The 70,561-nt window shown below is 45.5% G+C and overlaps 5 protein-coding genes and 2 pseudogenes across 7 annotated transcripts; 4 read left to right on the top strand and 3 right to left on the bottom strand.

The window, feature by feature from the left end:
• Positions 1–10,943: 10,943 nt before the first annotated feature.
• Positions 10,944–12,519, bottom strand: LOC136505459 (fatty acid elongase 3-like). The gene is given in 2 exon segments (XM_066500612.1): positions 10,944–12,333; positions 12,336–12,519. Coding segments are annotated over 2 exon segments (1,140 nt in total). The 3' UTR covers positions 10,944–11,377.
• A 6,863-nt stretch (positions 12,520–19,382) lies between these two features.
• Positions 19,383–21,827, top strand: LOC136505255 (uncharacterized). Its single transcript, XM_066500406.1, has 4 exons — positions 19,383–19,619; positions 20,508–20,597; positions 20,688–20,891; positions 21,535–21,827. The coding sequence occupies exons 1-4, from the start codon at positions 19,445–19,447 to the stop codon at positions 21,621–21,623; spliced, it is 558 nt and encodes a 185-aa protein (XP_066356503.1). The 5' UTR covers positions 19,383–19,444; the 3' UTR covers positions 21,624–21,827.
• A 569-nt stretch (positions 21,828–22,396) lies between these two features.
• LOC136505277 (uncharacterized) lies at positions 22,397–31,299 on the top strand. Of its 2 annotated transcripts, none has more exons than XM_066500424.1 (2): positions 22,397–22,527; positions 30,247–31,299. In XM_066500424.1, the coding sequence occupies exon 2, from the start codon at positions 30,278–30,280 to the stop codon at positions 30,980–30,982; it is 705 nt and encodes a 234-aa protein (XP_066356521.1). In that variant the 5' UTR covers positions 22,397–22,527; positions 30,247–30,277; the 3' UTR covers positions 30,983–31,299. The 2 variants fall into 2 exon arrangements, with proteins under 2 accessions (XP_066356521.1, XP_066356522.1); XM_066500425.1 differs by lacking the exon at positions 22,397–22,527 and adding an exon at positions 22,565–23,408.
• Positions 31,300–32,235: 936 nt separating this feature from the next.
• Positions 32,236–37,803, top strand: LOC136505611 (uncharacterized). The gene is made up of 11 exons (XM_066500770.1): positions 32,236–32,390; positions 32,516–32,587; positions 33,156–33,458; positions 33,957–34,096; positions 34,590–34,676; positions 34,813–34,935; positions 35,579–35,731; positions 36,213–36,314; positions 36,779–36,949; positions 37,038–37,117; positions 37,285–37,803. Exons 1-11 carry the CDS (start codon positions 32,336–32,338, stop codon positions 37,310–37,312), a joined length of 1,314 nt encoding a protein of 437 aa, XP_066356867.1. The 5' UTR covers positions 32,236–32,335; the 3' UTR covers positions 37,313–37,803.
• A 308-nt stretch (positions 37,804–38,111) lies between these two features.
• On the bottom strand, positions 38,112–43,076 carry LOC136505609 (BEL1-like homeodomain protein 7). Of its 2 annotated transcripts, XM_066500768.1 has the most exons (6): positions 42,652–43,076; positions 41,658–41,726; positions 40,125–41,111; positions 39,542–39,918; positions 39,393–39,453; positions 38,112–39,084 (listed from the first exon to the last, which is right to left on the bottom strand). In XM_066500768.1, exons 3-6 carry the CDS (start codon positions 40,986–40,988, stop codon positions 38,428–38,430), a joined length of 1,959 nt encoding a protein of 652 aa, XP_066356865.1. In that variant the 5' UTR covers positions 40,989–41,111; positions 41,658–41,726; positions 42,652–43,076; the 3' UTR covers positions 38,112–38,427. The 2 variants fall into 2 exon arrangements, with proteins under 2 accessions (XP_066356865.1, XP_066356866.1); XM_066500769.1 differs by lacking the exon at positions 41,658–41,726.
• An 11,001-nt stretch (positions 43,077–54,077) lies between these two features.
• On the top strand, positions 54,078–54,649 carry LOC136504035 (cytochrome P450 78A6-like; annotated as a pseudogene).
• Positions 54,650–59,948: 5,299 nt separating this feature from the next.
• On the bottom strand, positions 59,949–69,525 carry LOC136504034 (uncharacterized; annotated as a pseudogene).
• Positions 69,526–70,561: the final 1,036 nt, after the last annotated feature.

Below are 70,561 nucleotides of genomic sequence, written 5' to 3'. Positions count from 1 at the left end.
TCATCATCACCAGCAGCAGCCGAAGTTCATGGATCGAGCCATTTTCTTCCTTTCCTCAATCCGCGTAAATTAAGGTGAAACCCTAACCTAGTCTCGATCTATGCCATGGAGCTCTTTGTTGAATGATGGTTTCTAGTGACTGCATGATTAGGGTAGAAACTAGTTTTATGAATGAATTGAATCAAAACAAAAATTCATTTATTGAGCCTCATCTGTACCCGCAGCAGTGCCGCATGTTGGGTGTGGTAGTGCTGCACTCAATAGAATGAATATGTAAATACAGATGTTGTTCCATCGATGACTCTCTGTTTTGGTTGGATTTGTGCACCAGATGTATTTCTATCTTAAACATGTAGCTACTTTACTACATTGTAGACAACTCCATATATTTGTTTAGGTCTACTTATTTTGAGATTGTTTAGTGGTCTAGGAGAATGGTTGATAAATAGTCTAAATAGTTGAGAAGAAATGAATCGTGGAAGAGGTGAAGCACTAGGTGTGGCAGTGTCGCTCCTAGAGTGCGGCAGTGCCGTACCCTCTGACCAAATTGGTTTAGGGTTCTTTTCTAACCCGAGAATTGAATCATCTCATCTATCCAGAGTGTTTTACAAGTGTTCTTCTATACCCCTTATGTATAGTTTCTCATTTAGACCTATATTTGTTTGCATAGATGGCCTCTGGAGGTGATGATGACCGGAGGGGGAAGAGGAAGATGACCTAGCCTTGGGATAAAAAGATGCCTCATCGTGGTCATGGCAAGACCACAGGGGACAGCAGTAGTGCAGTAGGTAGAGGGGCTCCTAGTGATAGGAGGAGAAAGAATCAATTGATTTAGGAGGAGAACTTAGAGAGGGATGGTTGCACCATTCCTCTAGGTGTTTGCCTAGATACTCTACCTCACCTTGAGGAGTTTGACAGAGGTTATATCAGAGAGTATTCTGAGGATGTGATTATGAGGTGTCTTGTTGACACGCGTGCTCATCACGTGCTCAATTATGCGGGAAAGCTGAAGATGGTGAAAAAAGCACGTGAGAACAATCCCTATGAACAGCCAAAGGATTTGGGGATTGACTACATATTTTGGAATGAGTTTTATTCCAACTTCTATGCATCTGTGAACTTCAATTCTAAGAAATCCAAGGTTGTGAAGATGCAGTATGTTGATTGGGAGGAGATGAAGGGAAAGAATGAGCTTGAGTTCAATAAGGTGATCAAGGCTTGTGAGTTGTTTGGCCTCACTGATATTATGAGCTTCAGATATAATTGGAATGAGGAAGTGCTAGCCCAGTTCCATGCCACTTTCTTCTATAGCATCTACACTGATAATATTTACTAGATGACTGAGGGATGGCATTACAGAGTTGACTTTGTGACTTTTAGTTGGATCCTTAGTTTTGGAGAGGAGGAGCGGGGCTTCACTTACATTCATGATGAGGCTAGAGCTGAGATCCGTGACATAGCTTATATGTGGATTGACAGGAGAGGTGCAGATGGGAAGGTCAGTGGCCTAAAGAGCTATTATTACATTCTGAACAATTTGATTAGGCACACAATCAATCCTAAGGATGGAGCAGCCTCTGATCTTAATGGATATGTCAGGAATGTGCTTGCTAGATTTGCTCTAGGAGGTGATAGGTTTAATGTCCCTCGCTTCATGTGGCGTGAGCTGAGGAACGCCATGGAGGATGGGAGAAAGGGGATACCCTATGCCCCCTATCTCATGTTTATGATTGAGAGGGTCACTGGCTATAGATTTAAGAAAGACGGTCTTCACACCGTCTACAAGATTGAGAAGACTCGAGGAGTAGGTGCTAGCAGGGAAGTGAGATGCTCTCCATCAGTTGTGGACGTGCCTGAGTCATCCCACTCTAGGCATCACAAGGAAAAGAAGATGGAGAAGTTTGGGAAGTGGATCAAGGCTATTTTCACCACATGCACCTATGCAGCGAGGACCGTATATCAAGACTGGTTAGAGAACCGTGAAGCCAACTAGGAGGCTAGAGAGCGTGTAGGGCTGCCACCTCTTTCTCTAGTTTAGTCACTGCCAAGATTTGATGACCTCCCTAGTCTTTCTGAGATAGATTTAGAGGATGAGGAGGAGGAGCAGGAGCAGGAGCGGCCAAAGCTTGATCCTCACACGAGTTTGAGGTCCACCTTGTAGTCCATGAGGAGGAGCACCAGGCATGAGCGCCACACTTTGACCACTCATCGTCAAGGGAGGGTGGTGGTGTCTTCTTCCTCCTCCTCCGACGACGACGATGACGATGATGGTGGAGAGAAGGACGTTGCAGGTGCTAGTGGAGCTGCTGGTGGGGATGATGTCGATTGGGACACCATCCAAGAGGATAAGAAGTGAGTGTTGGTCTTTTTTCTTTTCTTCTCTTTTTGGTGCTTTATGCCAAAGGGGGAGAAAATTAAAAGGGTCAACAACTTTTTCGACGCCATGGAGAGGAGGTTGCTGCAGCTAGAGTCATATTCGTATCCATTTAGAGTAGTCTTTGTTAGGTAAGAGTTTGAGAGTCCATTAGAAACTCTATTTATGTACTAATGCTACTTAAGTAATTTATATATGTGTAGGATATGGACATATATTAATCTATGATGTCGCTTGTGATATAATTATGCTAGAATGTATATTTTTATATGTATCACATGTTGTGTGGTGTCTGTTCTGATCTATGCTATTACAGCAAGTGTAGTAGTGCCGCACCCAGCTATAATAGCAAAACATGTTGTGCATAAACTATCATTCGCATCATGTTTTACATACCTGACACAGTATGCAGCACCCCACAGGAGCATGGATGTAGGGGGAGCCCCATCACTTTCACTAAAATCTGAATCTTGGCTTCTTATGACAATTTGAGAATTCAATTCTCTATTCACATATTTAGGGGGGAGGCTCTACACCCATGGCTCAAAAAATCTCAGTATTTATTTCATATCTTTTGTAAGCTCTAATTGGGTTGTCATCAATCACAAAAAAAGGAGAGATTAAAAGTGCAATCAAGCCCTAATTGTGAGTTTTGGTGATAATGACCATGCAATTAGAGAACTAATGAGATTTGTAGATATGACAAGCAGGGAATTTATATTCGAGGATGCTACAAGAAATGGGGGAGTCTCCAATTACAAATGTTGATGGCTTCAAACTCAAAGGAAGTTTAAATTCTTTTATATTTTAAATTTGAGTATAGGAAAAGCCATACTATAAAGGGGGACACAATGCTTAAGCTAACATGTGCTACCAAATGCTCAAACATATACATGCATCCTTAGATTCACAGCCAAGACAGCCTAAACTTCACTCTTACCCTTGCTATCTTGACTGGTGCGGCACTGCCGCACTTGAAGAGAGGCACTGCCGCACTTAAGCCGTGGCACTGCCACGACTTAAGTGACCGTTGGGGCTGAGGGGGTATTTATAACCATCCTCTTCCTCCCCAACGGCTATCTTCTTCCTCTTGCTCATTCTAGCATGCCCAAAACAGAAAAGGAGCCTTCTCTCTCTTTCTCCATTAGTGACCTTGAGCCCTCAAGCAAATCCATTGATTTCTCTATCAATCCTTGAGAGAAAAGGGTCCAAAACTCTATTAGAGAGCAGCTCCATTGATTTCCTAACTCAAAAGGGCACTTGGTTCACGTTTTAGCAGGCGGTTGTGTTTGTTACTCTTGGAGCTTGCCAACTTGTGTAGTAACCCCGGGAGGTTTGTAACCATCTCTTGAAGTTAGTATACTCACCCCTTATCTCAAGAGTTAAGTCTCTTGACTTAAGAACGAGAAAGGGTTGGAAAGCCCCAAACCTTAGTGGCTAACCTCAACAACAACGTGGAGGTAGGCAAGCCTTGGTGACAAGCCGAACCACGGGATAAATCATTGTGTCACTTGTGCTTAATTTACATTACTTGTATTTCATATTGTTGGTTGAGGTGATTTCTAGGGTTTTTAGTCAATTTACTTGTGTGTGGTATTCCTACAACTTCTAGCTCTTGATCTATGACTATCATACCTGCAGTAGGCTAAAAAATTTCTCTGATCTAAGTTTCCCTTCACTGATTTTGAACTGACTCGAAGTTGTCTGCAGGTGCGGCAGTGCCGCCTTTCTAGTCCAGCAGTGCCACAGTCCGGCAGTGCCGCCCTCCAGAGCGGTAGTGCCGTAGGGTGAATTTGATAAAAGTTTATTTGTTTGTTTTGACAGGCCTATTCACCCCCCTCTTGGCCAACCAAAGATCCTATATAAGGCTTGCCACTGACACCCTTCCCCAGACTTTGCACAGAGCGGGAGCTCTCTGCACTGGGTACACCCTTTTTTGTGGTCTTAGGGAATCCTGGAGGTACTCCATCAACAGATTTCCATTGCAGGATCGTAGCTGCCTAGCTAGATCATCATCGGCAATCTGGGAGCATCATGTCACCGCTCAACATTAGGCTACCAATGCATTAATCTGCACCCAATCGCATTGAAATGAATCTGATAGCGCCATCTCTTTTCTAGAGTCTCAGCATCCAAGGCTGTGTTTAGTTAGGTGAAATTTGGGAATTTAGCTACTGTAGCACTTTCGTTTTTATTTGGTAATTAGTATTTAATCATGGACTAATTATGCTCAAAACGTTCATCTCGCGATTTCCAACCAAACTGTGCAATTAGTTTTTTCGTCTATATTTAATGCTCCATACACGTATCGCAAGATTCGATGTGATGGCTACTGTAGCATTTTTGGGAAAAGTTTTTGGAACTAAACAAGGCCCAATTCTCAGCAAGTGCCCATTTCAGCTTCAGCTGGTTAGGTGGCTTAGCTCCTAGCAAGGCTTCCCAGATGCGGCCTCCAGTTATTTGGTTTCCTATTTGGCTTTCTAGCCAGGCTTAGCTAAGCCAAAAAGGCTCCTTTAGGGTGGCTCGCTGGAAACGCGAGACAGCTCTGTTTTCCTGGAGCCAGGCTTGTGCCAGGCTCGAGCACGAGTTCGCTCACCCCCTCGCTCGCGAGTCTGCTCCTCCTTTGGCCATCTCCTTCTTCACCCCGCCGACCTACGTGCCTGCTCCTCCTCCTCCACCACCGTCTGCTACCGCCATCGTGGGCTCGCCCCGCTCCCTGCCAGCGCCGGCGTGGGCTCACGCTGCAACCACGAGGAGCTGGATGTGGTGGAAGCGGAGAAGTGCTCCACGGGCGGCATGTCCATCAGGAGCTCGACGCGGTGGAGGAGGAGGAGCTAGACGGCCGTGTGCGGAGGAGCAAGGTGGGCGCGCGGAGGACTACCTCGTATGGCCGGGTGCCCTTCAACCTTGGCGGGATGGCGGCAAGGCGGACAAATCGCGCGACCGCGAGCTCGTCGTCCTCCTTCACCGCGAGCTCGTCATTCTCCTTCGTTGCGAATCGCGTGACCTCGTGGGGTTGCGATTCAGCGGCAGGCGCATCCGCTCGTCCTCCTCTGCGGCGATTCGGCGACCCTGCTCCCCTCCTCCTCCACCCCACCCGCCGGATCTGGTGCTCCTCATTCAAGGCAAATCGGTGGCGGACGCATCTGTTGCTCCTCGCCTGTTGGCCTCCCGTTCTTTGCCAAGGTCCTGCCATGCTCGCCGCCCAAGGTGGGATGAAGGAGGAGGTTCGCCGGCCAAGGTGCTGCCATGCTCGCATGCCCACCGCCTGTTCGACTAAAAGCCTCAAAGGGATAAACTTACCCGTTGAAGAAAGAGGTGATTTTATATGAACTAAACCAGGGAACCAAACACATCGATTCCGTACAGGCAACCAAACATGTGTTGTTTGCATTATCTAGAGCCAGCCTGTCTTAGTTTGCTAGCTTGTCTAGGAAACAAACCAAACACACCCTACACAACATAAAGCTAGCATTTTTATCATCATTTACTATATACATCGGGCGAAAAACTATTAGCTCAGAATGATTACGTATTCACATAGCAACAGGATCAAAAATCATGCATTCTTTTCGTTGGTTGGGCGATCCAGTGGCGAATCTAGGATTTTAGATCAGGGTATGCCGCCTAAAAATTTTCATATACAATTCGGTAAATCCATATTAGTAATTCAGTAATAATTATAAAATCGACTACATGATTTGGTATAAGTGCACTAAATAACACAATAAGGCTTAAATTTATGGATTAGTTAAGTTAAAACCATCCACTAAATACAATATAAATAGTTCAAAAGTCATACCGATAATTGAAATATAGGAGTAAAAGAGTACAAGAGACTTACAACTCTATTTCTGACTATTTTATTTGACGCTTTCGAAGGGACATAAATATCTTGATTATATCATCTTCACCAACTTCAAAGAAAATATTCCGCTCAGTGAAAGTGACTAGTCAATCATCTAAAAGACTATCTCCACCATATTTCGTAACTTTGTTGTCACTAAAACCATTACAGAAAATACTTTCAACACTTGCCGTTGCCATGAGTAGAAGCAACACCAATTTGAGATGCTCATAAACCATTGATACACTTTGTGCCTCTTTATTTCGAAAAGCTTAACTGAGAGAGTTTCTCTTCAGAAGAGCATAAATATTAAAAAACACAATGCTAAATAATTAATCAATTTGTTGTTTGTGATGTTAGCAAATACTCCATCCATTTCAAATTATAAGACGTTTTGGCTTTTTGAGATACATAAATTTTGCTATGCACTTATATATACACTACGTCTAGATTATGCATAATAAAAGTAATGTATCTAAAAAAATCAAAATATCTTATAAATTGGAATGGAGGGAGTAGCTATGAAAGTAGATAATAATTTTCTATAATAAGACGAAGAGTAGAAGATTAAATTTTATCAGGGAGAAATAGTGAATCAACGAGCCTATGTGACTGCGTGGTCGTGCAAACTGCAAACTGCACACGAGGGACCGGAGGCAGCAGGGCACCGGCCACCAAAACCAGGGCGTCACCGTCACGCCGGCATCAACAGTCAGTCAGGGGGCGGCAGGAGGTGGCATGTTCCGTGAACCGTGACTCCTCAGCTCCGATCGACGGATCGAGATTTTTTTTAACAAATCGACGGATCGAGATAACAGCCAAAAAGTGGAAGGTCCGAGGATAACCTTGCCGCGAACTGACCTCCTGGGCCTTCTAACTTCCCGCTTCCGTGATGGATATAGCGTCATCTGTGATCCAAGTGATTTCTTTCCTTTTTTAATACAAATACAGATATATAATACATATATGTTATTAGTACATGGGTATGCCGGTGCATACCCGGCATACCCTGTGCCTCCGCCACAGGGGCGATCAGGGCGCGTTACTGGTCCTTAGATTGTTGTCCCAACGAATATATTCTCCGCCAATTTTAGCAGCTGGCTATTAATTGCAGGGATCAAAACATACCCTTAATCATATACAACTAATAAATAATATGCCTGATAGCAAGCGTAATGGAGGTTTTACATGCTAAAAAATCTTCTCTAGCCAACGAAACCCAACAGGTGACAATATATAATTCATATATATGACCCGGCAAAGTTGTTACATATCAAGTTCAAGGGGTTTGAAAGAGTTTTTCATTCTTGAGTCGAAAAAAGAGCACCAAACATGCATGAATCTTGAATCAAATTAGACGACAATGAATGATAATATAAGTTAATTGTGGTGATCGAAACTGATGAATTGAGATTGATTACACAGAGGGCTAGCTCTTATTATTATTTGTGTAAGGTAGAGTCAACTACTGTTCTAAGCATATGGTAGGATTGCATCATCGATTGGCTTTGGCTAGACGGCGGCGGCGGCGGGCATTTAGGGTTGCAAGCGCGGCAGTTCGCCCTGCACACACCCTGCGTCTTATAACACACGGTTTTATCCGGGTTTTCACTCAAGCAGCAGTAGCAGACCTTCCAGTGTACACAAGAGAGGGGATAAAAACGAAGATTATGCTAGGATATAAATAGAGAACGGATATCGTGGTTCTGTCACAAGGGCAGTACTGATGTATTCATTGATACAAAAAACTGTTCACACGGGGACTCACCCACAAACTTAACTTTTATATTTTCTACTACTGCAAATACTACTGCGACCGCAAGGGATCCGCTCGGTTCCGCTCCCTCGGCTTCAGCAAGCGCAATGGGTACCTCAAGGGCGTCGCACCCATAGATGCTTAGTAGAAGAACATGGAGCTCCTGACCTTCTCATGCAATCAAGGCAGCTCCTAGGAAGGGGCGTAGCCACCAAGGCCATACCGACTCTATCACGAACGACGAGCATGGGTCCCGCTTGGACATTTCCGACTGAAGCTCTCCGAACCCCGTCACTCAGGTCATCAAGGTGAGCATGTGTTCATTAATACAAAAAGTATTCACACAAGGGCTCACCCATGATTGACGAGCACAGGTCCCGGTCGGACATTTCTGACTGAAGCTCTCCGAACCCCGTCACTTAAGCCATCAAGGTGAGCACTACCGAACCCCTCTATTTCCTTATAAATCATTTCATACATTCATATGAACATCTCATTCCATACGCCCGTGCCTCCCAGACGATTTGGGCCCTAAACTGCCCGGGGGCTCAGGAACTAAGCATCTCACGTGCAGCGAAATGCACCACAACGCTCCGTGTTGCGTCACGAAGCGTCGGTTGCCTCATTCGACATGAGCAACCAACAAAGCCACGGGAGAAAACCATAGATGAGCCCCGTGCGGCCCAAGCCCGGTCTGGCAGACCAGGTCATCTCAACCTTCTCGTTCGATCCTGAACCTCTCACTAGGCCCATAGAATCTCCATCGAGGGGAGGCTGTTAGGCCACCCGGGTCGGTCTCCGGAATGACCTAGGCATCTGCCAGGTTGTAGGTAAAGGAGTAGTGGAATGCCACAAGGGGGCTATGCTGACCCCGTCACGAACGACGGACCCGAATTCCGCTCGATCACACCCATTAGCGAACTCACCGAGCTAGTCTTCGAGCCCGAGCGATCGGGACAAGCGACGAAACTCAGCCCCTCTAGTTGTGAGGAACCGAGGATGGGGTAACGCACACAACTCACATTGACCCCCACGAAGGCCCGACAGGGCTCGGGGGCTCAAGACAAACGCCAAAAATCTAGGGACCGTGACTCCGAACTCGCGTAACGGCTTCACTTTCGACTGTGCTCCAAAAATCCAGGGACCGTGACTCCAAACTCGCGTAACGACTTCACTTCTGACTGCGCTCCAAAAAATCTAGGGACCGCGACTCCAAACTCGTGTAACGGCTTCACTTCCGACTGCGCTCCAAAAAATCCAGGGACCACGACTTCGAACTCGCATAATGGCTTCACTTCCGACTACGCTCCAAAAAATCTAGGGACCGCGACTCCGAACTCGCGTAATGGCTTAACTTCCGATTGCGCTCCAAAAATCTAGGGACCGCGACTCCAAACTCGCATGAAAACTAACTACCTCGGCCGCCCAGGCTGCGCCGAGGCCGGGATCCATGACTCCGACCCGCTCGGTCGCACCGACGCCAGGACCCACGGTCTCGGTCTCGTCCGACCCCTAAAACTAACTATTTAGAAACCACGGCACGCACCGACGCCAGGGTTTGTCCAAACTAACTCCCTCACCCGATCCCACGACGCGTATCGACGCCAGGATTAGTGAGCTCTCTCACATCCGAAACTAACTACCTTACCCGATCCCACGACGCGCATCGACGCCAGGATCAGTGAGCTCTGTCTCGTCCGAAACTAACTACCTTGGGCACCCAGGCTGCGCCAAGGCCGGGATCCATGACTCCAACCCGCTCGGTCCCACGGCGCGCACCGATGCCAGGACCCACGGTCTCGGTCTCCTCCGACCCCTAAAACTAACTAATTAGAAACCACGGTAGAGTTAGCCACATTTCTCAATATCCAAGTCATGGTAAAATTTTAAATTTGTCAATGTTCAAGTCATGGTAAAATTCTAGTCTTCAACTCATAGCAAAAATTCAGACTTAGCCATTTTTGCATATGTCTGTCCCACAAATTTCAGCATGTCCATCTCATGGTAAATTTAAAGACTTAGCCAAAATTTTATATATCCATCTCACGGTAAAACAAGCCAAAATTTTATATATCCTGAAACTGCATGCTCGGCGCCAGCATCTACGGCGCCGAGCTTGGCGCCAGAGTGACTGGCGCCGAGCTTCGTTCCATGTAAGTTCGCCCCAGCCCAGGGGCTCGGCGCCAGGGACGCTGGCGCCGAGCTCAGCGCTAGCATCGATGGCGCCGAACTAGGGTCCATTTTTTAAATTCTTTCCACCAGGAGTCTATTTGTGAAAAACTTTCAAAAAAAAAAAAACTAAAAAATAAAAAATTCGGGTGGGTCGATGCGCTCGGAGAGGCCTTAGGTTCTGTATTGTGTTGTTTGGTGCCTCCCTCCTGCTGGCTGGGAAGCCCCTGTAAAAGCTCTCTCCTCTCTGTAGATGATGAGACACTTGCTCGACCAGCGACCAGGCCCAGGCCCAGGCCCAGGCCCAGGTGGAAGTAGAACCATTTTCGGTCCCTGACAGGTCCGATCGCATTGAAATGAGTCTCTGACAGCGCCATTTCTGGCGTCTCAGCATCTGATCCTTCACCGGTGTTTAGTCGGTGGAAAGTTAAAAATTTACTTATCGTAGTATTTTTGTTTTTATTTGATAATTAATGTTTAATTATGGACTAATTAGGCTTAAAACGTTTGTTTCGCAATTTCTAACCAAACTGTGCAATTAATTTTTTTTCTGCATTTAATGCTCTATACACATATCGCAAGATTTAATTTGATGTAATATTTTTTAGGAAAACTTTTCATGAACTAAACAAAGGCTCAGTAAGTGCCATTTCAGCTTCACATCAGACGGTACGCGACGCAACCTACCCAGCCCAGCCCAGCCATAAAGCTAGCATTTTTACCACCCCTTATATATCCGGCGATCGATAAAATCACGCTTGCAAAAATTCGTGGCGTTTTTTTTTTCTTTCTTTCTCTTCTCCCATTCTCATGTTCTTCAGTGTTTATTAGTACCAATGTACAGGACCATGAATGAATGAACACAAGAACGGACGGACAAGTAGTAGTAATCAAAACAAAAGAAAACTAAGCAAAAAAGCAGGGATCTTTTGCATTCGATTCGATGATCTCCCTCCCGCTTGCAAAAACACCGCAAGCACGGAGGATCATCATCATACCTATCGAATCGATCGCAGTCATCCATCCCTTGTCTTGTTGTTCTTGTTTGGTTGGTTGTGGTTTAATTTCTCCTCCTTCCGTCGCCGGGCCGGGCCTATTTACAAAAATATTACAGCAGCAGCAAGAGCAGGGGATTTGGATTGTCTGGGGTGGGGGCAGGTCGCCGTCGTCAGCCATCGCCTGATTGAATTGATTCGATCACCGTCACATGCTGAATAACCGATCATCCAATTCATAGCTCCTTGGCTGTGGCAGCGCCGGCGGTAACGGCGCCACCGGCAACGCCGCCGTCGTCGTCGCAGACGCCGCGCTTGCCGTAGCAATGAAGGAAGACCCAGAGCAGCGCGGCGTTGAGCAGGGTGTTGAAGACCCAGGCGCCGATACCGCTGCACCCACCACCGACGGCGCCAAAGTGCATCCAGACGACGCCGACGTGGCAGGCGAGGTTGCACCCGAGGAGTCCGAGCTGGCAGGCGAGCGCAACGGGGCCGGCGCCAGACCTGGCGGCGGGGAGCCCCGCGCCGACCCAGAACCTGTACCCGAGCGCGACGGCGTGCGCGAGCGTGGAGGCGAGGATGGCGAGCACCTGGAACGACTGGGAGAACTCGAGCCACAGGAACGCCATGGCGACGGAGGCGGCGTGCGCGAACACCCGCGCCGCGGCGCCCCGCCTCCGGCGCAGCACCGCGAACACGCCCCGCGCCGCGTGGAGGTACCGGGAGAGGTAGTAGGCGTAGGACCAGAAGAAGACGCGGCCCGAGGAGCGTGTGCCTGGGGGGAAGCAGAGGAGCCACCGGAGCGGCGTCGTGCGGCTCCGCCCCCGCCACGACCACCGCGTGTCACGTATCTCGGCTACCGCCGATAGCAGCGTCCCCGCGAAGATGGCCGACGACGCGGCTGCCATCAGCAGCGCGTGCGCCGCGGGCAGCGGGCCTAGAGGGACGGCGCGCGGCGCGCGGCGGCGGTTGGGAGAGCAATGGGCGGCGGCGGCGAGGCTCAGGGCGGCGTCCAGGGCGAGGCAGAGGAAGACGTAGGCGGCGAGGGAGCCTAGGAGGAAGGCCCAGGTGGAGAACCACAGGTGCGTGGGGCTCCACCGGAACCCCACGATGGCCGGGTGCTCCGCGAGCCAGTACGCGGCGGCCGCGGCCATGGTGGGGGGAAGAACGGGGACGGGGACGGGAATGGTGGGAGGACGGTGGGGGTTGCTGTGGCTGGAGGTGGAGGAGACGTGTGGACGAGGATGGAAAGGGATTTGGGGAGGAGAGAGGCGGATATATATAGCTGCCCGCCATTGAAGGAGGTTGCTCTGCTTTCTTTGGGCTTGAGAGATTCTTCAGCCTCGCCGTCGTCGTCCTCCTCTATGTCGGTCAACATGACAAGCCTCCTCTCCTCTCCGCGTTTTCTTTTTCTTTTTTTTTTCGTTCAATTTTTATTCAGAGCAAGCAGCATGTGAATGTGATTTTTTTCTTCCACATTCCGAGTCCAGTCAGCGCCGGTCCTAAGATTTTTTTTTTTACCTACAACGAAGCTAAAATTTTAGGCTTTTGATATAACCATGATAATAGTACTAGTACTATCCATTGATAGCATATATATACACATATATAAAATGTTACTAATAAGCAGTTAACAGAATGTAAAAGCAATATTCATATGAAATAATTTATACACATATTAAATTACCTCAAAAATTTCTTCTAACATTCCTTAATGCGAAGTCATCGATGATGGTGTCAATATCAATCTCCTTCTCAATGCACAATGTAGGGATTAAAACAATTAGTAACTATAATTTCATAAAGTAGGGATCGAAACAATTAGTACCTAAATTTCAGATTCCTACCCTATCTTGCTGGTTGCTACCGCCTGGCGCCTGCCTCCTCAGCTGCACAGGGAATCAGGGATCGGATCACGTAAGAGGTGAGATTAGGGCCCTTGTGAGGTGTGATTTGTCGTCCGCTCTGTCGCTCTGCTCTGCTGGAAGTGGACGTCGCGTTGCCGCCAGGCCCCGCCACGTGCCATGCGCCCACGCAGGAAAAGGAAAGGCCAAAGGTCGTGTACTCGCATGACTCTAGGCTCGCGTCTTGCGTGCCGTGGTCACAGTAGTCGAGGAGTCGGGTCGAATTGTTGACTTTTGTTCTTCTCTTAATTATGAATCATTTTCTAGAACTACTAGTAGTAGTGCCCTTTCGTTAATTTTAGACCAAACAAACAAATGAATTCTAGATGAGACCCTTTTGTGGTCGTCTCTCTGTCTCTGTCTTTGAATATAGTGCGTCAAGATAGACGTATACATGACACCTATTCTTAGGCAAGAAAACACGGTTCGCATGTTATTTTTGAGTCTCCGTAATTACTTAATAAAAAAAAATAGAAACACACACGGGTTAGGGTCATGACAAGTTTGTGTATGGCCATCCGAGAGTTGTCCCTGGAGATGGAACACTGAATGTTGCTTCTTGAATCTTTAGGGCTAGAGAAGAAAAGTTTACAAATGGCGTCATGAGGTTCGGACTTGGCCCCGATGCAAAGAGAGGTACACAAAGTTGTGTTTATGTTTTCTTTTCCCCTACATGAAGATACATTATTATATGAGCTCTGCATCCTTGAAGATATAATATATAGAGAATAAATAAACAAGATCACAAAATCAGTTGGTAATAATGGATCAACATGGAATCTTCTTCAGGGACAGGAATATTTCCAACTCCAAGACGGCGGGCTACTGCTGCTGCAACTGCTAATACTATATTGTACCTGATACTCCCTCCATCGATAAAACAAAACAATTCTTGGTTTTTAACGAATCAAATGATCTCAAGTGTGACTAAAATTTTATAAAAAAATACTAACAATTACTATACAAAATAAGTATCAATAAATTTATTATGAAATATTTTTTGTAATAAACTTAGTTACAGACATAAATATTAATACTATATCCACTATAAATTCAGAAGTTAAACTAGTTTGATATGCATCCTATAGTTATATTCTTTCGTGGGCGAAGGGAGTATTATTTAAGGAAATCAATCCAATCCAATCCAATCAGTAGGTGGTGAGGTGAGAGTGAAAGTAGAGTGAGAGGAGAGGCTGTGGTCGGCGGCGGCGGCGGCGGCGGCGCCTGTAAACTGCATTCTTTTCCCATACTACCCACTACTATAATCCCCTGCCCTCGGTTTAATGACCCGGCAAATTAAACTGCCGATGCTGATTAATAATTAAGAGCAACTCCAAGAAAGTAGCCATTTGTACCGTGAAATGCTATTTTAGACATTTTTTGGAAGAATCACGGCTCCGACAGCTATTCAATCATGTTTTCCAGAATAACCAATCATCCATCCCGCACTTCTCGCCGGATAAAAATAGCATGACATAAAGGCTCGCCATCTACATGGTGTTGTGCAAGCAAGTGGTTGGAGTATAGAAAATGGAAAAATGAACCAATCTCAGCTTGGCATGTCAGCTTTAAAAAAATAGATAATGAGAAATTTAGAAAGATGGTTGCATTACTCTACCCTTTTGGATGATATTCTATTTTAGAGAATGGCTAAATCATGAATTTTAGACTCTTATTTTAGGCAATATCTTGGAGTTGCTATAATCCAACCCGTCACCATCAGCTGCCCTCCCTCCGTTACCAGTTTCCACAAATTGATTAAAAACAATTCAGCCGTTCTAGACGCCGCCTGACGTACGCCACACCAGACACAAGTACTACGTCAAGTCCGCATTGTATAGAATTTGTCAAACCAAACCAAAACATGCGTACGTGCAAATACTAATACGTAGTACTACATGGAATGGCCATGGAATTGTAAAGATTTGTCTGAATGTTGAGCTCTGTTTGACCCTCCAGAAGAGCTAGTAAGAAATGGAGGAGGCAAGCAAGGCAAGGCAACAGACATCTATCTATCTGTTGGCTTGGCTGCCTCCGACTCTCAATCTGCATCTCAAGGCAACAGAAATGAAGTACTCCCATTCCCAACACTCTTCATCATCATCTGTCCGATTCCGATCACTCTGTTTTTGTTTTCTTCTTCCCGTCCTTTTTTTATGCATCTATATATATATATACTCCACCTGAATCGTGTGCACATCAAGGGAAAAGAGGGCACAATCGATCCACTTGTTGTATTGTATGTATGCCACGGCGCCGTTGTAGAATATGGATAAAGGGTGCCGGAGCTTCAGTTCACTGGAAAGCTGGCCTGAAACATGAGGAATAAGGAATCCCCCCTCTCGTCGTCCTTTTGCTCGCTCACAAGTCACAAGTTTCTTCTTTGCTGCCTTTGTTAGTTGCTTTCTACAGTAGAATATGTATAATAATCTACACACGTTGCTTCACTCTCTGAAACTTCAATAATTAATTTAACAACGGTTTTGATTTGTTGGCGACATCAGTGGCCGTAGGTATTCCATTTCCATTTATTTAATTTTGTAACGAATGGAACAGGTCTCGACCTGACGAACCGGATGATATTTGCCAGCAGCACTGAGGATGACGTCTAAAATGCTGCTGCTAGCTCAACTGGTTGGGTGGGTGGAAGGTACGGTCGACTGGTCATAGACCCAAACACTAAGTTTAAATTCCCCTCTTGGCTTAAATTTCGATGTGTATTTTCTCTTTCTAATAATAAAAACCCACCTAGTTCCTCCTATGTTATTTTCTCTTCTTAATAAAAAAAACCACCTAGTCCTCTTAGGTTGGTTCCCGTTTTTTTTTACTCTCACTGTTACGGCAGTTAGCATACACCACTGGTACAGGTACATACCTACCTGAAGAAAGATTATGTTCCAATATGATGCTCCAGCTAGCTAGCTATCGTCCGTCTGGGGTTCAGTTTCAGTTTGATGCAAAGAGAATTGGTCGAGACCCAAAAGCATCTCCATTACACATGCAATGGGGGTACTGGTACTACTCCTATTCATGCATGACATGACATGAACATTGAACAGTATGGATGGTGCTGCTCTACCAACCTTTATTTCATTCGCTAGAGCTTTTCATGAGGAAACCAAAGGAAAGGAACAGCACATGAACGGAAAGAAAAAGACCCTTAATTAGCTTGCTGGGATCCACTTGAGAAATAAAGCACATTGGCTTAACAGCTTGCTTTGGAATATTATTAGGTTGGTTGTGAACGAGGTCGACAATGCAAGCAGCCAAAGTGTTAGATTACCGCAAACCGCAAAGTAAGCGTAGGGAATAATGGAACAATTTATCTTTTCACATGCTTGGACTTGACTGGAGCATATATGATGTCTGTGTAGTGTCATAATTAAGGTACCAACATGTGTCATTGGTTTCGTCTCAAAAAAAAAAAAACGAACTTGTAAGTGTCCTTTGGTGTGTGGTCTGTGGATGAACATTTTATCCATCCTACTAATTACTTTTGTGTCGACTATTAGAATAAATATGCATCCTAATGTATATAAGTACATAAAACAGTTGGTCTTATATTGAGCGCGTTTGGATTGCGTCCCCGCATAGTCCTGGAGTCATCCGAGCCTTTTTGTTTCGTTTGGATTTTGATGCGGAATCATCTCATCCATCACCCGTCGATCCTCTATAACTAATTTCGCAAGTCAATAGTGCTCGCTTGTTGGTTTTAGTCAGAGCTTATCAGCCAGACAACAGTGTTTTCCTCTCACAATAAACCGGCATCAGCCGGACCTATCGGTCTATAAACCAACCAGCGACCAGAGACAGGGGGTCTACTCATCCGCGGAAAACAAGGCATGACCTAGTCCGGAATGAAATCGTTCTGCTGTGACTGAACCTGCAAACCAAACACGCTGATCATGTTCATGAGGAAAAGGAAAGGAACAGCACCTGAACGGAAAGAAAAAGACCCTTAATTAGCTTGCTGGGATCCACTTGAGAAATAAAGCACATTGACTAATACAATTTGCCTTGCCGGAGCCTATTACAGCAGATGGTGACAGCAGTCGGATAGTGAGAGAAGCAGGCTGAATAACTAACTGCTTCGCAATCCCAGAGAGTGTTCGGCTGACATTAAATTGCCACTGTGGTAGCTGAAAACACTGTTTATATTGAAATTTAGTGAGAGAAAAATACTGCTCCGGCTAAAAAAAAAAAAAAGCCAGCCAGGCCGAACACGCTGCCAGCTCCCACAGGCCACACAGCTTGTGTGCGTGGCGTGCTGCACATGCATGCATCACCAACCAGGCAACCAGCAGGTTTGTATACGTTTTTTCTTCGTTTTGCAAAAGCGACGACGTGTCCCTATCAAAAACACATAAAATAAAAAATCAACGTGTAAAATTTAGTATATCACGCTGGGCTGGTGTGTTTAGCGTGCATGATTCATTCGCGGATGTGTAAGAATGTCCTACATGCATGGATTTTGTCACAACCCAGCAGCATGTGTACGAGTGTCGCGTTTCTTTCTTTTTGCTTGCATTGCCAAGGAAGAAACCAAATCATTCGTTGTTGTTTGCGCAACTAATCCTGTCAATTTAGACAGCATGTAAAACACTCCCGTAAATTAAAACAGAAGTCAGATTTTTTTACAGATACATAAAACCAGGACAATAAATGCGTATATAGGAGAGTAGTATAAACGAATTAAACCATCGCTGATGTAGGGCCATTCGGTTATCATGGAATGGGGCTAGAAACCAATCCAGCTAATCAAACAAATCATTTCAGGTCTTGTTTGGATGTAGTCAGATTTGTATCAATTCGTATGTGTCAGCGTGGATTGGAGTTGAATTTAAATTAAATTTCACCCTAATCCACCCCAACACATATGAATTGAGGTGAACCCAACAACATCAACCAAGACCTCAGCTGAGATAGTTCGATTCTAGACAACTGAACAAGACCGTAGCCTGTTGTGAATTTGGCAATTCCAGCCGGCCGGATCGGAGCCGGTGCAATTCTCTGCCAGTAGATGGTATACATTCACTGGACGGTCGTCGTTCAAGATCGGCGTCACAAGACTTGTACTAATTGAAATTCGTTAGCCCGGCCCTGCCGTCATTGCTAACACACGCACATGACTAAGTCAACTCACTTTTTAATCAAAGGATATAACTAAGCTGATTTCTTTTCGGGCAGGCCACACTAGCGCTCTCTCCCTCCCCTTTTCATATTCTTCTTCTTTTCTTTTTTTAAGAACATTCTTTTCTTTTCTTTCCCTAATAACACGCCGTAGACTTGACTTATGTCGTGCTGCACGACTCGGTATATAATTAATAATAATATAATGCATGTATGGTTGCACATGTGATGGAGCGCGTTGCATAACTAATTAACATGGAGACGGTAGAAATTAAAGGATTATCCCCACCATGTCAACAACTAACTCCAGTGCATCATTCCAGGACTTTGTGGGGGAAACAGTAACTAGAATATATATGGGTTTTAATATATAAAAATTAGGGGGGGGGGGGGGGGGGATGATGTTTCATATTATTAATTCGCAAAGGAGAACAAAGCACCAAAAAATGCATAATCTTCATCATAAAAGAATGTCCAACACAAAAGCAAAAAAATTATGCACAACAATAGGCCCTTGTTAGGATCAAGCAAAATCTAGATACAAATTCGAAAGGGATAATCAAGAATTTGGGAAGAACTAGAAGCAGGTCCTGAAGAAATTTGGGAACTCAATACACGGCCGTTTCTTCCGGTAGCAGTATACCATCACCGAACACACACCACACTAGGCGCCGTTTGAACCCCACTAGATTTATGGGAATGGGAATCCGGATAAAAAGAATCCCAACAGGTTTATTGGATTTAGATATATTCTAAAAATCCGTGAGCTAAAATTCCTCTAAAATATTAGACCGTTTGGATGAGAATTAGTATTGTGGGATTTATTTCTATCCGCATTCTCAAAATCTGAAGGATACAAACGGCGCCTTAGACCGAGGCCCACTATACATGTGTCAAGAGGCCCAATCCAATTGATTACGTCTCCCCTTCGATACTCGTGACAGCCCAGCAATAATCACATCACCGCTTCACCGTCCGTGAGAACTTGTGGTCATAGTGAATCCAAAATTTTGATTTTTTTTTGTTTTTTCTTTGAGGGTTTTTTTATTAGGAGGCTGATCCTGAGTTATATCAGGTCTGTCCCAACCTCACAAAATCGGTTATCAAAAAAAAAAAAAAACTCACAAAATCTCGAGGTGCGTGAAACAAAAAAAAAAGGAAAGGGGGAGAAAATGACAGAAAGGCCGGAGCCCACAAAAAGAGGCCCATACAGTCCACAAGACGCGGGGTAGAGGACGCGAGCGGATCGTCTCTGGGAAGAAGGCAGCAATGGCGACGCGGTGCCTCGCAGGGTCTCTTCCCCTATTCTCCGCATCCACAGCCGCCGCGGCGACCAGGGCCCAGCCTCTCCCCTCCGCCGCCGCGCCCCGCCGCGTCCCAACACGCCTTTCGGTTGCCACGGGCGGGGAGCAGCAGCTCATCACCGCGCAGGATCCGGCGCATGGTGAGTCGTTATTGCTTCTTGCTGTCGCCTGCTACTATATAAAATGTTAGATCCAATCCAATTGATTATGTGACAAGGGATGGAGACTCTTTCTCTGCATAAATGAATTAGTATTACTTAGGTGATTCCGGTATTGGGTAATGGTTGGATTACTAATTTACTTTCTGGTTGCTGCTATTTTGCTCCAATTAGAATGGTCTCTGAATAAGCGATGGGTAACACTCAGACATCTGTTAACTTCGGAAATTTTGCCGTCACTCTGAACAACAAATTGTTGTTTGGTGACAGGGAGAAATGTCTCCCTCTCTAACTGGGGCCTGCTCCGGTTCCAATAATCTTGTTGCATCATAATCGTGTGGCTAGCTCCGCACTAGCTCTATGAACTATTTCCTTACTGAACGAAAACTGGACATTAGATTTCTGTGGCTGCTCATCTTTTCCAGTAGGAGAGTTCGCAACCATTGTGTCCCATTAAGCTAGCTGTTCATGCTTTGAGGCGAATAAATGTCAACGTATACAATTTTTACATTTTCTAAATTATATTATATGTTTATGGAAAAGCACATCAAAATGTGTTATGTACTAGTATAATTCGTGACAGTGTCATACCTACTAACTCAGCCAGGCTGCTGAATTTACTGTTTTTAGTCTTCACAAATGAATGCACAAATGGAGTATTGTTATGATGGTAGGCTAGTGCATCCATGATGATGATGTAACTTATGTAAGCGCTAAGCAGGCCTTCACTTCTCTGTACAAGGCAACTATTATTAGCTTGTTGCATACGGTCATGGAGTTGGATCTGTCGAAGAAATGTATATTTTAATGAAGTTCCGCTGACTAGATTCAATCCAAATTAACAAGATTGTTGTCTGCTCTTCGGTGCAGAACCTGACTATGGAGTCGTTAGCATTCATCATGTTGGAATTCTGTGCGAAAATCTTGAAAGGTCAATGGCATTCTACAAGGACCTCCTGGGTGAGTTAGCTTGCTTTCTGCTGTGTACGTTGTATTTCTGCTGTTCTGCGGTGGTTGCTTGTAAAGCAAACTGACGCATTGCTTAATCAGGTCTGAAGGTGAATCCAGCTAGGCCAAATGACAAGCTTCCATACAGGGGTGCTTGGCTGTGGGTTGGTTCGGAGATGATCCACTTGATGGAGCTACCAAATCCTGATCCACTGACAGGACGCCCCGAGCATGGTGGACGTGATCGTCACACCTGCATAGCAATTAAAGATGTTTTGAAGCTGAAAGAAATATTTGACAAAGCTGGTATGCCTGACTCTTTACTTTCCTTGCCTGCTACTTAAAAAATGCACACTAGGTAATCACTTTTTTTGTCTAATTGCACTCTGCTATGTGATATGATCTTTGTCGTGTGATTATATATGCCTTGCGCCATCCTAGAAGAGCTGCTTGTAATGTCAATGAAATAACTCTATTTATGGCTTTTTTGCAGCTGGCTTGCAAATCTCTCTCTCTCTCTCTCTCTCTCTCTCTCTCTCTCTCCAAAAACTAACACCCATGGTTTTAGTTGCCATTTTCTTACAGCTGTTCAGAAGTAGCTATATTTTTACAGTCAGCTCAATAATGATGTGTGTATAATCTATCAGAAACCTGCTCCATAGATTTCTTATGATCGCTTTAAGTTAGATCCACATGACTTTATTTTTGTGTGTTGTGTCCGTTATATGCATGAGACTTGTTTCAGCTTTTATGTAGGACTTCTCTCTTGTACTAAACATAAACTCTTCAAACTTATGCCTTTATCATGATATGATCTGTGTTGTCGTCTGTTTTTCATCAAGCCAGATTATCATGAAAGTCTGACGACTGTAAGTCAGCATAACGTATGCCATTCTTTTACGAACCGTCTGAACATATGGTTGCCTTGCTACTAAACAAATAAATGCAGGAATCAGCTACACACTAAGCAAATCCGGGAGGCCAGCGATCTTTGCAAGAGACCCAGACGGGAATGCCTTGGAGTTCACCCAAGTGTAGCAACTGGAAGACTCCTTTCACGCTGTAGAACATCTCGTAGCCTTACGCAGTTACGCTTGTTAGGGTACAGTATACCTAGAGGGCCTAGACTTTGCTGCTAGTATTTCTTGTAGCTACAGAATAAAGACCTGGCAGATAAATACTGCTTGTACATATATGACATATCGATCAAGTATTTGAGGTTGACGGGTTTCATGGTAGTAATTTATACCTCCAGCAGATGCAAGTGTGCGAAAGGTCAAAAAATGGATTTCTGTTATCCAGGGCATCGAACTTGAGACCAGAATCTTGCAATCATTTACCAAAATATCAAAATGATATGACTATGGTTCTGGACATATAATGTTTGATATATATATATATATATGGTCACCTTATATATCGTATCAGTACCTTGCATATTTGCTTTGTTACAACTAAATTATTTCTTTTTCGTTCTAAAAAAAATCTTTTATGAAACAGAAGGGGGAAGCCCTTACTGTTATTATTCTTACTCCCTCCATTCTACGTTACTAGATGTTTTGGTTTTTCTAGATATATTGCTTTTGGTATGTATATCTAGAGTTGAGATGATGTGGCTCCACGCATCGAGCCCAGTAACCATCTGTCTGGGCCGGGCTCGCAAAGGCCCAACATACATTGCACGTGTACTGGATACGCATACGCCCCGAGACCGAGAGCAGTTCACACGTACTCACCGACACCGTGATTATCATTAATTTTAAACTAATTAATAGGTTCAGTTAAAAAATACTACTGTGCTAATTAGTCGCGGCGCGTCCAGGTCCAGGCAAGTCCCGTCCCCGTCTGCCTGCCCTCTCGTCGCACGCCTCGAAAAGCTTCTCGCATCTACTGGGTGCTCCGTCTCCGTCCGTCTCCCACGCCACCGCCGCCCCGGCCGCCGGTAACTTCCGCTGACACTCTCCCTCTCCTCCATCCCTCCCTCTGCTTGCTCCCGCACGGCTGGATTCCTCCTGCTGCTGCTACAGATTGACTAGCACTAGGACTAGGAGTAAGTCAGATCAGACCGCCGGCTCGCCGGATTCCTTGCGTTCCCCGCCCGATTCCGGTTCCGTCCGTCGGCTGTGCCTGGGCTGGGCGGGCACCAGCCGCTACGTTAGCTTTCTTGCTACTTGTTACTACGAGTCAGATCGGTCGCCTCGGCTGTTGTTTTTCCTCGATTCCTGCCGCGATGTCATCTCCTCGACAGGAATGGGATGGGATGGGGGTTTCAGATCTCCTCTGCTAGTGCTAGGGCTCCTTCCACCCCATCCATCTCTCCCTGGGTGGAGCGGAGCACTCACCCTCACTTGCGATTTCAGCTCTAATTTCCACCATACTGTAGTTTCCGTTCTACTCTAGTTGTTTGCTTCCTCCTCCATATGCGCAACAACAGACGGCATCCATCATTTCTGCTTCGTTATGCTGCTGTTATAGTGCTCGTGCTCATGGAGTGCCAACTAGAGCTGATTGCAGGCCTCAGCCTCAGCCTCAGGTTGGGGACTGAAAGAAAAACAAAGCTCTGTTTCATCAGTAAAGTACGCAGTATTTCTGTCCTAGTCTTAGTAGTTCCTCTGCTTCCCTATTCTGTTCAAGTCGGTACACCAATGTGCATGCAGTCCCTATGTGCCATCATGGTTCCAAAGGCAGCTAGACGGCCAGGTGTGTGTTGGGTCTGCCTGGATGCCTAGGCGGTGCCTGGGGTGATGCCTAGGCGACAAAGTAACACTGTTTCACAAGGCGAGCTGAGTACGCTTGGATGCCTAGGCGACACCTTTGAAACAGGTGCGCCATACATTTGTTTTTACTCTTTTTGGACATGGACACACTTCTATATTTGCTTGCTACTGTCTCTAACGCAGGCAGTAGTTTGTACCGACAGAAGAAGAAAAAAGAGGAAAGCAAAAGACCTCGAACAGTCTGTAAGACATAATCTGCTGCTGATCTCTCTCTCTTGCTGCAGTAGAGTTGGCATTTGGTCAGCTTGGCTGTCCAGTCTCTACTGCTGTAGCAGTATGCTAATAGACCACCTTTAGTACATTAGTTGGTAGCTATTACATCAGTCATGTCTTGGTAGTGGGCTGATCTAAGCTTTGTACTGCTAGTATTAGGAGTAGTTGGTGTACCTTAGGAGTAGGTAGTTGGTGTACTCACCAACAACTATGTACCTGGTAGAGGTATTAACACTTGTATATATATCACACCTAAGGCAATGCAAAAGAGCAGTTTAGTTTGCCACATCCAAAAGCAGAGCTTTCGGTCAGCGCTGGGCTTGTGCTGTGTGTGTGAGCTGTTCTCAATATCTTCTTCTACCTCTAGCCATAGTGAGTGAGTACTGGTAAGCTTTCTGCTTACCTGTGCAGGGCAGTCGAGGGACCAACAAGTGGTATTGGAGCCGTACAAGCGTCATCGCCGGACAAACCGCTGGCGATGACGGACGGTTCGGAGATGGGTGACCGCAACGTTGCTGCTGTGGCTGCCCAGCAACGACAGGAGGTCGTCGTGCGCACGGTGCAGGAGGTCAGCGGCACCAGTTGGCTAACGCTGACTCGCACCAACTATGGCGAGTGGGCGGTGACCATGAAGGTCAAGCTCAGAGCCCGACGGCTCTGGAATGCCATTGACAAGGGCACCGACAACGAAGAAGACATGTCAGCGTTGGAGACTATCCTCGCTGTTGTGCCAGCGGAGTACAGGGAGCCGTTGGGGGCGAAGAACTCTGCTAAGGAGACGTGGGAGGCCATTACAGCGATGCGCGTCGGCTCCAACCGCGCAAAGAAGGCGACGGCCCAGCTGCTGAAGCAGGAGTACGCCAACCTCAAGTTCAAGGATGGTGAGTCGGTGGAGGACTTCTCCCGCCACCTGTAGTCGATCATCACCAAGCTAAGGAGCCACGGCGTCACCATCGACGAAGAAGAGGCGGTCTCCAAGGACCTCCACTCCGTGCCGGTGAAGTACATCCAGATTGCTCTCTCCATAGAGACGATGCTGGACTTGTCCACCCTCACCATTGAGGATGTGACAGGTCGTCTGCGGGCGGTGGACGAGCGCATGGAGCAGGCCATAGCAACGACGGACAACGGCAAGCTGCTGCTGACAGAGGAGGAGTGGGCTGCCCGGATGAAGGAGAAGAAGTCTGAGGAAGCCTCCTCCAGCCGCGGTGGCGATGGCAAGCGTCGCGACAAGGCTTCTTCGGAGAAGAAGAAGAAGAAGGTCGACCCCAACGTCTGCCGGCGCTGCGGGAATACGGGCCATTGGGCAAAGTTGTGCCCAAATCGCAAACAGGAGAAGAAGGTCGAGGCTCATTTAGCGCAAGCTGATGAGGATGATGAGGCCACTCTCCTGATGGCGATGTTCTGTGCACTGCACGACATTGAGGCCAAGGAGAAGGGAGAGGTGATGGCGGTGGAAGGGCACGGCAAGGCTCTGAAGGTTGTCAACCTCGACGAACCGCGCGCCGAAGTCCACCTCGGACGTGTGGGCGGCGAGCAGGAGCAGCGGTGGTACCTGGACTCCGGCGTCAGCAACCACATGACGGGCTCCAAGGAAGCCTTCTCTGAGCTCGACGGCAACGTGACCGGCACGGTGAAGTTCGGTGACGGCTCAAGGGTGACGATCCAAGGGCGCGACACCATCATCTTCAGGTGTCAGAACGACGAGCACCGCGTGTTGACGGATATATATTACATTCCGCAGCTGCGTTCAAGCATCATCAGCATTGACCAGCTGGATGAGCGCGGCAGCGAGGTATTGATCAAGGACGACGTCCTCAGGTTCAGGGACCGGGAGCAACGGCTTCTCGCCAAGGTGAAGAGGTCCCGGAACCGGCTGTACCTGCCCGACTTGAAGGTGGAGCAGCCCATCTGCTTGGCTGCACGGCACACGGAGGAGCCATGTGAAAGGTTCTTGTGTGGTTTTGGTAATTGAGTGACAATTTAGGTGGGCTAATTGTGTTTATGTGAGATACACAGGTGATTAGTCCACAGGTACATGTATGTGAGCAACATATGCCATGAAGGTGAAAATGGTTTGGAGATGTTGCAATGCTCACACATGTGATGATGAAGGAGCTCATTGCACATGAGACATGACATTGAGTCATGTGATCAAGGTGGAGAAGAAAGACATGACTTAGCTTGATGGACCGGTTGCAAGCGTGAAGGGCAAGTTGGAGGCTTTGGAGCGATGGACCGCGTGGCGGTGAAGCTTAAGCAAGACTTGGCGTCGATGGACGAAGGCAACGGTAAAAAGCAAGTGAAGTCAAGATCGATGAACAAATATGATCACGTGATGATATAAAGTGGATCATCTCATTGTTGATCGTGTTGTTGCATGTGTTGCATCGACATTGGAGGAGATGGAATGAAATACGCAAGGCAAAGGTATAATCTATGACATTTCATTTCACCGGTCATAGGTGTGTAGATAAGTTGATGACCAGGTTTAGGATAGATGGCCGTACTATCAAGAGGGACAAACTTGTTTGCATATCGGTCATCTAGTGTCACTCGAGTGATCTAATTTTACATTGTCGCTAGGATCGAGTGGCGTGGCAAGTTGAGTGGCTAATCCTTTAGAAAATGATTGTGAAAATACTTACACACATACACATGGTGGTGTACACTTGGTAGTGTTGGCATATTTACAAAGGAGAAGAAGTTGGAGTTAATATTGGATCAACTCGGTGAAGAAACAGAGGCGAAAGGAGGTCACTGTGAGTGACCGGACGCTGGCCTTAATTGGACCGGCGCGTCCGGTTAGTGGCAGCAGTGAACGCGCGGTCTCGGTCTTGTGACCGAACGCTGGCGCGAAGAGTGACCGGACGCTCAGGGTCTACGTCCGGTCAGTGCTGACGTACGCTGACGTGTTGGCGTGAGGAACAACAGTGACGCGTGGCAGTCGGAGAATTACCGGACTCAGGTGCTGCGTCCGGTTGTGAAGGAGCGGACGCGTCCGGTCGCAAAACAGAGGCTCGGGGAGCTCTCTCGAAACGACTGGACTCTGGCTGGTCTGCGTACGGTCGTGCAGGAGCGGACGCGTCCGGTCGCGTGTGAGTGGTGCCGAGCACTTCAGCAGCAGTCCAGCAGCAATGCCGACCACTCCAGAGGGGGTGCCGAGCACTTAAGCAGCAGTGCCGAGTTCTCCAGCAGTGGAGCCGACCACTCTAGGAGTGGTGCGGACCGCTCCAGCAGTGGATCCGACCACTCCGGTAGTGGTGCCGAGCGGTCCAGCAGCGATGCCGACCACTCCGGCAGAATAGGGAGGCCATGGACCACCGATCGAGTTCACCTCTCCACCCACCGACATCGACGAGTACGTGGACGCTTTCCACGACGGCGAGGAGGTTCGGTTTAGGCGGGTGGGCAACATCGTCGGCAAAGGGGGAGCTCCTGGGTTGGCGAGTCGGCTGCTCGACGATCCAGAGCCGCTTCTCATCAGTGCAGAGGAGCCACCGACGTTTGCAGTGGCCGAACGCGACACCAATTGGCGCCGGGCGATGTTGGAAAAGATGAAGACCATCGAGGACAACGGGACATGACAGCTGGTGGATCCACCGGTGGGCTGCAGGCCGACGGGTTGAAGTGGGTCTACAAGGTGAAGCGGGATGAGCGCGGCGCCATTGTCAAATACAAGGTTTGGCTCGTCGCCCGCGGCTTCGTGCAGCGTGAGGGCATTGACTTCGAGGAAGTCTTTGCTCCGATGGCGCGAATGGAGTCCGTTCACTTGCTGTTGGCCATGGCAGCAGCGAAGGATTGGCGCATCCACCACCTCGACGTCAAGTTTGCGTTCCTCAACGGCGAGCTCGCGGAGACGGTCTTCGTCAAGCAAGCTCCGGGCTCGCCGTCATGGGCGCTGAGCACAAGGTGCTCAAGCTGTGCAAGGCGCTCTACGGGCTGCGGCAAGTCCCTCGGGCGTGGAACACCAAGCTCGACGTCACCTTGGGCGAGCTTGGGTTCACTCGCTGCGCCACAAAGCACGCGTTGTACATGCGGCGACGGGGGAAGAAGGAGCTCGTCGTCGACGTGTATGTGGACGACTTGATCGTCACTGGAGCGCGGGCGGAGGACATTGACGGCTTCAAGCGCGAGATGGCTGCTCGTTTCAAAATAAGCGATATCGACGCGCTCTCCTACTACCTCGGCATTGAGGTGAGGCAGGGGAAGGAGCACATCTCCCTGGCCAGTGCGCCTATGCGGAGAAGCTACTGGAGCGCAGCGGCATGGCGGAGTACAAGCCGTGAGTAACTCCAATGGAGGAGCGGCTGAAGCTGTCCAAGCACAGCATGGCGGCGAAGGTGGACGCGACACTCTACCGGAGCATCGTTGGAGGGCTGCGCTACCTCATGCACACTCGGTCGGACATCGCACATGTCAGCCGCTTCATGGAGGACCCGTGCGGGGATCACTAGACGGCGGTGAAAAGGTTGCTGCGCTACGTCAAGGGGACGCTCGATCAAGCTTTCATCTTCTCCAAGAGTGGCGGCAAGGGTGGGTTGCGGCTCACGGTCTTCAGTGAGGCACCCTCCAAGACAAAGGAAGGTGAGCCGGAGCTCACTGTCTTCAGCGATGCGGACATGGCGGACGACATTGATGGGCGACGGAGCATCTCTGGCGTGCTCGTCTTCCTTGGAGCGGCCCCCATTGCTTGGCAGTCGCTGAAGCAAAAGATCGTGGCGCTGTCGACGTGTGAGGCGGAGTACGTCGCAGTAGCCACGGCGGCGTGCTAGGCTGTCTGGCTGCACCGGCTGCTGGGTGAGCTGACCAGCGAGGAAGCTCACCCGCCAGCTCTGATGGTGGACAACCAGCCCGCCATCGCCCTCGCCAAGAACCCTGTCCTCCACGACCGAAGCAAGGACATTGACATCAAGTTCTACTTCCTCCGGGACTGCATCGATGGAGGGTAGATCGTCATCGAGTTCGTCGAGACCGGCAGACAGCTCGCTGACATCCTCACCAAGTCACTCGGGTGCCTGCGGTTCATGGAGCTGAGGAAGATGATTGGCATGGATGATGTCAAGTCATCGGGTTAGCAGCAGGATTAGGGAAAGAATTGTAAGACATAATCTGCTACTGATCTCTCTCTCTCTTGCTGCAGCCGAGTTTGCATTTGGTTAGCTCGGCTGTCCAGTTTCTACTGTTGTAGCAGTATGGCAATAGACCACCTCTAGTACATTTTTCTGGAATACGCAGGAGAGTTGCCTCTAGTACATTTTTTCTGGAATACACAGGAGAGTTGCGTATCATTGCATTAAGAAAGGGGATAAAAGGCTTATATAGCCATACAACAGCATACACACCAACTTTACACACCGTCTCTAGATTATCACCTCTAGTACATTAGTTGATAGTTATTACATCAGCCATATGTTGGTAGTGGGCTGATCGAAGGTTTGTACTGCTAGTACTAGGAGTAGTTGGTGTACCTTAGGAGTAGGTAGTTGGTGTACTCACCAACAACTATGTACCTGGTAAAGGTACTAGCACTTGTATATATATCACACCTAAGGCAATGCAAAAGAGCAGTTCAGTTTGTCACATCCAGAAGCAGAGTTTTCGGTCAGCGCTGGGCTTGCGCTGTGTGTGTGAGCTATTCTCAATATCTTCTTCTGCCTCTAGTCACAGTGAGTGAGTGTGCTGGTAAGCTTACTGCTTACTTGTGCAGGACAGCCGGGGACCAACACAGTCTACTACCGTTATTTGTACTCAGTTCGACCTTTTTTGTATGAACCAAACAACTAGGAAGATGTAAACATAGCTCTTCCTTTCCACCTATTATCAGCCAAGTAGACTCGTTGTACGGTGTTATGTGGTTGCTAGGATTGAGAGGGGAGAGTCGAGGGCTGCGACGGTGGCTGGCGCGCTACAGTACCCGCGACGCTACAGTACCGCGGGTACTGTTCACAGCGGCGGCGGCTAGGGCTGCAAGGGCGCTGGGGGAGGCTGGCCGCGGGGCTTCGCCCACGGCCGGCAAGAGAGAAGGGATTTCCTTCTAATCTCTTGCTTAATTATAGATTGATACATCTCCTCTCATTATATAGAGAGGTCTGACTTGGCCCCTAAGCAAGCGACTAATTAACCCTAATGGGCTAAGGCCCAATAGGCCCTTGACTACTCTAACATACGGATGGCATGCATGCGCTCTAGGAAATGTAAATAGCTGTCTGGGTATATCTTAAGACAAGAGCATGGGCCATGGAGCTCCAGCTCTCCAGTACTAGCATAAACTGCTCTGATGGATGCCGAGACAATTGTTCCTCAAGAAATATGCTCCTGATTGGTTGGTTGGGCGGCTGATTTCCGAAAACATCTAGATTTTTTATGGTCTAACTAGTGGGTTCACTGTGGCTAATCAACTTCCCGGATGGCTTTTAAGAGCTTTGCCTCTAAAATACACACTGGATGGTAAATTCCAGTTCAAAACCAACACATTACATACATGGTACTATGACTGTATAGGACAACACCTAAAAATAGAACGGATGAGTATGTTAGCTGCCGATCACTGCAAATACCCTGAGCGAACCTCCCTGACAATATATGTACTTCTGAATTTTGCAATTCGATTCCTGTCTTCCAAGAGGAATTGTGTGCCTGACAATTGTAGCAATTTCCATCTGTTGCAGGTAGGTAATATCAGTTCCAAGAGCACTCGACATGGCGGCCAATGTTGGGGAATCAACAAGCGGTAGCAGCAGTGGCGCTGATGCTGGGGGTAGCTTCGAGTGCAACATATGCTTCGAGCTGCCACAGGAGCCGATCGTGACGCTGTGTGGGCACCTCTTCTGCTGGCCGTGCCTTTACAAATGGTTGCACATCCACTCGCACTCCCCCGAGTGCCCAGTGTGCAAGGCCATTGTCGAGGAGGACAAGCTCGTCCCCCTTTATGGCCGTGGCAAGGACCGTGTCGACCCGAGGTCCAAGAACGTCCCCGGGGCAGACATCCCCAACCGTCCGGCTGGACAGAGGCCTGCCACGGCTCCGCAGGCCGATCCCAACACCCACTTCCCCAACGCCAACCCGAACCCGTGGTTCATGGGCGGGGGAATCCCACTGGCGAACGCGCGGTGGGGGAACTACACCTTCTCGGCTGCGTTCGGGGGCCTGTTCCCGCTGCTCAGCTTCCAGGTGCATGGGTTCCCGGATGCCACCGCCTATGGCCAGCCGGCCGGGTTCCCTTATGGATACGGCCACGGCCACGGCCATGGCCACGCGTTTCATGGCGTGCACGGTGGAGGACATGCCCACGCCGCCGCCGCTCCTCGGCACGGTCAGCAGCAGCAGCAGCAGGCGGATGTGTACCTCAAGGCGCTGCTCATCCTGGTCGGCGTTCTGGTGATTGCGAGCCTCATCACGTTCTAGGCTTTGCCTGTTGGTTGGTGTCATATTGTTGTTGCCTTGCTGGTAACAAGGAGTAGTAAGAGAGACAGACAATTGCAGATACGTTGTGATGCTGCTGTGTGCATTTATCTTGCCCTCTCCATATACAACACGACTGAAGCTGAATTATTCAGAGCGGCGCGTTTACATGGAAGTGTTGATAGCAGAATTGTTGTTGTACATACTGTTTGGTTGTGGTCCAGTGGACACCTACATGCATACTGTGGTTTTGAACATACATTTACATTATAATGAATAATAATTTGGAGGCTGTGTTCAAATGAGGTGTAGCAAAGGCTTTTCTTTTTTCTTTTGGCCACCGGACGAGGAGGGTATGCAATTGTTGAGAGGAGGGGATAAATTTCAACCTCTGGTAAGTTATTCGGGCCAGTGTTTATAGTCGCAGTTGTTTTTGTGTGAAATGGCGCTAGCTAAAGCCCTGAGCTTAGGTGTTTGCGTATTTTGTTTAGTCATAGGCAAATGGTTTGCAGCAGAGTGCATGGTCCTCATCCCAGCTGCTGCTGATGGCAGGAAGTAATTTGTATTTGTTTGTTTTTTTTTTAAACTGGGCATCACTTCATTACTCATTGGCTAACAAATCGTTAGCGATAATTACATGTATTTGTTTTGGTACAAAGAAACAATGAAAACATTCGTGTCAAATGCGATTTGATCCCAGTACCCAAAAAACAATGAAAACATTCGTGTCAAACACGATTTGATCCCAATTTGAAAGGATGAATGCAACACCTTCCTTGAGTTTGTTTGGCTCGTGGGCCACGCACGGATCGGGTGTGGGCTTGGGCCCCAAATAATGAACGGAATTGAAACGGGATGGAATTCAAACGGGCAGAGCAGGCTAGCCCTCGAAACTTTTTTAAATAATATTTTTTAATGATTAATTGCAAATCTAGATATTTTTATATAAAAATTTGATATATATATAGCAGCATGTCGGCTGCCCAACGGCCCTCGGAACCCTGTCGGCAACTGGAGGGCCGATGAGAACAGTCGGCCCTTGAAAGGCCGATAGATCAGTCAGCATTGGCCGAGCGGAGGGGCCGACTGGCTAGGATCCTATCGGCCAACAAGATGCCGATAGGCCTTATTTAAAAAAAATCGCTAACCCTCTGTTCCAGAGGCAGAGCCACAGAGGGGGGGGGGGAGCACACGTGTCGAGCTCCCACTGCCCTCCCGCCTGTCTCCTCCTTTTAACCCACTGCCCACCCCCCACACCCCGACCACTCTCTTCCCCGCTCGCTCGATCGATCCATTCGAGGCCGCCGCGCCTGAGCCAACCCTAGCTTGCCGTACCGCTACCGGAGAGGAGAGAGGATGCCGCGCCGGGAGGTGTCGCTGCCGGACGCCTTCGACCTCGTCCTCGGCAAAGGTTCGTCGTGTGCTTTGCTTTTGCCTTGCTCCCCCGATCGATTTTTTTTCTTCTTCGGAATCCGCTAAACCCTCCCCATCTCACTCACTGACCGCTGCTGCATTTGCGATTCTGGTTCCGAGCAGATTGGGACAACTGGCCTCCCCAGGCGGGCCTCCTCGTCGCCGCCTACTACGGTGACATCCGCCGCCTCAAGGGTACGTGCTGCCTGCGTAAACCCCCCTCTCCCCCCGGTACACCGCGCCACGGCTCAGGGTTTTGCCTTTTTTGCCTTTTACGTTAGGGGAAGTGTTGCTGTCAGATTAGGGGGTTTAATCTTTACACGGATCGATCGATCCATGTGCTGTGTTGGGACTTACCTAATTCCAAGCACATGGCTTGGTGCATCTCCAGTTCTCCACCACAAGTTACATGGCCGCAATGTAGGAAATGAAATGAACAAGTTTGCTAGTTATATACGGTCATACATACAGATGTTTTCTTTTGATCATGTATGGTTCAGTTATTGCAAAAAAAAAAAAAAAAAAAAAAAAAAAATCACAGCTTGTACTGCCAATCACAAAAGCATCTTAACTACTAATTACCTCGATGCTAGCTCTGGTGCTGCACATGGCAGAGTTTCGTTCATTTTGATTTGAATAAAATTGTGATGTTTAAAGAAAATGTTAGTGCTTCCTGATTTACATGCTCTTACCATGATTCGTAACTAAATTATTCCCTTTTCCTGTTTTCTCCCCCTCCATCTCATTCTTTTCATCACTGAAGAGATCGCAAAGATCATTGACACTGAGGGGAAAGGGCTTCAGGACACCTTGGCCAACACCCACTTCCTCGGCACGTACGCCCTCCACGCCGCTTGTGACAGTGGCTGCATGCCTGTCCTCCAGTATCTGGTCAAGGATCTCAAAATTGACGTCAACAAGGCTGATACCCTGCGAGGCTTCACACCCGTGATGCATGCCGTGCTATATGGGAACCTGCCAGCCTTGCGGTTTCTTGTTGATCACGGCGCTGATGTTCATCATCAGCATAAAGGAATGAGTCTTTTTCATTCAGCTGCAGAGGGCGGTATGGACTTTACAAGCTTTTGTCAATTAATGTGTGCATGCTATATTGTCTTCAGAAAGTGTTTTTCATATTTGTCACAGCATTTCAAATTGTCTGCCCTCAATTACATAAAATATTCTGTTTGAAATCTATGTATCATCATTTGTAAGCACTGTATTTCTCAATTAATTCATGTGTCTTCCGTCAGGATATTATTTTTCATGTGCTTGGTTCTAGTTACTGAAGCTATAACTTTCTCTTTCACCCTCAAAGAAAAAAAAGCTATAGCTTTCTCTTTGCTTTGAGAAAAAAGATGCCTTTTCTGTAGATATAATTCATAATTTGTTAATCTAGTAGGATAATCATTGGTTTCCATCATTCCATGTATGTCCTTCAAGGAATTGTGATCGAAAACAGCTTATTTGTTGTAGCGCTATTGAAATTTGAAACTTATTTCCCCATAAATCCTTTATTAACTATACATTCTGTGACCATCTGTTTTTTCATATGTTTCTTCAGGGCGGTCTGAAATAGCCAAATTCCTGCTTTCTAAAGGAGTTAGTGTTGATGGGGAATCAAGTCGCTTGACCCCACTGCTCATTGCTACTTTCAGAGGATATCCTAGCATTGTGAAGATTTTATTGGAGCATGGTGCAGATGTATGTGCTAACTATAACTCTTATTTTTATTTGCTCTGGAAGCTGCACGGTTCACTGCTCTCTCCCATTGTTCCCAGTTGTATTCTCAGTTTCTCTGAGCTGCTGATGTGTGACCCTGATCAAAGACATGGGTAACTGGGCACCCAGACATAAGCAGCTCTGAGGTCCTGAAACTCAAATAGGACATTAGGAACATATAACCTACACTTCAATAGGATACTATTGTTTTTTTTCATCTGAAATTTTATGCTTCTTTGAAGGGCGGGCCTGGTGCAAGCGGTAGAGTCTTACCGCCTGTGACCGGAAGGTCCCGGGTTCGAGTCGCGGTCTCCTCGCATTGCACAGGCGAGGGTAAGGCTTGCCACTAACACCCTTCCCTAGACCCCGCACAGAGCGGGAGCTCTCTGCACTGGGTACGCCCTTTTTAAATTCTTTGCTTCTCAAGTGCGGGTTTTTATTTTAGAATTGATATTGATTTTTTTTGTTCTTGCAGCCCAATGAGCGTATGAATGATGAAGTTACACCATTAAGCATGGCATTAAAACACTCTTCTATGCCTTGTTTGAAACTTTTGGTTCAGGTAAGCTGTTTGCTGCATTCTGACTGCAGTAGAATTTCCGTAACTGATGCTGGGTCTAGTTATGTAATTAAGTCTGTGTTAGTCATCGGTTTATGGAGAAAGCGTATGATTGCCTTGTCTTAAATTACGTTTGTAGGCTGGAGCTGATGTGAATGGTTTTGGATCTTATAATCCTTTGGCAAAAGCTGCAGAGAAAGGTTTGACTGAAGCTATCAAGTGCTTGTTGGAAGCTGGTGCAAATCCAAATGTTCCTGACACAGTGAGATTTGCTTCTTGTTGCATGCATCACTATAGTGATCTGCTTGATTTTATATCTTCCATAGCGCTGTCTAATACACATATGCAATGCTGGTATGATGTAATACGCAAACATGATGCCATGCAAAAATGCTCTTATGACGGAACAAGGTCTATGTGTTATTAGAGCTTAGAAGTAAATAGTAAGGTGTGGTCTGACTGCTTTGCTGGCTTACCTATTTTCTGCATAACCTCATTACTGTTTTGGCGAGTCTTTTATTTTAGTATGTCAGGAATATATAGATGGTTGCAGCATAATAGGTTTCCTTAACCTGCTATGGCGGTAGTGAATTAATAGTCATTGCATTGGTCTGCGTATGGAATGGATTCAGAAGTGCTTGCATTCTGGATCAGTAAGTACTTTGTTAGGCGATTACTTTGATTGTGTTCAGGATTTAGAGTTGCTGCTGCTGGAGCATAGTTCTTCAAGAATTAATAGTATTTAGGGCGATTACTTTGATTTTGTTCAGGATTTAGTGTAGCTGCTGCTGGAGCATAGTTCTTCAATAATTAATAGTATTTAGTTGGAGAAGGCTCAATTTGTTATTCTTTTTCTTTTAAAAATTCTATACTTCATCCCCTCAATATGTTTGTTTGCTCAACAGTTTGGCAGGCTGCCAATAGAATTGGCTGCTGAGTATGGTACATGGGAAGATGTTGAACTTCTATTTCCTGTCACTTCCAAAATTCCAACAGTGGCAGATTGGAGTGTTAACGGAGTAATTAGTCATGTATACATGGAAGTCATGCAACTAGAGGTATGCCATCAACAAGACCATGCATCATCAACACTCATGTGCACATTCATTCCCTGTACAATTATGGTCATAACTTTGCATACTTGAGAAATCAACAATCAATGAGTTTCCATTGACCTGTCAAATGTGCTATGCATGTGTGTTTAATAGCATGAGAGATGTATCTGAGCTGCTCCCTAAACTCCTATTTGATTGAATGATGCTTTCTTGAATAGGTTTAGGAGATTCCTTAACTCTGATACTATTCAAAGGACCATGTAGACCAGTTTTCTTTCTTACACATACTCAAATGATTATTTTTCTGTCTGGAATTGGAAAGTAAGAACTGGGACTGTTACAGCGATAAGCAATACAATGATAAAAAATGTTTCCCTTATTGTTCCACTTCACCTTAACAACTTGTTATACCATTGACTCTTCTTGTCTACATGCACTGGATTGTTTGACCTATGTCTGACTCAGTTTGCTGTGAGCTGTTTAGGATGATGCATTTGTCAAAAAGAAGAAGTCCGAGCTGAAAAGACAAGGAGCTGATGCATTTAGTAAGGAGGATTATCTAAACGCGTCAGTATTCTACACACAGGTATGTTCTTACACATCACTTTCATTTGGAGGTAGATCCATGGATCATGTTCTTCCTTTGGTGTTTCGTTGCCTAGTGCCCTCAATGTACGATTTCCTGTGTTTGTCCTGCCTTTTTTTTTGGTGGGGGTCCAAAGCTGTTCATCTTGACTCCCTTTCCCTTTGTTTGGGTGATCTTGTTATAAGTTGACTTATCGAAACTTCCCCAGTCACATCTTTATATTTATACTATACTACCCATGCGGCTCCTTAAAAAGACTAGAATCACCTCAGCAATACATGATACCTGATACCTGCTCTGGTTTCTTTTGGAGCAATTCTGCATTTGAGTTGCCATTCTACATGGCATTTCAATTTTGTCCATCCTACCTACAGAGCAAATGGCAAATGACTGTTCTAAATTAAGTGGTGGTTTCTAGGATGTGGCGACAGCAAAAGAACTTGATACTGTCTTGTTGACTGCAGGCCTTGAAGGTTGATCAGTTCGACGCTACATTGTTCTCAAACAGGAGCCTTTGCTGGCTTCGCCTGGGTGATGGAAAGAAGGCTTTGCTTGATGCTATGAAATGCAAACATCTGCGCCCGAAGTGGGGGAAGGCCTACTACCGGCAAGGAGCTGCCCTGATGTTTCTGGAGGTCCAACAACCGAAGATTACATACAGATTAACAATCTCTGCTGTTCCTTATCTGCTATCTAAATGGACTACGCACTTGCCTTGCTCAGGATTATGACAGTGCTTATGATGCATTCAATCGTGGCTTGGAGTTGGACCCTGAAAGTGAAGAGATGGAGAAATTGCTTTGGTAGGAGATCCAATCCATGTTTTCCTCCTAATTTCCTAGAATGATATGGATGTGTCTGGATAGTATGTAGCTACTAGCTGTTGCTCCACTGTGCTCCAATACCTTGTCTGAGTCTAGGCATCCTCTTTTGCTTCATGTCCTTATGGTCAACTAACTGGTTGTTGCAGGGAGGCGATGGACCTCAAGACCACCTGAAGTAGTTGATGCCTTCAAGAAGCTGACGCAGAACTGGAAGCTCTTCAATTTTGTTGTCGTAGAATTGACAAAACACTCGGATGGTTGCCTACTTTTACATCGACCTATGTTGCTAGACCTGAAACGATGCTACTTATTTTTCTGTAGTGTATAATTCACGGAGGGTAGCGGCAGTTTAGACCACCATATGCTGCTAACTATCTTGATATGATTGGGGTAGCCGCAGCTACAACGTTCTCACGCCCTGCTTGTGTACGGAAGCATGCCAGTGCAGGTGCAGTGCTTGATGAAGCTGTTAACTGAAGTGATGAATTCACAGAGATGCTTTTGACGACATGCCTGACCGCCCTTTATATATTTTTTGCTTGGCTTAGTAGTTTTGTTTGATCGGAGCAAATTACAAGTAGGAAGTGTGCCAAGGCGCGTTATTGAACTTTTCTAGTGCAAACGAACTGCGCAAGGTGCGGCCTTTTCCTTCTGCTGAGGTGATAGAATTGACTCGCAACAAGCTGACCTAAAACTAGAAGCTCGTCAGTTTTGTTCTCATAAATATGGCCAAATGTTTTGCTTCTTGCATTTGCATAAATCTCATAGGTTGCTAGACTTGAAACAATTGCACCTTCTTCTGAGATATGCAACTCATAGATATGGCACAGCTTGGAGCAGTGCAGGTTTCTAGCAGCTGTTATCTGAACATGATTTTTGAGTCTGCAGCAGCTAGAACATTCGCACACTAGATGTGATGAATTCACAGAAATGCTTTTAAATCTTGATTGCTCCTCTAGCTGGCTCGGTCCCATTCGAACATTCATCATGTACCAATATATTCCTGGACCCTAAGTAGCCATTACTTTACAGTATGGTGACCCCAAATCACAAGCTTTTACACGTATAGTATAGTGTGTTTCATCTTTACAAGATCCTTTTTTTACCCTATCACCCCAACCACCTACGCTATATTACATTTCCTGCTATACCTCCAATCTGTATCCAATTGAAACTACAGGCTACAACCCAACAACGCTCCTTTTCAGGCATATATATGTATATATATATTATTCACCCGGCCGGCCGGCAGGTGCTACAAATCATCTGATGTATGAGCAAATGAGCATTCAAGCCACAAAATCATGCAGAAGGGGTGACTGCGCGAACCGCTGCCGTTGATCCATCTGGTTCATCGACTCGTAGTCCGAAGACGCCACGCTGACACCGAGAGGAGCGGTGGCATTGTAGATGTCATGGTCTCCGACACCGACACCGGGGAAGCTCTGCTGGGCGTTCGGAACCGAGAGGCTGCTGCTGGAGTGCTGCAGCCCCAGGGTGAGCGATACATTGCCGTTCCCGTACCTCCCAAGTTCCGCCAGGTGGTAAGCCATGAACCGGGCGTTCTCATCTTGGTGCTGCGCCACAGCATTGTGGAGGAGGAGGCCGCCATCTTCTTCGTTTGATCGTTGGTCCTTCAGCATCAGGTTCATGAAGCTGTCGTCAGGGTTCGGCTCGTTCTGGAATCCCATGGGTGCTCCACCGCTGACGTTCATGGTCCTCATGCTGGCTCTTGACTCGCTCAGCTGGCTGCTCTCGCAGACCCGAGGCGTAGAACTTCTCAGGTCCTCCTTGTCTTCAGAAGATGCCATCTTGCCCTTGCTTCTTGACGCGTTGTCGGAGGAAGAATTGGAGTCTTGCTCGATATCTCCAATCTCTTCTTTGTACATGTCCTCGATCATCGGTTTCCAGAGGCGGACACGGGCATTGATGAACCAGTTTGAAATCTGGAGAGGCATGAAAGTACAGTCAGAATATAGAGATATTGAATAGTAAAACCCAAATAACTTAAGTAGGAGATGTTAATCTAGTAAAAGGGTATGTTGTCCTCTGTCAAGATGCATCGATGAAATCATACAAGTAGCAACAGTTTCAGGATAGGAACATCAAAGGCAAGAATAACCATAATGGTGAACAGCCTCTGGCATTTGACTACATGTTTGAGGCGCATTCAGCATTCAGCAGTACTATATCAGCTGCTATGCACATGTGAACTGGAATATGGACCAGGAAAAATACGAATAAGAAACATTACCTGACTCCTTGTCAAGCCTGTTTGCCTTGCTAGCATCAATTTTTCAGAATCTTTAGGGTACCTGCAAGATAATGTCATGACAGATGGTGAGGAACAAGAAAAAGAACACAAGGAATACTGAATAAAGCGCCACATGGGAAGCTGCTTACGGGTGAAGGAAATGCTCAAAGAGCCAAGCACGAAGAATGGTAACAGAGTTTTCAGGAAGCCCTCTCTGTGGCCTCCAAGCATTTTGTGGGATCATGCCATACTGTTGGAAAGCTCGTTGTTGCCTAAGCTGTTGATCGATGTACCGGAGACGAGTTAGTTTTCCCTCCTTGCCAGATGAATTTTCTTCCTCCCCGAGCTTCTTCCTGATGACATTAATCTCATCATTGATAGCATCCTTGAGGCACCGGAAGTGTCGTGAGATTGTTTGGAGAGCAACTGCAGTGTAAGGCTTGGCAGCTCCAGGCCCAGCTACCATATCAAAAGACGAAACCACACTTTGCATTTGGTGGTAGTAGTGCTTGTATTTCTGGTCCACCTGGAATATGTTTCCTCAGCATTAAATGGTTGTTAAATAAAAATAAATAAACGTTTTATCCAAAGTCTTACAGGATGAACTCTACGAATCCATGTTCTAAGCTACGAAACGCTGTATCTACAGTAATAAAAAAAGAAGTGATGTTGACTGTTGCAGTTTTATTGCAAAAGAAAAGCACGTGATAGTGGACAAATAGTGTCACCCACCTCATCCAACATTGCCATCAGCTTTGCCATCTTGTTCTGAAGCTCTTGCTTCTCAGCAGTAGAAAGCTCCGGTGCTGCATTGGCACCAGATTCCTGCGGATTAGAGGACACACCCTCACTTTTCGGCCCTCCCTCGGTCTCTTTGCCATCCGTCTTTCCTGCTTCTACCTGTTCTTTCTGGGCTTTCTGCTTGATGTTCTTCCAAACGTTCACAACTTCATCAAGCAGCTCTTGAGCTGCTTTCAGATACCTTGAGTTCCGGATTGCCCGTGAGGACTCGGACTGCATACTCTTCATTCGGATGTCATCGACTCGAAGACTATCATGGTAAGAGTGTGGCGACAACATATCTGGTTTGACAGACCAGTATGACAAGGAAGGTGCCAGGATTTGTGTGTTGAGGCTGAGAGATAAACCTTGGCCTTGCACCGAGGGAATGTTCGACGAGCCGTGGTTGTTCAGAACACCAAAATCAAGCTGTATACCATTTTGGGCATCATCATGGATGAGATCAGCTGCACTGCTCTGTGATCCATCCATCATATGCATCAACATCTCGTTCTTCATATCTTTGACTAGGCCGAAAGAGCGCTGCCCCTGGTGGGAACCAAGCATGTCGGACTCCCTTGCAGATGAGTCTTGGGACATCACTGAAGGATGGCCAGGTTCAGGCATCTCTATGCAATTCTGCTGGGACTGTAGAATGCCACTGAACTCTGTGTATGGTCCAGAAGCAGAATTGTTCAGATAAAGCAAGTTCCCTAGAGCCGATGGCATCGGATAGGATGCATTGCCGGGGTCTCTAGAATACATGTTCTGTGAGTCCCTTTCACTGCCCTGGCTCGAGTAATAAGTAGCCATCATACAGTTCTGGCCGCTCGCTGATCAAGATTACTGCAAAAGATACTGCGTATGCAGAACCACCTTGGAAATTGACTGATGAATCAACTTTCAGCAGCCGACAGAAACCTTTCGCTTACAGCTTTCCTGCAATTGAGTGAAGCAAAGTGGGTCAGATAGGAAGCTTTAATAAAATTCAAGATTGATAAAGTTTATCTTCTCTGCAGTATAAATAAAATGACACACCAATTTATTTGCAAAGCAGTTCAGTGAAACGGAAATGGATTCAACAGAAACTTTGTACGCAAAAGGGTTTAATACAAAATTTGCAGTAGAAGTGAGAACATATGGACTGAAAATTCGATGAGCCGATTGGCAGGCTGGAGGCACAGGTGGTCCTCTTTCACTTTTAGATTGGATCGAGAGCACTGCCTCCGTTATCATGATAAACAAGAGTATATGCTTGTGAATTCCATTTGTTATACCAAGATAGACAATCACACGTCGCAAGAAACCAAAATCAAATAATTGGGCCAATATTATTTAGAAACACGGCTGGATATAAACTTTTTTTTAATAACGGAACAAGAGGCTGGATATAAACTATATCTCATGGAAAGGAGAATTGAACGAATAGCTTGTTGGAGTTTGAAAAGCAGAATCTTGAGAGTACTGCTCATTTCTATGCAGTACCTTGTTTAATCAATAGACTGGGTCCTCACGGGCGTGTTACCAATTCGAACAAAGCCTTTTCTGATCAATCTGGGAGAAGAGATAAAACTGCTTAGCCTCCTAGTCCACAGTTTTGAGGCAAAAAAAAAAAAAATCTTTCTAGTAGAGACTATATTTATTTACGACATAAAAGGGGGTGAAACCAGGAGAGAGCTCCAAGGCAAAAACTTTGCTGTTACAAGCTAGTACTAGTACTAGAGAACAAAAGCAGCAGTTAATTCTGATGAAAAGACGTAAGATTTCCTTGGTCGAAAAAGCACTTGGGGTGCAGTAATTCCAACACAACACAAGAAGTACCACAAAAAAGGTTAGGAGTAAAGGGAACAGAGCTTTAAGAGCTTGGCTTTCATTCATGCAAACATCCAAAGAGGAACGAGGAAAACTTGTAAAATTCAGTCATAAATCCAACTCGAAAGGACCAATAAGTTCAAATTATTAGCCAAGATACCCAACGAAACGAGTGGGTTGCCAGTTGGAAAAGAGGACGCTAGAAACAAAGAATTCAAACGAATCGGATATGTGGTTCGCGAGCATCAGTAGTAGTTGGTAGAGCAAGAAAGGGAAGAACTTTGGTGAACGCATGTCTCCTCAATGTAAAAAAGGAGCATCTTTTCTCCTTGGGAGCTTTGGATTCTACAAGAAAACTCAACGCCAGCACAAGAAAAGATCATCTTATCATCCGTATCCAACTAAAGTAAAATCAGAGCTCAATCTTTTCCTCCAAATTCAGAGAGAAGAAACAGCAGCACCCTACCAACTCTGCTAATCCAAGGAAGCAAGAGCAGCCCGGGAATCCAAGAACAGCAAGAGAACCAGAATTCAGAGTGTTTTTCATCCGCGAACCGGAGATAAGAAATTCGTCTGCTCCTGCTGCTGCGGCAGCATGGAGCCATGGAGGAGGTGCAGATGTTACAAGGCGAGGCAATAAGAAAATGGGAGGGAAGACGAGCTGGACCTGAAGGTGTGGTGTGCTCCTCTCATGGGGGGCACTGGAGGAGCAGGCAACAAGGCAGGCAGGCAGGGATTGCCTCCACAGCAAAGCTGATCTTGTTGAGGCTGAGGGTCGAGGGGAGGGGAAGAAGGGGAGAGCTGAGAAAGATAATCAATCCTCCCAATATGGGAACAAAATCAGATCCTTCCCAGGATAAAATAACAATTCCAGAAAGAAAAAGGAGCTCCCTTCTGTCTCTGTTTCTCCCTCCTCTCCACCTCCTCCTCTGCAGCCAGCAAGAGTCTGAGCTCCCTCCTTCCCTCTCCTCCTTGAGTGATATGGAAAAGGGTGGGAGAAGAAGCTGAAGCTGTGCTTGGCTAGCAGCACCCACTAACAACAGCACCAAATATGGAATAATGCGTGCCTCCCTCCAAAAGAAATGTTTTTTCCTCCTTTTATTAAATGAATTGGTTGCTGTTGAGCTGAGCAGGCCAGGATTACCCTGCCTTTAACTAATCCCCTTCCCTACTGTTCGCAACTTGGAGTTATTTGCTGGTGTAACAACCACAGGAGTAGGAGCCCTCGGCAGCTACTTGCCGAGTTGTTTCTTTACGACAAAGCCTAGGCATCTCTCATTGTTGTTCAGAGTGGGGTCAGGAATTAATATTGGACACTGTAGCACTTTCATTTGTATTTGATAATTATTATCCAATCATGGTCTAACTAGGCTCAAAAGATTCGTCTCGTAATTTACAATCAAACTGTGTAATTAGTTATTTTTTATCTATATTTAATACTCTGTGTCCAAAGATTTAATGTGATGGAGAGAGAGTGAAAAAACTTGCAATCAAGGCCTAGCTACAGCAGCACATAGCAACCCTTGTGCTGTTTGCTTATTTAGGTGGATTTGTCTTGTGCAGTAAAAACAAAATCATTCGGTTAGGCCGTGATTGGTTGCGCTGCTCGCGCCGTTCGGATCCGGCACCAAGTGGTCCACTGTGGCCATGTTTGGTTCCCCTTCTTGCATGTTTTGCCTGTTTTGTTCCGTTCATCTGCCCCTTCTATCCCGCACGCCTCCGTCTTCTTAATTTCACCTTCCCTCGCGAGCCGGGATGGCTTCATACACGCATGGTACAGGGGCCCATGTGTCAGACACTCAAAACTTTGATGTATACGTGCAACCAAACACGATCTCATTTCGTATTCAACCAAAATCAAAAACAACCCAACACAACAAAGTGCATAGTCTTATCATGGCTTTCCTGATCAAGGATGAAAACCTGCAGATTGCATTGGAAATTACTAATGACTTCTTCCATCAGTGCTCCTAGTGCATCTGGCTTTTTTTTGGGGGGTGGGGGGGTGATGGAAGCTAGCTGATGGGCGAGATACGCAGAATCGTGACATCATTTGAGGACAAAGGCATGGAGGCAAGGGGATTTATCACGTGGGACATGAACGCCCCAATGAGAGAAGTCATTAGTGGTGGGGGCGGCCAGGCCATCCCCCCGCCCCCCCCCCCCCCCCCCCCCCCCCCCCCCCCCTTGCATTGCCTCCTTGGGTGGTTCATGTGGTCCACGAGCTTACGCGATGGCACGGGTCCACCAACCAAACCAAACCAAACCCCCCCTCATTTCTTTCTGCACCAAATTGCAGAGCTGGCTTATTAGCCGCACAATATTGTTGCAATGTTAAATTGGAGCTTACTAGTAGTAATTAGCATATGGGAACATGTACCACCCAGCAGCTGCATTGAACATTAACAAATTCACATGTTATAGATGCAAATAAAGGGGGGAAGATATTCCAAAGAAAGAAAAAAAAGCTACCAGAGCTTATCATGAATACTACAACAAGAAAGGCAATATATATATATTCCACAGCTGTGGGTCCAGTGTGTGTGTATATATATATATATATTCTCGAATACATTTCTAATATAGGTAGCAAAAAAAGTTGTTGAGCGGAAGGTGATGCAATATAAGAGTCACCTCTCAATTCCGCCCCTAACTATTACTAGATAGTTCTTACCAATTAACTTCCAGTGAAGTCATATAAGTGAAATACTAGCACCACCTTTTTTTTACCCTGTTATCACACGTCTTAACAATGATACCTATATTTAATGACCTTAGCACACGTGAACTATAACTTGGACATAATCCCAAGGCAACGGATATGATGAACCAGGACAGAGATATAGCGCTAATTAAGTACTGTTAACGGTGGATGATTTGGTAACCTCTCTTCAAATCAAAGGTTGCATGGGGAAGGGGGCTTGCTATGCACACGTTGAGGTTGGGAGTGGGTGTTGTGGTTAGGGATGGTCAGATGGACGGACGGATGGATGGATGCTCTTCATCTCATCTCCCAAGCTAACAACCAGTGGGTGGACCTAATATAAAAACAATCTATCCAGCCTTGTCTTAGACTTTAAATTACAAATCCATCCATCCACCCCCTACCTCTACCTGTAGTCTGTAGTGAGTGAGTGCATGCTTCCTTTTTATCCTACTGGCTACTTCTACAATCTACTATCCCATCTTTTTTACTTTCCTGTAACCACCCACTAATTAACCTCTTTTCCACTCTTTAGTTTGCTTCCTTGTGAGGAGGGTATGTATGTAGCATATTATAAACCTGACAAATATCTGGTGAAGATGAGCGATCCCAGATTTGTTACATGAATTATATATCATTTTTTGAGTGGATGAGCGATCCCAGATTTGTTACAGGAATTATATAACATTTTTTGAGTGACTCTAGTAAAAGCCTCGCTCTCAATTACCCCACCATCACCTGAACAATCAGGTCACCAAAGTCATCAAAATAAAGAAAAAATACTCAATTGTTTCTATGGTATTTACTTGTTAGGATGAAGAAGATAATATGATTATTTTCAGTACTGGACCGCATAAAAAAACAGCACATTATTAAAACACGGCGAGTAAATAATAAGCAAGTAACTGAATAATATGCAATATGGATGACAAATCTTATATATCTATGGTGCCTTGTTAGACCAGAGAAACATTTTGATTGGATGTTTTGTTTTTCAAGGAAAACCAATGGTCCTCTCTTACAAGTTGAAGCCAGTTCCAGCAACCATCCGCCATTGATATCTTATTCAAAGGAGTGGGTTTTAGATAAAATTATCAGCATGATTAGTTTGATCACTAACTTGTTCTTTGGATGCCTTGGTAAGCTCTCCTTTTGGTGTAACTAATGGCTGCTTATGAGGGTTTCTTATACAGGCTATACATACCCATGAACATCCCTGAAACTGCCAAACAGTTTCCACGGGTGGTAAATTATAGACTAAATTACACCATAGAGAAAAATAAATTCCCTCGGATTATAAGACACGGCGATATAATCTAGTTGTCAAAGAGTTTTGTATACCTTATGGTAGGCACTATTCTACTATTGATCTACATATGTTTCAAACTTATAGTAGGTACTATTGATCTATGTTTCGAGATTGCATTGTTGTGTACTTTCAGTGACAAGCTGGATCTGTCGTCAATCAAATAAAAAGAAGGTGCAGAATATATAAGGGGGGCTTCAAAATTTGCAATGAGCACATTATATATACAGCTCTTTGATTAGCTAAGCTGTTGCTGATATCGCGGTGACGTTGCTGCTCAATTATTATTATTAGCCACACCACACGATGGTAGGCGAGTAGGAGTTGCTGTCATGGTCCTTGAATTTAGTGTGTGGGGGCTCTTGATCTGTTCCTGCTTGCTTACTCAGCCTTCTTCCCTCAACCATTTCTTTATTCCTAACCCATTTGTATTTGTCTCCATATTATATGTGTCTTCCTCTTTGATTGCTTTCAACCACAGAAGCTTCTCTTTGAATTAGGTGCCTAGGGAACGCCACGTGTCCGTTGCTTACCAGACAAACCAACCTTTGTCCGCTTTTAGTACTATTGTTAGTCTCCGTAATCAGTGATTTAATTAAATTAATACAAACTTACCAGCTGATCTAGACCTCCTTGTTGGTTTGGTTTCCCATGTGCGAAGCAAATCTTGTTCCATGATATGCCCCAGACAGATCCTCACATAAGAATCACAGAGCCTACACATGCATGAATACTTAATTGTCTTGGGGATATGCTTTCTTTTCTTATCCATGGTAATTAACTTATTATTTCGTTCACCTTATACATATCTACCGGCTTGCTATATAAATGTTTAATGTGAAGAGAACTGGACAATGAACAGAAAACGAATTTATTAATTAAATTGTGCAAGCAATTTGCTCCTTTTTCCTCGTCATTTTTACTACTCTAGTGTTTGAATTGAGAGAAGAGCGAGAAAGCACGGCACGCAGTATGCTACATACAAATATCTCGTTTGATTCATGCTGTGTAAGTTTGTGAATGGTTCCGGTGATGTGTAACACACGGTATAGACAACGGACACTAAAAAACCCGCAATAAAAATCAAAAGTCCACATATGAATAACTTAAATTGACCTAACCAACTGGGTCACCATCTTAACCATATGCAATCACCCAAACTGCCAGCAGTTATATACTGACTTAAAATAAAATGGCTTGTAGGCCGGAGGATCAGAAGGTTCTATAAAGAATGCACTGATTGTGCTCTTATTTTAGGGCACGCCTGGACAAACAGGTCTTGTCAAATGCTGGCTAAACAAATGCTTTAGTGTTTGTGCCACACAAGCAAGATCCACTTCTTTATTTGCCTGCTATTAGCTACAATGGAAATTTCTTCCCATGGAATTATTTGTCTTGTTTAATTCAGCTTGGCAGCTCTAGGTGAGGGTATATCCAATTATTATCCATCCCTGAATATGCAGAGAGCAATTAAGGATCTTAGACTGTGTCAAACACTTATGTCCAAACTAAACAACATTGTGGGATATATTATACTAAAATAAGAGTAATCAAAGGCCAATGATCCTAGCTGTGGTTTAAACTTTTTCTTTTTTGGCATCCGATCCTTCCCCCAATGGCACCATACTCCTTTATTCCATTCGAGTTTGATTTTACCTAGGACGTGAACAAATTAAATGATCCATAAAAACTGAATAAGCTAATAACTACTTTGATTTCCCAAAACACATGGATGGCAGCAGGCCGGCTTTCATCGGCTAATTATATTAGTTTCACCAACTTTTAGCATCATCCACGTACTATAAATAAATTAACTACGATCCAAAAAATGTACTTGGCAATATTGCAATGAATTGGAATTGTTTTTAGCTTTTCGCAAAGTGAATTGCCATACTTAGGCATTGTCACTATCTACTTTGCTCACCTTAAAAATATATATTTTTTGAAAGGGAGATGCATGGAAGCAGGAAGCCGGCCGGCCGGATGAAGGTCCTTTTGATGACTCCATCATGATTGGTGCCAGCTACTATACATTCCCGTCCATCGATCCACCTATATATCCATAAGCTGTCAAGTGTTAAGTTTCAGGTGTTAGAACAGCTACCAGAAAGCAGTATATATCATGGTGCGTGTACATGTCAATAATCATGGACGAAATGGACCTAACAATTCGGCGTCTCTGTCGGTCGCCAGCACGGATGGGGATGCATGCATTTTGGGCACAAGATAAAAAAAAACGTGGAAAACTTGTTGCTTGTGTCTGGATAGAGACCAAGATGACAAGTTCCGGCAGTTCTTAGGCTTATTAGACAAAAACAAAACAGCTAGCTTTTTCGTTGCACCGACGGTGATAGATATGATGCATGTAAGCATGTGAACGCTCTCATGGCAAACGACTGAACCATCAACCCGACAGCAGGGTGCAGAGCTATCCTTGTTCGTATCACTATATCAGTCAGCACTACAGTAAGCCAAGAAATGTAGCACAATGCATGACCCATGACGAAGGTTTTCAGACCCAGACCAGACATCCCTCTCCATCGATCTCTATCTATCTTGCTTATTTTTCTTTTTTGCAACAAGCACATCACTTTAAGTCCTTAACTATAAATATATGTATGCTACTCATGGACTAGAACTATTTGTATGCAACTCATGGAACCACAATATTTTTTTTCTTATTTAATTGTAACAGAAGCATTTGTGTAAGCATGTGAGCCTGTGGTCAGTACACTACACCAGCAAGATAGAACATGCATTCCATTGCCATTACACTCAGGTCTTGTTTAGTTCCTCCCCAAAAGTTTACACCATATCCTATCGAATGTTTGGACACATGCATGGAGTATTAAATATAAACTAAAAAATAACTAATTGCACAGATTGCAACTACTTTACGAGACGAATATTTTAAGCCTAATTAGCCCATAATTTGACAATAAAATGCTACAGTAATACATGTGCTAATGATGGATTGATTAGGCTTAATAAATTTGTCTCGCTGTAATTTGCTTTTTTATTAGTATCCGAATATCCTATACGACGCCCTCTTGTGATATCCAATATGATATCTTAAAACTTTACAACAAGAAACTAAACGAGTCTATCACAAACACGCGCTGCCTTGCAAAGGAGAAAGGACAAGGAGGAACTCTAGGCGCTTTGCACTTTTACATTGGTCAAAGCTTCCCTCTTTGTGCAGAGCCAGGAAGGCAGGAACCTATAGGCAAGTACTACAGTGGTGCGCATATACACCAAGGAGGATATGGTGACACTGTTGTTGTGCCCTGTCAGCATTTACTGCTCAACAAGATTGCCTTGCCTTTATTTGCCCCATCCATTAGCATGACTGGTCATCTATCCATCCCCTATCCGTGGCTAGTGTTTGCAGTCATCATTAATCCTCATAGTCATAGCCTTTTGGTTGGAGTGGAGCAATTGGTTTCTTGGTTATTGCACACATTTGGCACCTACCGTAGTTCCATTTCTACGTGTGAAATTGTTCGCCAGACATTTTTCAAGTTTCTAGGTGTGGTGTGAAACAAGTTGGTCACCAGACATTTCAAGTTCTGATGAGAACAAAACCGACGACTCTTTGTCCAAGACATATGGAGTATAGGACAAGGACATGTTAAAAAAACCAAGGAAAAAGTTGGGGCGCGTTTAGTTCGGCAAAGTTTGCTGTAAACTTTGCATAGTGTACGATTCTCCACTGTAGCATTTCGTTTGTATTTGTGAATTATTGTCCAAACATTGATTAATTAGGCTCAAAAGATTCGTCTCGCAAAGTTAAAGCAAACTGTACAATTAATTTTTGATTTCGTCCGCAAGTTTGATGTGACGATGAATCTTCTTTTTGCATAGTGCACTTTTAGAGAACTAAACAAGGGCTCGAGGGCATCCAAGTTCAACTTTGATCCGCTGGGTATCTGGATAATGGGGCGCCTATGGGGATCCAACGGCATTTAAACGCCACTAAGCCTGTTCGTTTGACTGTGGTTTGTCGTAAACGATCGTAAATTTCCAGCCAAAATAGTATTTTTCTCTCACACAAACCAGCCAGCAGTACTTCTTCACGAACCAGCAACGATACGAACCAGCCAACTGAACATGCTGACTGTTTTCGGTTGGTCTAATTAAAATATAGTATTGTCTATTCAGAAACCACTATTTGGTCTGTTTGTTGATAGAAACCTACTAATTAGATTGCATTTACCTCTGAAAGGAACAATGCATAAATAACCTGGCTTTGCAATTTGTGCATATATCAGTTCACCAGGGAAAAAATATTTGGAAGAAGAAACTAGAAACAGGCAGCCTGTTCGTTTCGGCTGAATTGGCTTATAAACCATGGCTGAAAATATCGCTGACTGATTTGGTGCGAAAGAAAAAAATTATTCAAACCATGAATTATAAGTCATATACGAGCGAATAAGCGAGACGAACACGAGGGCTGTTCAAGTGCAGGGTAACAGGGTGCGAATAAGCGAGACGAACACGAGGGCTGTTCAAGTGCAGGGTAACAGGGTAACAGAAAACCTTGGGTGTTATTTATGTACCCACCAGACCTTTTGCAGAAGTCAGTTTAGCTGATCAGAGAAGAGGATGCAAGGCACACTAATGGACAGCTTTTTGCTCTGTTCATGGCAACATTCTGTTATGTATCGCAGCGAAGGAGGAAAAGGAATCGCAGCAGGTAAGCTACAGTATGATCCATTGCAAAATCTGACGCACTGCAGCTGCAGCTTGGGTGCCTCCAAGACCTGGTACTGGCAGACAATGCAGAGAAAAAAGGTGCATTGATACAGAGATCCTGACTGGTTCACGGGTCCCAATTGACACAATCAATGGGCCCGTCCGGACTAGTCTGAGCACGTACCCAGCTAGCTACAAATACTGTAGACAGCTAGGCACGCAGAGGCAGAGGCCAGGCATGCCATGCCATGTGTAGGTTCAGCCTTCAGCAAGGCCAGGCACTAGCATGATAGTAGGTAGGTTCACTGCATGCATGCATAGGCAGAGAAATGGACAGGCCAATATCACCGAGCACTTGTTTAGTTGGACCCCAAAATCTAAAAAGTTGCTACAGTATCTGTCACATCGAATGTTTGTGGCCTGTGCATGGAGCATTAAATGTAGACGAAAAGAAAAACTAATTGCACAGTTTGGTGGGAAATTGCGAGACGAACGTTTTAAGCCTAATTAGTCAATGTTTGGACACTATTTGCCAAATAAAAACGAAGGGGCTACAGTAGCCCCAAAATCCAAATTTCGCGAACTAAACAAGGGCCAAATCTCTTCTCTACAAGGCTAGCTAGAATGGAAAAACATGTCTTTTCTAGCCACACATTCTTCCAAATACATGATTACGGGGAGGCAGGTGAGAAGAATTACCAAAAGCCGGCCATGAATTAATTATCTCTTGCATGATTAGGTAACTGCTAAACTGTCCAGCGCTACAACCAGATGGAGCATCTATTGGGCATGGCTCTGATCATGCTATATTAGCCAGCTAGCTAGAGCTAAGAGTTTATATTAATTGTCCATTTGTCGATGACGGGTGTAGCTAATGTTCTTTTTGCAACTTTGCTAGGAACTATAATCAAGTGTGTATGTGTAGGGTTTGGTTTTGACCAAAAGTATGTGAATGAGCTTGCACAAGACCTTTGCATTGATTATTATTAGAACAGTTGCCAGCCCCGCGTCATCTTTTAACATATCAAAGATGTATATGTTCTTCACACATGTGTTCGCCGAGAGAGGCAACCACCCCGTGTATATTCTGGTAATTAAATGTCTACAGTTTTGAATGCGTAACCATGGATGTGTACCAAAAGTTGACCGGTCCTGTGATCTGAAGATCTCATATACAATCACCAAAAAGAAATATATCATCAATTTCATCAATATTTGGAAGAATCTCAAGGAAATTAGTATTGTGATATATTCTGCACGCAACATGTGTACATTTTTTGAGGATTGAAAGTGTGCTCTCCTAATTGTGTAAACTGTGTGGCTGTATGACTTGAGAGGATCGGATAAGCAGCTAACTCAGACGACGACCTTTAATTTCAGGATAAGCAGCAGTTAGGAGTACTATAGTACTGTGTGGTCGTCAGCCTTGGTGACTAATTAACAAGCGCATATGTAGCACCGTGGACTGCAGGATAATGACCTCTCACTTATTGTAAAGTGGTGCTACTGGCATTTTCGTTCCAAGCTTCCAATGCAAAAGGCATCACTGCATTGCTCTTTTTCTCAGATAGGTATAGTTAGAAGTTAGAGACCCAGCTGGGTCTTTATCCTTTCGTTGTGTGGGGAAAAAAACAGGCTCATTTTTCAGTGCTTCTAGTCTAGTCTTATATACACCTTTTCAGATTTTCTTTAATTCACAGGGAAACTAGAACAGTTGCGAAGTGCTGCAAATTTCTTATATATCGTACAGAAATTCGTTGGGCTTTAAGTATGCTAGAGAATATGCAAGCATGGGTCACAAAAAGATGATGGAGCTAGGCTCTTGTGCTTTTTCTAGGACAGAGTACAGTGTTGTCTCTTGTCTAGCAATCGTGAGGAAATCAGTAGTAGGAGCCCAATCACAACGACCGATGACGATGAGTACACCTAATACAAAACCACTACTACAGGATACAGTTAAGAGATGGAAAAGGCCATGCAAACAGCTCCATCATCCCATATCAGTCTAGACACCAGGAAGATTATATTATATTAGCCAATATAATATGATCCTGACTGCTTTTTCTTGAACGAATGAACCAATTGATCCTGATTGAAAACTTCAGTTAGTTTGAGAGAAACAAAGATTATTATTACGACGACAGGTGCCTGTTAAGCCGTCTAGGAGGTGATTATGAATGCGTTTATATATGATGATGACATTATTGCCGCAGCTAGGCATGATGGACCATAGCCTGCTGGCCGGCCGGCCCCTTACCCTTAACTTTGCGTGAGGGAACCGGTCACCATTAGCTGCCTAGAGCGTGGAAAATACTGTGTGGTCCGTGGTTGTCTCAATTATTGACAAGAATCTAGCTGCACCAGAACATATAAGCCTCATCCGTCTTCTTTCTCAAGCAAAAAGGAGAAGGGAAAGTGAAAGAAGAGGCATTGGTCGAGCTAAAATCATCACGGGATGGCCAATTCAAGCCTTACAGTTAAGCCCATCTGGCCCACCAACCCTGGAATGATCACATTTCATTATCCTCCCTTTATTCCCATTTCTGTGTCATTTACTATACTAGTTATTATTTTGTTCTAATTTTAGTTGCGTTGGCGGGTTAATTGTCTCACGTTTGGTTCTGTTTGCAGGTATTACAGAGACAAAAGGCTAATTACCATCCTAATGCAGTAAATAAGGATTCAAAATTTTGCTCAAAATTAAAGTAATGAAGGTTCAAGAATGAGGTAGCAGTACCTTGCTGAGTTGTGTTGTATCAGGCTATCAGCAGAGTGAAAAGAGGAATCGATGTGGACAGGTTGTTTCTTCTGTTCGTCACTGCGGATTAGTACAAGACAAGATTGGGGAATCCATGTAGAATGCTGAACGCACATAGCTTTGGCAGCAAAGCCTGAAACCTTAGCATCGCGGGGAGTGAAGTGATTCAGTTCCAGGGACATGCAAAATCCAAGATAAAGCATGCAGTCCGGATCATTGCAAAGCATCTTAGCTGAAATCCTGCTTCAGTTTCCATAGCAATCCGTGTTGACTGCAGGCCAGTTCTTGGTGTTCTTCTCCCCCCAAACCTGAAACCTTGCAGGAGTAGCAGCATGCCATGACAATGGCACGCTGTATGTACGTTGTGATGTGATGAAACAGGACGTCTCGTATTCAGCACCCCCAGCAGTAGTCAGGGTCCTTTGATGGAGAAAATTGCAATTCTAGAACGCGAAATAATGAGCTTCGCTACTATAGGACTCCAAATATCGACTTCACTAAAACGATCCTTAAAATATTGGCACTTTGTTATATATAACATTTGAACTTTTTAATCACTTTTCTCAACTAAGATACATGTATTTTGTCATGATGTGACCGTATTGCCCTTAGGGCTTCATTTGACGTGGGATGGGGCTGCTGGCCTCTCGCCTGGCCTGCCTGACCGACACAGTGGCGATCCTGCTGGAGTGGGTGATGGCGCGGATGGTGCTGCACCCAGGGATCCAGTCCAAGACGCAGGCGGAGCTGGACGCCGTCGTGGGCCGCGGACGCGCCATCTCCGACGCCGACGTGGCCCGGCTGCCCTACATGCGGCGTGTCGTGAAGGAGACGCTCCGCGTGCACCCGCCCGGCCCGCTGCTCTCATGGGCGCGCCTCGTCCCCGCGGGCACCACGGCCATGGTCAACATGTGGGCCATCGAGCACGACCGGTGGTGTGGGCAGACCCCTCCGCGTTCCGGCGGTTTGAGGAGGACGTGAGCGTGCTGGGCAGGGACCTCCGGCTCGCGCCGTTTGGGGCCGGGCGGCGCGTGTGCCCCGGCCAGACGCTGGCGCTCGCCACCGTCCACCTCTGGCTCGCGCAGCTGCTGCACCGCTTCCAGTGGGCGCCGGCGGACGGCGGCGTCGACCTGGCGAAGCGCCTTGGGATGTCGCTGGAGATGGAGAAGCCCCTCATGTGCAAGCCCACGCCCAGGTGGTGATCGCTGAAAGCACAAACTACGCATGGCTGGCGCGCGATATATTATTAGCGTTTCATTACGTCGTATAATTTGTTTTTCTGGTCGAGAGACGGTGTTCAATCTGCATTTGTGGTTTTGTCTAAGTCACAGACACCACAAAATATGGCTGAACAGAACAGAACAAAAAGTCGGGTCAGTTACAGGGACATCTGACAAAAAACTGAAGCTGCCATTTCGTGTCAATGTACCTTCATCTGATAAAAATCTCATCGTTTCACCGTGGCCAGCACCCAGCAGGGGCATGCATACCGAGACCTGCGGTAGCTGCCAAAGGCCAAGAATTCTCGTGTCGTCTCGTGCATGGACAAGAAACAGGAGAGAAGAGCAGTAATTCTTGACGTGGAATTGCACGCTTGCATCAACGAAAACAGTGACGCGACGCCTTGAGTGATGAGCGCCACAAGAGAGCGTAGCGGTAGGCCCGGCCTCGAGCAAGTTTCCACGCGAAATGCTTTCCACCGTGCTTGCTTCTGTCTGTCCACCTAGCTGCAGTTCAGACGAGAGAATGAGAGATGCTTCTGCTAAATCACCGAATCGGTCACAACCACCTGTTTCTGTTTGTTATTAAACGCAATTCTTTTGAATTAAAAAAATGAGAACACGTCAAGGGACCAGGGAGGAGGCATATGATAGAGTCAACAGTTGCAGTTGTTTGTTCAGAATCCATCACTACCATCTGAACTCTGAGACGCGTGCAGATTAGATTGAAACAGTTATGATCCAGTCCAGGAGATCGGCCATGCACGGAGTGCCGGCCTTCAACTGGATCAAAGCAGCATCGTCGTATCGATCAATCCACCGACGTGCTTGCTGGAAAAAAAAAACAGTTCCATTGGACACGAACTCGATCTTGACCGGGTTTCAGATTAGCATCGCCACTGTATTTCCCTTGACATTATTACTTTCTGCAGCACGGCCACGGAGGCCTAACCTAACGGCGAAGCGAACCAAAGGCGCGAGCGAGGGACGAAAGAGATCACCTGGCGGGCGCCCTCACCTCGGACGGGCCTTCGATCGCCAAGGGTCTGGTGATATCCGGCGATCGCTCGAGCCCCATCTCCTCCCTTCCCCGCCCGCCCGCCGCCGCCGCCGATCGCCAGCGCTCCGGCTCGGGAAAAAGATTTGCCGTCTGCGTGTTCTCCTCTCCCGCTTGATCTGAGCCGCACATCTGCGATCGGACGTCTCACGGAGACCGACCCTAATTTGGGTTTCTTTTTTAAGAAAAATGAGAGAAGGGTAAAGTATATTTTTTCAACCCAACTCACAGCTTAATCCAACTCTCATCCTTGAACTATAAAAACTAGATAATATACATTCCCCAACTGTCGAAACGGGACAAATTTCGTACTTTGACCGGCTTCAAAAGTGTTTTTCTATTTTCTTAAATAAAATAATAAAAATCTAGTTTCAATGGTGGTTTTCTATTTCCTGAACTAATAAAAATCTAGTTTGATCTTTCAAAAATTCATGACTAATTTATTTCAAATCATAAAAAACATGAAACTTGTTCTACTTTTCTTCTAAATTCAATAATAATACAGTATAGTATATAAGAGACAAAAGAGAGTCGAGAAACAAGAGAAACTGGGCTACCCAAAGAGCCCCCCCCCCCCCCCCCCCCCCCCCAACCCAAAAAAAAAAATCACCTGAGGCACCACACTTAAGAAAACAACAAACAAATCAAAGATAGATTACACCAAAACAAGCATCCTTCTCGATGTCTTCCTTTAATTTCAAATCAACCTGCAATGCTATTTGGAAAGTTGTTCTTAAAAATTCTTTGGTTTTGCTCTTTTCAAATACTCCACACGATGTAAACGGCCAAGTCGTTGAAACAAATCAGAAACAAATCTTGGTTGCTCTTTTTCAAGCTTTTAGGTTGTTCCTTCTCACCAAGAGCCGATGGACGATGAATCATCCACATGTTGGCATCAAAGTGTTCCCGGGCCAACACTTGATGCCAAACAAAGTTTCAGGACAAAGGAGGCACATGTGTAGACCAGTCTTAAGTGGCCCATCGCACACAATGCAACAAGTCCCGATGTGGCCATCTTCTTGAAGTCAAATTATCTGCCGTGACAATTTCGCTCTGTACGAGTGTCCAAGCACACAAACTACACTTGTCCTCAGTGTGAGCTTTCCAAATTATACACCAAATGTACATGCCTTACAGCTACATGGCTGTCATCTGTCGGAACCGACTCACTTCAGCTGCTTGTGGATTAGAGATCTTCAGAGTCCGTCATTAGTGGTGGCACAGATCGGGATTGTGGTGCTCGCACTAGCTCCAGATATAGGCTGAGCCTATAGCTGTACCATGTTATTGTATTGTTGTTGGTGTTGACGTGGTTGTCATCTCTCCCCTCCTCCCTCTCTTTGTACCCTGTTGGACCCTTCAAGGGTCGCTCAGGTATTAGGTGCTTTGCATCCTCCATTATCGGCTTGTCGGAATATGTGAAAAATATAATCAGGTGGAGCCTCTCAGCTCTCCCGATGTTGACCTAAAAAAATGTACATTCTAAAACCTAATTGACAATGAGACGAGCTCCTCAATTTGGTTGGTCGTTATAATGTTGTCGCATATAATCCAAATCCAGGCATCATTCTAGTCTTCTAGAGCTCTTGCTTAACGGACTTGTTTTTTTTCCTTTAACTAGCTTGAATAAGTGTGGTGCCAAATTTCTCGACGCTTTCCGTCAAGCCAATTGTGGTGCCAGAACCGTGCTTTATTGCCATTTCCCACCGTTACTAAGGTGGATGCATTGAAGAGTCGGTCAGCTGCATTTGCTAGGACTTTTTTCCTGCCCACGGTTTAGCGCCGTCCACTCGTTCTTGCCATGGCCAACGAAGTGGTAGGGCTCTTCTAAACTTGTTCAGACCGGTGACTTCTAACCCTCCAAGGTCTTCTGTATACTGACCGTTGTCCAATTGACCAGACGTGTGGCGTCTGGCGTGATCGAACGCTGAAGAATTTTTTCTCTCTTTTCGTCTGTAACACTGAACAAAGTGCAGAAACTTTCCCTGTAGGCCTGCTGCAGCTATCAATTGTTCTCACAGTCACCGTCGTACTGCTTCTTGATGATCTGAAAGTACTTCTAGATGTAGATTAGTAGGTAATACTTAGCTTAGATAGAAGACTTAGGTCACCAAACGTAGTCGCGGCCACGGCGCCGCAGCGACGTGGCCACTGGTGTTGGAGTAGAGGTAGCATCGTAGTGGTGGCGTAGTCTAGTGACGGCGGTGAAGGTCGATGGAGCTTCTCGTCGCTCACAGCTCTCCCTCTAGAACAGACTAGGGTTAGACTCGGTGGGGAACTGACGGCTACAATAAACCTCGTGTTTCGAGCCCCAGCTCCCATTTCCTTTACATAGCGCTGCGCGACGGGGCCCACCAGCTAGGAGAGCGGCTGGGCGCCCTCGATCAGAGTGCGAGTCAAGGGCCTAATTAATCGTTGGACCAAATTGGTGGAGATCAGCCTAACACTTCTTGAACGATCAGATTCTCAGGCTGCAAATCCAGGACGAGAGTTACTAGTCATTCATAGCGTACTCGTCTTCCGATCGATCATCCCTTCAACTTCATCCCAAAGCCATCCTGAAGTATACACAGCTGAGCTGACAAGTGCATTTCTCTCCGAGTGTACCTGCCGTTGAGATTAAAGTTCAGAAAGCTAGCTGGACTGATCGACCCCCCTTAGTGTACCATGCACACTGCCTTCAATCCCACTTAACACTGACCTCGATCTGATTCATTCAAATTTCACAGTCCCAGAGTGTAAATCAAATTCGCTTGCTGCCCGTGGGTCATTGTGCTTTGGTAATCGATGGATTACCATGGCGTTTATTTGTAATTTCGAGTAAACTATCTTCTCCTGCTTAACGAAACCGTGCCCGAGGCACGTTCGAGAAAAGTCCCAGGACCAGTATTCGTGCACGCAAATGCATCGACCCAGAAGCTATCTGATGGCCTTCAGACTTCAGTATATAATCAAATATTTTCCCTCCTGTTTGTCTACTGAATCCATAGAGAGCTAGCTAGTAAGCAGTTGTATCCTGCCATGTCGTTCAAGCTTCAGGCCGCAATGGCAAGCGGACTACGCAGCGACGAGACTAAGCCTCGGCGGTTTGATCTCACCATGTCAAGGAGAACGAGGAGGCCGCAACCTCGGCCACCAGTTGCCATGAACAAGATCATCAGGCCGTGGACGTGGAAGGATTGGGATTATTCCAACCGATGGTACAGCCGGAGCAACAGGATCCAGATGGCCTGTTCTGCTTGTCGGATCACCTCCAGTCACGGCAACCTGAGGATGCTCACCAAGAGCACGAGACGTCCGTACGTCGCTCTGAACTGAAGACACCAAGGAGCAGGCATCGCCGCTGCAGACATGTCGTCTTGTGAAGAAGGACGACGAGAGCGAGGCACAGCAGCAGGAGGAGTGCCAGGATAACTCCCGTCGTCGACAGCGTGAAGGACGACGAGAGCGAGGCACATTCTCGCTGCAGGAGCTGATAGAGGACGAAGCCGTCGACGGCGTGAAGGACGCCGCCACCGGAGGCACGGAAGAGAATGCTGCTGCCCCTGTTCGTGAAGTTGCAGAAGGAGCTGTAGCAGGTGAGGCAAAGCGTCCTGGACAGGTGCCCGGAAGGAGGGTGATGGGAATCATGCGCCGCTACGTGAAGGTCCGGTCCATCAAGCCCAAGCGTGCATCTCGCCGGAGAACACTGCACCTGTATGCTGACGACGCTGAACTGTACCGTTCGCCTGTATGAACTGTGGATGAATTGGTTCATCTTGTGCAGTTTCTGTGCTTTTCCCCGTTACAGTATAAGAGAAAACGTAAGTGTGATGTTGATGATATGTTCTGGTTAGCTGTTGACTGTAATCAAAGCATGTAAACCATGTTGAGGTGAGAGTATACATGACACCTGCAAGTGTTCCTAAATCCTAATCGAGGTGAGTATAATGCTAACCCAAAAAAAAGGCGAGTTTTCTGTATTGCTCGGATGCAAACAAATATAGCACACGGATTGGAAAATTATAGGACCTGATATAACATCAATCATCGACGGAAGTTTATTTAATCATAAACTGTTTTACATGCATGCTCTTTATTTTATCTCTAAATGCAAGCCAACATCATTAAATCAGCTCTCACTTTATTCAATCATAAACAGTTTTACATCATCAAGATGTCAGCTTCACCATTTTCAGTTTGGAAAAGCTTCCGGTCACCGTCACGGCGTCACCCATAGATCTGAGACCATCTTCCTCTCAGGACTGACGGGAAACAATAACATCATGCTGACCCTCCCTCGCTGGGAAACTTGTCAAGGAAGGAAAGTATTTCCGAATTCACTCTCTCGGCCTGTTCTTGCCGGATGAAATGGTGTCCCTCGATGATTGAAACCTCAAGATCTGGAACATTCTCCTTTAAACCACCACTCTTGACGTACTTCTCAGTTCCAAAGGACTGCAGACCAACGTCGTTCTTGCTTAGTATGAATTTTGCAGGCACTATGATTTTCGATCCACTCCAAGGTGCAGTGAGTCTCCAGTTTCTGCAAAGGCCATATATACATCACTTGAGTTACAGAGGGGTATGATCAGGTATGGAAATCAAAGAGAAGGCATCGATGCAAGAGGAGGACAGACGCTATGGAAATTACGTTACAAGCATGCGGTAGTAGTTGAGGGGTCCTGTGAAGCCAGTCTTCTATAACTTTTCGGCATACTGTCCCAGTTCTTCCTCTGTCAGCCAGGGAATTGGCGACGAAGGTGCCTGAAGAAAGCCTATGATCTCTACTCCAGGAGGAGCAATTAACTCATCGATTTCCAAGGCGTAGAACTTCTTTAGGACTGTCGCAACAACATAGTGAGCAAATGCCCTTTCAGCTCTTCCTGGCTCCTCGCTACCGGAAACTAGGTGTTTGCTTAGTGCAAGAATGTTTGCCGAGTGTATTATATTGGGTACTGGGCAAAGAAGCTCTTTGCCAAGTGCTTTTAAAAAAACACTCGGCAAAAAAAGCAAAAAAACACTCAGTAAAGTTTGACACTCGACAAAGAACCGCCACGTGTACAACCGTTAGTCCGTGTGCCGTCAGTCAATACGTTTGCCGAGTGTCCGTTAGTGGAAACACTCAGCAAACAAATACACTCGGCAAACAAATATGTTTGCAGAGTGTAATTATTTGGCACTTAGCAAAGAAATATGTTTGCCGAATGTATTTGTTTGGCACTAGGCAAAGAAATAAGCTTTTTTTTTTCTCTTCTGACCTTGAAACTTTTTCTGCTCTCCACATACAACATGTAATACTCTATGTTAAGATTTGGTATATTTTTGAACATGTTTTCTATATTTAATTAATTTATTGTATTTCAAGGAATTTTTCGGTATAAGTCAAATTTGAACTACAAATGATTCAAATAATAGAATAAAATGAGTAGAAAAATGATATTCATGTTATTAAGTCCATTGTGAGGCCTTATCCGGAAAATGAAAAGAAATTTCAATTATCTTGTTCAGGAAACACGACCACGAACGTGTGGCCAAATGATTTTTAAATTAAAAAAAAAGCAAACGAAGTCTGAAAATCATAAGATTTGTCATGATGTGATGATATCATACGTGGAGGCTGTGGTAAAAAATTGAGAAGTTTTCACAGAATTTGTCACGTACGATGTTTACAAACCGAAGCATCTCAGAAGAAGAATCGTAGCGTTGAGAAGGATTCGATAAGATTTGGAGTCAAAGTGACGGTCAAATTGGGGTTTGGCTTCAAAACTTTTTGTATAGGCAATAGAGAATATAGATTGTTTCATATAAAATTTTGGTATTTTTTTTGGATCCGTTTGATAATTTTAATTTATTAAGTGTAATTATAGAATTTTAATTGATATAAACTGAATTTGAGTTATAACTGCATGAAATAATGGAATAATATTAGTAGAAAAATCAAATATATACTGTTGAGTGAATTTAACAAGATATTTTCAAAGTATATCGGAATAAATTTAGAAAAACACGTTATGTAAAAGAAGGAAAAGAAGGAAAATAAAAAAACTGGATTTGTTGAGTGCCCCTTGCCGAGTGTCAGATCTGGGACACTCGACAACCCCCCGATCACACACACGCACAATGTGAAAATGAAAAAAATGGGTTTGCCAAGTGCCCTTAATCTGACACAATCGATTAGCGACGTCACAATCGACACGGCCAGTACTCCCACTCTCTCCTAGATTCGAGCACGGAGCACGAGTTCCAGCCCGGCGATACGCCCATGGCCAGACTCTACACGGCTCCAGATGAACGCACTCCAGATTATTTCTGTTTTATTCATCGTTCATTGATTTTTACATACTTTTGCATTGAATTGTAACATTGGGATAAAATATTATAGGCTCAGCTGGAACAAGAAACGAGGCGCCGGGATGAGCTAGAAGCGAAGATGGAGGCAGAGCAGCAGGGGATGGAGGCAGAGCGGTTGTAGATGTTTGAATATATGAGGGGTGTTTACGCTGCAATCGGTCAACCTCCGCCACCGATGCCAGTCCCTCCTCCTCAACCTGCTCCAAATATTGTTTCAGGAACTGTGAGTCACTTCACAACCTTATAATCACCGTTTCTAATTTATGCAGAATCAATCTTACAAAGATGCCAAGACACTAGAAACCAGAAACTATAAATAAACTAAAGACTAGACATAAATTAGAAACTAGAAACTAGAATAATTTATAGTTTACAAACTAAAAATAAACTAAAAAGTAGAATGGTTTATCTCTTTTCCTTTGTGCAGAATCAATCAGCGGCATCGAATGAGCCTCATGACCAGCGTGGTCACAGTGAACACCGTGGCCTCCTTAGTGACTACTTGTGATTTTATTTGTATTTGCATTTGTGGATTACTTATGATTACCCAGTGACTACTCAGTGGACACTATTGCACTCAGTGAATTTATTTGTATTTATGGTTGTGAATGAACATACTTGTGATTCTGAAGTTTATTTGCATTTATATATTGTCGATATATCTATATGAACTGTCTGTGATGCTTATTGTAAACTATGTGTGATGACTGTAATGTTTATTTGAGTGGGGTACGTTATACGTGATCGAACCATAAAAACTAGAAATATATGGTTGCTTTGCCGAGTGTTACACTCGGCAAAGAGGCCTTTTGCCGAGTACCAAGGAAAAAACATTCGACAAAAGAGGACACGTGGCCAAAATTAGTACATTCTGGGCCAGCGACACTCGGCAAATCAGCCATGTTTGCCGAGTGTCTGTGCCTGGACACTCGGCAAACCAGAGCACATTTGCCGAGTGTCTAGGTTTGGGCACTCGGCAAACATGGCAGCTTTGCCGAGTGTCAAATTCCGGACACTCGACAAACGCGCCATGACCATCTCTGCGCCGTCACGTTACTTTTTTTTTTGCCGAGCATCGGTTTCTGCTCTCGGCAAAGTATTTGCCGAGTGCCCGATAAAAAAACACTTGGCAAAGAGACGTTTGCCGGCACTATAGATATAGTGTGCTGTTTGCCGTGTTACACTCGGCAAATCCTTTGCCGAGTATTTTTTAGGCTTTGACGTGTGCCTGTGGCACACGGTAAAGCTACTATTTCCGGTAGTGCCTGCAAAGCATGTATTATCCATGGAATAAGATGCTGAGGTGAATAGCAAACATAGATCACCACTACAAGCTGTACTGCTTTAGCATGTAGTAGTTGCATATTCATTTCCATGGAACCCTGCACACCGGAACTGAAATTACAGATTCGAAGCGAAATAGGCTAACTTGAATTTAGATCAAAGCACTGCTCCTAATTTTTGTACCTATGATGCAGAGAAGATGAATAAATGATTCAGTTTTAACGACACAAGCTAGTCTGTGATCCCATTAAAAAATGTCAACTGATTTTTTGTTCTTCCCACTAGTGACTGAGTTTAGAGAAAAGGAAGATTCATGAAAACATTTATAGTAAGCAGCAATTTATATGGCAAACATGCTTCAGTAAGAAAATGGATGTCTCATGTCTGCAAACTATTATGTGCTGTGAGCTGTTAGTATGTTTTGTTAGATTGATCTCCACCCGGCTTGGTCCAACAACCGAGTCGGACCCTGACTCACGCCCTGATCGGGGGCGCTCAGCCATTTTCCTGGCTAGTGCCCCCTGTCGCGCAGCGCTATGAATAGGAGATGGGGGCTGAGGCTCGAGATACGAGGTTCACCGCAGCCGCCAGTGCCCCACCAACGTCCTAACCCTAGTCCAATCAAAAGGGCGCGCTGTGAGCGACGAGATGCGCCCCCGCTTTCGCCGCTGCCACTGGATCATGCCTTCACTGCACAGCTACCTCTACTCTGACACTCGAGGCCACGTCGCTGTGGTGCCATGGCCGTGACTGCGCTTTGGGAGGTACATCGATAAGTTCTTTGTCTAAGTTAAGTTTCACCCGCTAGATATACACCTAAAGGTCCTATAAATGCTATCAATGGTATTAGAGCCAGGTTGGTGTACGGATCTAGTTTGGGGTAGTATAAGTTTTAGCATTTAGAAGGAGATAAATCGGAACGAACAAATCCAGTCGAGTTAAACCCTAACCTTAACCCTAGAAGATGGGCGGAGAGGACAGGGGCCTACCGAGGGGCTTACCTATCGCAGTTGTCACCACCGGCGTCGCTCCGACGTTGTGCGGGAAGAGCACCCAAATCACTGGCACCGATCGGTCACGCCACCGCGTGGCCTCCGCATCGGGCTTGGGAGTCAAGGGCATCGCCACAAGGCCGCTCGACGGTGGCGCGTTCAGCCTCGGGTGAGCGCACGCGCCGGTGAGGGGCCCCGTGGCGGCGCCGCCATGCCTGTCCGGTCGCCATGAGCAGTCGTATCCGTTCCCCTAGATCTACTCGCTATGGCTGTGGGCTAGAACAGAAGAGAAGGGGAGCGAGAAAGAAGAAGAGGAAGGGTAGCCAGAACTACTCCGGCGACGCTTTTCCTCACCGGCGCCGACGGCCAACGTGACCACCGCCGCTGTCGCATCTACGGCGAAGAGAGAGGAGGGGAGGGTGAAAATGAGTTTAGGTTTCGGGGGAGGAGGCAGGCGTCGGGGTTTTGTTCCTCAGAGTCTCACGCACGACCGTCGGATCACGATCGACGGCTCGCAGCGCTCGGACCGAATATGGCCCAGGTGGGAGAGAAGAATTCCGGCCCAGTCCCAGGTTGTGGCCTAGGACGCGAAAACATGCAGCACGCGAATAGGCCAGGGCCGGTTTCCAGTATGGGCAGCACGCTGGACCACGCGAGCGGACACGCGGGTGAGATGGGCTGCGGGCCGGTTTTTTCGCGGTTGGGCCAAAATGAACAGAAGAGCCTATTTCAAGGTTTATTATTTTCAGAAGCAAATTTTGATGAATTTAGATTAGTTTTTCATCTCTATTCAATTTTGAACCAACGGGATTAATTGTTCAGAGAGTAGATGAGTATAGTGAAATACTTCTAAAAAGTAGATAAATTATATTTTTCATGTTTCTGTTGTAAAGTCAATGATTATTATCTTCTCATTAAATTTGAACCAACGAGAGGATTTAATTTAAAGAGCAGTTATATTTATTTAGTAAGTTATGATTATATTTATCCTCTAATTAAATTAGAACCAACGGGAAAATTTAAATTGGCGGAGTAGTCCGATTTGTTGAAGTTTAATTATGATATTGTTATTTTTCTATGTAACATTGATGATAACAATATCATAATGAGTTTAAGTTCAAAGTTTAAATCTCTGATAAATTTTACACCAACGTGATCAATTTTTCAGAGAGTAGATAAGGGCCAAGAAATGCTCCTAAACTAATAGAATGCATTTTATTATCATATTTCTACTGTAATGTTGTTGATTATCTTCTAATTAAATTCGAACCAACAGAAAAATTTAATTTTGAAGAGTAGTTATATGTCCTTCAAGTTAATTTATGAATTTTATGCATTAATTCTATTTTCTGTCCAACGGTGATGTAGAATTGATGCAGAAGCACCTTGTATGTTTTAATTTTAACCGACGAGATCACTCGGTTGCAAGTCAACGGGCTGTAATGCTCACTGTTCGCCTAAACGGCCGTTTAGCCCGTTTACACACCGTTTAAACGCTACACGGTGGTACACCGTTTCCGTTTAATCGGTTGTTTTGACCGTTTAAACGGCCGTTTTTCCCGTTTAAACACCCGTTTTGCCCGAATAATAGGCTAAACGGTAGGTGACCGACTGTTTACCGTTTAGCGTTTAGGATAACACTGGTAATGCTAGGCTATGTGAATGAAAAGGCTTGAGTTAAGTCAGTTCAGGACTATTTTTTATTAGTTTGCTAATTTTCTGATTAAATTAGAACCAACAGAAAAATTTAATTGGAAAATAAAGTATAAGTAAATGTTTTAGTCGTCATGACTATGTTTTCGTTACAGTAAATAGTATATTTTTTCCATCATTATGATAAGAGTTGCAATAAGTAACATGCATGTCTTATTTGACCAACGTTGGATTAAGCATGTGTGTTTGTATATAGATTTATCTCGCATGGGGAGAAATTTGGCATAGTACTTATGCTAGTCAATCCTACATGGTGGAAGAAGTTTTGTGATGACATATATTTTTATATCCCGCATTGCGAGAGAAGTTTGTGTAGCTCTTATGCTATCCTAGTATTGACCATGGCATAATAGAAATGCACCGTCATGGTCAATACTAACCAAAAGATAAGAAAAAGATACATGCGTGACTTGCAAAAGTACTGCTAATAAAAGACCTCATTGAGTTCTTGAAGTGGAACAAGGAAAGTATACTCCTATACGGATCAAGAAATAACTTTATTTGCATGACATAATCATATGAGTGAAGTAAGTTATAAGTGTCTTCTCGTTCACAGGTTTTCTGAATAGTTCTCGAAATTATGACAGTAAAGTTCATACCATATTTCGAGGGGGAGAATTGTGAGATCAATTAAGAGTAAGAGCAAAGATATAATTAAGAAAGATGAAATAAAGATGTTGATGAATGTGACTGTCGATCATAATAACGATACATCTAAGCAGAGAAATAGCTAAATTCCTGAACCTTTTACAATTACGATAGGAAGATAGCGTAGTCAGCCAGAATTCATACTGGATGAGCCTTAAAGATGTTAAGGTGGTTCTTAAAGCGCTATATGAGGTTTTAACAGATTAAACCCAAACAAGAAATTTAAAGATACACTATCTTTATAGAAGATGGAATGATCTGGGGGAGCATGGTATGTAGAGACCTATGACTTGAAGAGAAGCAGGAATGCGTGCCATCTTCAGTGATTCAAAAACAACGAATTTCTCGATATCTGTTGATGTTGTATGACATATACAACACTTGTTGTTAGCTCTTCGAAAAAGATGAATAATGTAAACAAGGATCTTGTAATACAAAAGCCTATAGAATCAATTGTCTCTTGGCAATGAAGAGCAACAATAGTCCCATATGAAAGTGTCAGTAGCTGAGGCCCTAGAAGGTCTCAAAGAATTAGAAAATCATTTTTGTCTGATGACTATGAAGTCTATGTTAGTGAAAAAATTTAAATGGAGGGTGATCCCACCTCATTTGAAAAAGTCATGAGAAGCGTTTACTCATCCAAATGGAAAGAAGCTATGGAAGCTAAAATAAATTCGATGAATACCAACGATGTTTGGGACTTAGAAGAAATTCTCAATAGAGCCAAAATAGTAGGTTGTAAATAGGTCTACAAGACAAAACGTGACTCCAAAGGGAATGTGAAAAGATATAAAGCACGAGTTGTAGTAAAAGGCTTTACGCAAAGAGAATAAATAGATTACAATGAGAGTTTTCTCTCTAGTCTCGTACAAGGATTCTTTAGAATCATAATGGCGTTAGTGACACATTACGACTTAGAGTTACATCAGATGGATGTGAAGACGACATTCCTCAATGGGGATTTGTATGAAAAAGTTTACATAGCATAATCCAAAGGTTTTATTGTGGAAGCAAAAGAACGTATGGGATGCCGCCTGTAGAAATCCATTTATGGGTTAAAACAAGTCTCTAGACAGTAGTATTTGAAGTTGGTGAAACAATAAGAAAGTTTGGGTTTAAAGGAAATGAGAAGGACAATAACATTTATGCGAAGTTCAAGAATAAAAAATTCATTTTCCATATCCTGTGTATAGATGACATCCTACTCACTAGTAGTGATGTTAATCTGCCATTGAAGAAGTTCTTGTCCTCAAGTTTGAATATGAATGATCTTGGTGAAGCGTCATTGGTTCTAGGAATTGAAATTTACCGAGATAGAAAAAATGGGTATTAGGACTATCGTAAAGGCATACTTAGAAAAGATTCTAAAGAAATAAAATATGCATGCGAATAAACCTACGCCTGCTCCTAAAGTCAAGGGTAATAGATTTGTGAACCTTCAGTGTTCCAGGAACCAATATGAGATCGATCAAATGAACATGGTTCCATATGCTTCAGTTGTTGGAAGCTTAATGAGTGTACAAGTAAGAACTTACCCTAATGTAGCTCACATATATGGGATGTTTTGGCAGAAGTCCAGTCCAGATGTAGATTACTGGAATGGAGTTAAGAATGTCTTATAATTTTGCAAAGTATTATAAGCCTCATGCTAAGTAAGAAAGAACAAGTACTCTCAAATAGTTGTAGGTACAAATGTTAAACATTGCTGAGATATATAGTGAAATCCACAGTAGTTGCTAACACTCACAGTTGAAGAATTATTATGGAAAAGCTCTAAAGAAACAATTGTGGTATCGTCAATGACGCATACCATAGTATAGCTTGGTATGAGGCTTCAGGGACACGCAAAAGTGATTAAGGAAATTTTGTACGCGGAATTAACAATGGTAGACAACAGAAATGACCATTTAAAGCAAATCACTCCTATGACAACAGGTTAAGTGTGCTGCCAAACACATTAACATTAAATTACATGTTGTAAAGGAGAAAATTCAGAATCATTTTAAAAGCATGGAGCATATAAGTACCGAGTAAGTACTTGCGGATCTGCTTACCAAAGGCTTACCACCCAGTGTGTTCATAGAATACACAGTTGACATAGATTTACGAGAAAGCCTATGATTTGTGGATACTAAGGGTCTAGTTAAGAATCTGTTTCAAAATAGAAAGGTGTATTGTAGTTGTTAGTCTAACCGTATTAACTGTTATGATATGACATGTTCTATGCACTAATATGTAATGGAATGGCTCCGTGAATGGAATGAGCTGCGGGGGAAGTAGAGTAGGGAATCCCCAGGACAATGGCGGCGCGCACCTGGTCCGGTAGGAACAGGCAGAGGTGCCACGCCACCTGCGCGCCCCAGTCGTGCCCAACCACGAACACCTACGTGGGAGATTGTGGCGCGCACAGCCCAAGAGGAAGAGGTTCAGTCACTCACGATCATGAGGTGAGAAAAGCTAAGATGACGGCCAGGAAAAAAGAAGGCGGCACCTTTGTGAGTTGGAGGTGGTCAAGGAGCGCGACCTAAGTCACCGACGATGTGGAGGATGGAGTAGGCGGCGGGGTCGGTGGGCTCGGATGAGTCGCCATAACCACGGAGGTCGGGGGCCAGCGCGGCCATCTGGTGGTGCCAGGAGAGCCAGAGCTCTGGGAAGCCGTGGATGAGGAGGACCGCCGGCCCGTCGGTGGGGCCGCGCTTGGCGACGTGGAGCGAAATGCCATTGACATCCGCGGTCCAGTGCCGCACCTCGGCGGTGGCTTCGGCCTCCATGCTTTGCTGCTCTGCTTGACGCGCTAGCTGCTCAATGACTCCTGGCTCGTCCTCGATCATGGTGACTTGCATAAATACAAATTATCTGAAGCTCCTGGCTCTGGCATATTTAACTTTTTACCATTATATCGGATAACGTCTAGCCGTGCCACATGCCATAATGATGAGTCATCAGCCACATGTAAAAGACCATCATGCCCCTCTTCTCTTTCCTTTGCCTAGACCACAGATTAAATGATGGACGGCTCAGGACAGCCTGCACGTATACTTGTATTTTTAAGACATTTCTTCTTTAAATTTCATAGGAAAAATAGTGTATATGATGTCATCATGATGTCATGGCTCAAGAGCCGACCATGACGTAGGGTTCAGGCCCGGCCTTCCGCACGCTCGTACGAGCCACGACTTGGCCACAGACGATGACCGCAGCTGGAACCTGGGGCATCGGCGGATCGGCACGGACGCTCGATGAGACACAGGCCCTGGAGAGGCTACACCAGCGCAGCTGAGCCGAGTCCGAGCTGTCAAGGGCAACTAGCATGGCCCAGCAGCTGGAGCGGCAGATCGAGCAGGCCAACGCCACGGTGAGGTCTTCTCACAGAGTCACAGGTCAGAACTCCAAAGAACACGTGCCCAGCGGCAGCGGTAGCAGCAGGAGGAAGATGCCGAGACTGGTGGTGGACGCCGAGGCACTCGGTGCTAACCAGCCTCAGGATCAGAGCAACACAATGCTCGTCGAGGTGATACGGGAGCTGAACCGCGTCAAGAGGGAGCTTCAGGTGCTGCAGCGTGAGGTGAAGGCCGAGGTCGATGGGGACGCCGACGCCGGTTCGTGTCCCCTCGACAACGCGGAGCGAGAGGCCAGCAAGGGAAACGAGGAGAGTGGCATAGCAGAGCTCGCCGTGGTCGGCGTGCTGCAGAGAGACAGGAGGCTCGAAGCGAGCGACCCTGACAAGAGGTTCGCCACCGCCTACAGCTCCGACGTGGGACTCCAGTCCGTGAATGCGGCGGTGGTGCCATCGACGGAGGAGACGGTGTTAGATTGATCTCTCAACCAATAAGCCCAACGACCTATTGGGCCTTGGTCACGCGCCCT

Source organism: Miscanthus floridulus, chromosome 14, assembly GCF_019320115.1.
Source record: "Miscanthus floridulus cultivar M001 chromosome 14, ASM1932011v1, whole genome shotgun sequence".
Lineage (NCBI taxonomy): Eukaryota > Viridiplantae > Streptophyta > Magnoliopsida > Poales > Poaceae > Miscanthus > Miscanthus floridulus.
This window is presented reverse-complemented; position numbering and strand designations above follow the sequence as displayed.

What these genes read in the sequence shown, in the direction of transcription:
- LOC136505255 (XM_066500406.1), top strand. Translation starts at nt 19,445, where the DNA reads ATGGCGACGCGGTGCCTCGCAGGGTCTCTTCCCCTATTCTCCGCATCC. An exon ending in ATTCTACAAGGACCTCCTGG is followed by an intron (nt 20,598 to 20,687) that starts GTGAGTTAGCTT and finishes TTGCTTAATCAG; the next exon opens with GTCTGAAGGTGAATCCAGCT. An exon ending in AGAAATATTTGACAAAGCTG is followed by an intron (nt 20,892 to 21,534) that starts GTATGCCTGACT and finishes AAATAAATGCAG; the next exon opens with GAATCAGCTACACACTAAGC.
- LOC136505277 (XM_066500424.1), top strand. Translation starts at nt 30,278, where the DNA reads ATGGCGGCCAATGTTGGGGAATCAACAAGCGGTAGCAGCAGTGGCGCT.
- LOC136505611 (XM_066500770.1), top strand. Translation starts at nt 32,336, where the DNA reads ATGCCGCGCCGGGAGGTGTCGCTGCCGGACGCCTTCGACCTCGTCCTC. An exon ending in TATTGGAGCATGGTGCAGAT is followed by an intron (nt 34,097 to 34,589) that starts GTATGTGCTAAC and finishes TTGTTCTTGCAG; the next exon opens with CCCAATGAGCGTATGAATGA. An exon ending in GTTTGAAACTTTTGGTTCAG is followed by an intron (nt 34,677 to 34,812) that starts GTAAGCTGTTTG and finishes TTACGTTTGTAG; the next exon opens with GCTGGAGCTGATGTGAATGG.
- LOC136505609 (XM_066500768.1), bottom strand. Translation starts at nt 40,988, where the DNA reads ATGATGGCTACTTATTACTCGAGCCAGGGCAGTGAAAGGGACTCACAG. An exon ending in TGATGGCAATGTTGGATGAG is followed by an intron (nt 39,919 to 40,124) that starts GTGGGTGACACT and finishes AACATATTCCAG; the next exon opens with GTGGACCAGAAATACAAGCA. An exon ending in TTTGAGCATTTCCTTCACCC is followed by an intron (nt 39,454 to 39,541) that starts GTAAGCAGCTTC and finishes ATTATCTTGCAG; the next exon opens with GTACCCTAAAGATTCTGAAA.